Here is a 72,089-nt window from a genome sequence, read left to right as displayed (position 1 = left end):
AATGAACTGATACCAAGAGAAAAACAGGTGAAAGGCTGAATTCCAGCTTTGTTTGTGATAAGCAGTGATGTCAGTGGTGTTGGAGGGTCAGGTACCATCTCACACAGCTGACTGTGGAAAAAAATCTCAGCTGGTCTCTCCCCAGGGAGCCGCAGTGTGTGTCCTCCGTTTGGAAGGGAGAGGGAAGCAGCTGGGAAGATTTAGTACTGGGAGACAGGAAAGAGGAGGTGGGAGCTGTTACACTGGAGCACTCACGTGTTCCCTGGGTAACCTGGTAGTCAGACCTAGTAACTAATAAACTGGATTACGAAATAGAGCCCAAGATAGGAGAACAGAGATGACTTGAGAAAACAAAAACATTGCCATAAATTTTATCTCATTGGTGTGGTTCCCATTTATGTTATGGCCAGTATGTTATTTGCCCAGCAGTGGAGATGGACTAAATCTCTGCTCCTTCGGTACCATTCTGCTGGTGTAAAAATGTATGTGGTGTTAAGAATGTATGTTGCTTTCCTATTCAGATTACTTAGACATCACACTTGACTCTAAAGTGGGGTAATACCTGGCACGGTAGAAATGGTGAGAAGTCCTTTGCTAAATCAGGTTATAATCAGTCACAAAAGGTGAGGAATCATACAAAAAAGGGGTAACTGTGCTCCTGACATGTCAGAAAACTGCAGTATTTATGTGCTTGCTCTGTCTGTGGCTTTCTCTCATTTTTCTGTTCTCCTCACGACACATGTACGAGACCAGGCTTTTTATGTCATACTGCAGCAGTAGCACCATCCCACACACTCTCTGTCTCTAAGAAATGTAACCCTTCTCTCGCTTGTCTTCAAGTCGATTTCAGTGATTTCTGAACTGAGTATCTTCTGCCTGAAGGAGCGTGTCTGCTTACCTGTAAAGAGCTGACAGCCTAGGCTTGCATCAGGGTCTCAGATACAGTATCTAGTGCCATCTGAGACACCCCAGGGTGCCTGAGACATCCACCCAGGGCTGGCAGATATGACCCAGGACCAGCAGGACACCTGCGCTCTTCTGGAGCAGCAGCTGGCGACCAGGTGAGATACTCCAGGGCATCTCCACTGCAGCAAGATGCCTGTCTTAGAGAACTGATTTGAGCCTCCTGTTTCTGGGCATGCTGTATGATTAGTATATAAAATGACTAATTAGGCTCCTGGATTTGTTTTTGTTTTGTTCCGAGGCCAAGTTGCACAGATCTGTAATTACATCGTCTTCCTCTGGCTGCTAATGGAACTGCTTGCACACGTAATTGCTGACTGCTGTGGGTAAAATGTACAGAACTGAGCTCTCCCTCTCTGAGTGCTCTGGCTAGGCAGCTGCTCCTCTTGACAGGAACTTTTATAAATGACAGACCATTCCAAATTTGTCTTGTTCACAATATTACGGAAACAAAGCCACACAACTTTTTAAGCTGCTAACTAAAAATGAGCATGTGTATTTTTGCACAGAAGGCTTTGCGCTTCAGGGATTGTAAAATCTTCTGTCAATTCTGGCAGCATACAATTTGAAAGAGGCAAAAGACTAGATTATACAGCATCTCTTTCTGAGACCAGATTTATGTTTTGTGTGCCAGAACTACATTAAGCAAATCCTCTTCTTCCTTCTAAAGGAGCTAGCCGGCTTGTAGCTCTCAAGAATTTTCTTTTTTCAGGGATAAACATTACTTTGAAAACTTTTCCATGCACCTGGGTGGTGACCAAAGACAACAAATAATGGAACAGGAAACCATAATTCAATTCTTTACTATATAGAAAGCCTTTCAGATGACCTAACCAGCTTTTTAAAGAGATTGATTTGGTTTTTTGGCTGCTGGAAATGGAAAATCTGTCTTTTATTGTATTCTGTGTGCATTTAATGAGTTTGTAATCCTCTCCTTGGTTCTGTGCCTTCCTTCTAGTTCAGAGAACTTCTGCTTTTCCTTCTAGTTCAGAGAACAAGACAGAAAACCAGGCTAGAGCATTCCCAGTGAGATGGCTTTTGAACATACAAAAGTTGCAGACTGAACTGGTGGCATGGCTTTAGATGCTGAGGATTTAGAGCAAAATCAGTATAAGAGGGACATTTCTGTTATTCCTTAAGCACTCCTGGCTTGAGAAGGGAATTGGTAGCAGTTGTTGTATATAATAGCTTTATTATGAATGCTGCTTTCCCCCCTCCATATCTACAGTTAATTATCTATTTTGTTAATAATTTTTCAAGTCTCATTTAAGGTTTTGTTTTAACATACCAAGAAAACTGAAATGTGTGCCAACCCTCAAACCTGAAGACAAACTGGATTGTCCTGTAGGTTGGCTCCTTTCCTTTGACCTCACTTGAGAAATCACACAGGCAGCAAAGTGGATTCTGGCACTGTTTGTTGGGTCATGGGAGGAAGCCAATTCCTCCAGTACACCAAGTATAGGCAGTTCCTTGGAAGTGCATCCTGTGCAGTAATCTGGAGAAACACATCTCAAAGAAAAGGCATTAAAAGGAAATTATTGATTTACTGTGGCAGTGGGTTTTATTCTTTGTTGGTGTTTTGGTTTCGTTTGGTTTTGGTTTTGCCCAGATATTTCCATCTTTGTGACTTCTGCAGCTGGTGCCAATGGCCAGCTCTCTGTATCAATAGACAGGTAAATGCTCAAGGGACCTTTTGGCATCATGCCAGTTATGATTCTTCAAGCAATTTACCACAGTGTTTCCTCCTTTCTGATAGTTATAGATATTTTCAGTTGATGTGTGCCTCTCTGGAGAGAAAGAACTGAATGGAAATTTTCTGTCATTCTATCAGAAATGACTGAACAAAGCAGGAACAAAAATCTACTCTCTGCCTTCAGGAACCATTACAATTTCCACATAGTAGATGCATTATGGTCCAGTTCTCCAGAACCTTTACCTTTTTTAACACATCCAATAATCCCATCTAGAATATTTGCCTTTTAAACATACATTGGCAATATAGGAAAAATATTTGCTAAATATAATAATAATTAATATTTATAATATTTCTGTGAAAGAGGTAAAAAATGCAGAAATCTGAATCTGTTGGGTTGGGCAGATCTTTAGATCAGGTACTTTTGTACAAGACAAAAGTCTCCAGCACGAGACATCTGTCCTGAGATGACAATTTTGTGTCCTGTATAGTTGGATCCAAAGAGTCAAATGCAGCACTAGATTAAACTTTGAAAGGGATAATTATTCTTTTCTCTTAGAAATGGAACTAGCTGAGGTATTATGGTTATAATGCATATAAATTCTTTTGCAAATAGCTCTTTTTTGAGGTGATCTGAGCTTAAAAAATATGGAATTTGTAATCCTTTTTTAGAGCTGAAAACATGTTCATACTGGTTTAAAATCATGTTGATAATAATTTATTGCTTAGCTGTAAGAGGAAATTTTATGGAACATGAATGGGAACTTTCCATGTTTGTTTCTTTTTCTTGTGAATTTTTACATATATGATTTCTGTTCCTCCTTCTCTGTCAGTGCTTTACTACCTGCTGCTCTCTGAAAAGATGAGTCAATTGCATTAATTATGTGCATGAGGAAAGTATGGAATTGTGAATTCGTATGCTTATTTTCATAACTGGACATCCTGGCTCCTATTCCATTCTGTTGTCCTGGTCTGAGAGTCCATGGGGCAGATGATCAGATCGGTAAGGCAGGGAACTAGGAGCAGGCTGGGTGCTGTTGTTGGGCTGCTGAGAGCTTTCCTGATAAAGCAGATATTCAGGAATTGGCTGATCTGTATTACGTCAGCTGAGCAGAGGTCTAGTGTACTCAGTGATGTAGAGCAACAGAGCAGTCCTTATCAGATGGTCCTTATCAGATGATGCATGTGAGAATCAGCTGCTGAAGGCAAAAAGTGGTTCTTCTGTCATGTACCACTCTGAACATTCTGAAAAAAAGTAAAGTGACTTCAAAAGGCTTCCACTTTCTGTGCTCTACTGATAAGAGTTTTTTGCCAATATACAGGCTTACTTTTCATAAGGAAATGCCCATTACTCAAACCCCAAAGCTTTTCTGATACTGTACAATTTTCAGTGAAATTTTGCTTGAGAAAAACATCCATGCTCATCCTAGCCTACTTGATGAAATCTGTATTATGGAAATAGCTTCTTTGTTTTCTTCCAGGGATATATTGAAAGGTCTGCAAAGCTTTTGTGCTTTTGTTTTCTGTATTCAGTTATATGAATGCCTATAGCCTTAATTGTAAGCATAAATGTCAAATACCACAATTGTGTCAAATCTGAATGTGGAATGGAACAGGTAACTTTAGGAGAACCACTGTAACATTAGTACAAAATTAGACATTCTTATTTTAAATTTTAGAAGGATAGCAAAATCCAGTAGCTAAATAAAAGTAATCTGTTCCATAGGAAGCTGCTGTAAATGTTCTTACAGATCACATAATTACATTGTGTAATACAACAGTAGAGTAACTGCTGAGACTTTTTGTTATTGTTAGAGAAAAAGCAACACCATTAATCCATCTTACAGCAGTGTTTATATTTTTAATAGTTAGGAGCAGCTAGTCAAATGTAATGACAGGTCTAATAAATAGAAAATCTGTAAGCATAATGAATAGGATTATCGTGATATTTTTTATCTTATCTTCTTTTTGAAATTCAAGAAGTCTAAAAGGTCTGAAAATTCTCTTAACTGACTTTTATGGAGCTCCTATAATCCTATTTGTAAAAGAAAAGATTCCAAGTTCATTCACTGATGTTGGTCTGCAAAATACTGTTTAAATAAGATTTAGGAGACAAAATGTTTTGGAAAAGTGCCACACTTGTACAAATGTGGGATTTGGAAGTGCTGACAAGACTAAGAAAGGCAACTCAAACCCAACCTTATTTATCACAAGAAGACATTGCAGCAAATCTAAAGAAAAAGTAATTACAATTTCCAAAGCAGATCTGGGCCTAACATGTATTAAATTTACATTCTTATAAGGGATGATACTGAAAAACACAGTGAGGCTTAAGGTAGCATTTATTCCACCACCAGTGAAAGGAAAATTTGATTGCTTTATGAGACACTTAAAACTGATAGTTTAAGACATATTTTTTAAAACCTTCTGCTAGGAGATATCTGTTGGAGTTAAATGGTGCATGCATTAAAAGATTACAAAATCAAATAATTATTTGTTAAAGATTGTGTTTTCCTCTAAGGACATTTCACGTTGTTTCAAAATCATTCTGGCATGTACCAAATGTAGAACTTGGAGCTTGTAAAAGGCTCTCCAGCATTTTAAGAGAAACCAACTACCCTGATCAAACTGGTTCATGGTACGTAACAAGACTGGGGTGAGGAAAGGGAAGGTTCTTCCCCATGAAGTTTAGCGCTAAGTTACAAGTTCCAACAGTCTGGATGTGTAGATGTGGGTATAGTAGGAGACAGCTTGGTACTTGTGTTGTTTGAGGAATACTTGTATAATGAATCCCTCCTCTGTGTGTGGGAGAGCTGTTGTGTCTTGCAAGTCCCAGAGTCCTGCCTTACTGGCACCAGTCACTTGGCTCAGCTGCTTTAGGTATTTTCAGGAGTGAAATGTTTCTGAAGAGCTCTGCAAATTAGTTCAGTGCATTTGAAGCACGAACTGTGCGTCACCGGTGACAACAGTAAAATATCCTTCATGAACTGTTCATCCATGCATCTTTATCACATGCATGAGGTATTAAGGAATTCTCTCTCTGATGACTCTTACCTGTCTTCATAACTGAAGTTGTTAATGGCTTTGTAATGAAACTTTTATATAAAAAAAAGTGCAGGTACTCTTCACTTAGAAAACATTCATTTTGTTTTTTCATGCCATTATACCAAAATGTGATAGAAAACGTGTGTTCATGTGAACTGATTGAACTCCTCTGTGTTCTGTGAAATACATGCCACCTAAAATTCTGACCTGTGATGCCTAACAGAAAAACCTGTATCATTGCTAGAGCTGGACTCAGAAGACTGATCTGTAGCCAGCTGCTCTGCCTAGTCACTTGACTGCTATATACTTTCAAGGGTGTTTTTTTCATATTGTAGATAAATATGGGAAAAAAAATTGATCAAATAGTACTTAAAAACTCAAAGTGAAGATGTGTATTAATAAAATTCCTCACTATGGGAGCTATACAGCTATGTGTAGGATATTTTGTAGGTGAAAAACCAGGTGAATGAAAATGCCAACTTAATGATGTTACTCTTCAGTTCACCACTTTGGCATGACTGTGTGAGTGCAGGGAGATGAATGGCAGGAAAAAAGCCTCAGCCAGACAGCAAGAAATGAAAACAGAAAAGGCCAGGCTCAATTATAGCAGAAGGAGCATAAGTGACGAAGGCCTATAGGGGCAAAGTCAGTATTTCCCATGCCTGGCCCCAGGATTAAAGGGAATGCTAAAGAGGTCAAGGAGGTCTTCATGACTGGACCATGAAAATGTAGAGTGTGCATCCATGAGTCCTGGCAGGAACATGTGGAGAGAAGAGGGAACTGCCTGTGCCTCATCAGAGCTGGAGGCAGCTGGGAAGGAATGGAAAGATGAATGGCAAAGCAGTTGAAAAGATTCAGGTTTTGTTGCTCTAATCTTTGCACTCCTATTTATTGGAATATGCACTCATATGTTCTTGGAATAAATGGAACAATGATCATTGGTGTTTAAAAAAATGTCCATCTCTTAACAACTTTGATAGGCTTCAGAAGAAAAGGGGATTGTAGGTGCACAGTGCAGTTAGACTGGTGAGGTTGATATAATTAATGAAAAAGAATCACAGGCTGAATTTTTAGCCTTAAAACATTAGGACAGTCTGGTTTGTAATCAGAGGAGATGAATCACTGTGGCAAAAGTCAGAAATCTACCTCATAAAGGAATTATTTGCATGATTAAATTGTATGTTGTCATATTTGGGGGCTAACATCACGTGTAATCAAATATGTATCTCTATGTCAGGCTATTCTGCCTCTGAAATTAATTAATGTCATTTCTGTAAGTCTGTTTGGGTTGCAGGTGCCAAGATCTCTTTTTTCAATATACCAGAATCTAGCAGAGTCCTTGTGGATGAGCAAGAGCAGAAATGAATTAAATTTTATTTTGATTAATCCTCTTTAAGAGTTATTGTAATTTCTGAGATCATTTTGATAAGGTTTATTTCTTTTTACTGTAAGAATATTTTAGTCTGCCATTTTTTGTCCTTTTCATGGTGCTCTAATTTGAATTTTATTAAGGGTATTCCAGAAAAGAGTCTGAGATTAATTATTCTGGATTAAAATTTAAACTAAGTACAGTGATGTGACATCAAAATAATAGTCATAGTGAATGAAAATCTTAAGAGTAGACAACAGTTATTTTATGGCAAAGCATATTTTAAATACTCCCTGGATTAACTTCACATTAAATCTGATTCACCATAATACAAATACCTTTTCTTAATACCTGATCTAGGATCTACCAGAGGAAAAATGATTACAATGTTTTTTACTCACATTTCTTCTCCATGTGAAACATTAACGTGTATCCAACAGTAGAGTATTAGCAAGGTTTTAAGATTTAGACTGATGTATGCAGAGTTAGGATCACATTTGTCAGACAGCAAATTTCAGAGATTAAGAAAAGTGAGGATTAATAAAAACATTACACAAAATACTAAAAGTCCTTTGATCTCCAAACAGTGATGCCATGGATCATATGTTTTTCTTTGTGTGCTCCTATGCCTGCTTTTTTGTCACTGTTATTTGTTCCTGCATATATCACTTTAATAGAATGTTTCTGGGCCTTTAGCAAATCTCTTCATAAAAATACATCAGCATTTTTGCTAGTGTAGTCACTGTATGACATGCCAATGCCTATACTTTGTCACGCTCACGTTTCCTTCGTGTTCCTTGGTTTGTTTTTTTTAAGAGGGGCTCTTTTACCTGATTTTTTTACATACTTTCAGTTAATGACTCAGTCATTTCAACACAGGTCTCCTAGAAAGGATGCAAATACATATTTTAACAACTTTTACATCTGCCTTAGATCTTAAAAAGATAGATTTAGATCTCTTCATTGCTTGATCCCACAGCCCCATGGGGAGTGCACTTTTTCTACTTCAATTTATATGTTGTATTTTTATATGGGAATACTGCTAGTAAGTTTTTTGCTACAAAGTTTTTAATTAGCTGGAGCAAAGTTTTCAGCTATATATTTACCTTTCAATTGAGTGTTTTACTATCTCTTTGGTTTTCTGTACTGTTTTTAGGTGTACCCTCTCTATGGTAACAAAGTCATTTGGATTTTTTTCCCTTTCTTTGTGCACATCACTGCACAAGATGGAAACCCCTGATTACTGTTGACACTGAAATCTCTCACACATCTTTTGGAATCATGTCCTTGAATCTTTAAATCCATTTAAAAACTACAGAGTCCACAGAAATTAGTGTTTCTTACAACTGAATCCCTAGTTATTAATAATTGTGAAATATGCCATTAAGAAAACCTCAAACCCTACAGAAATAATGAGCTGAGATATACATAAAATGGCTTAGAAGGCTCACTTGCTGGTAGGGTCAAACACAGGGAATGTACTGACCACTGCACAGGAGATGGCCAGGCCCTGCCCTGCAGGACTGAGCCAAACCAGCACAGCAGCCACTGCCATTTGCTGACCTCGGAAAGTGTGGTGGCTGACCAAAACCATGATACCCATCTGATTCATCATCATTTTCATTGTCTTTCCTGAGTGAGATTGCAGAGAGGCTGTAAACACTCTCACTAGCCCTGAGCTCTTACTTTTGAGCTGTGCTTGGCTAAGGCACGGCTGTGATCCCACATTGGCCAGAACCAAGCTGTTCATTAGCATTGCACTTGGGTCTCCTTTCTCTGCCATCCAGCCAAGGACATCCTGCCTTGCATGTTCGTGGCATCATGTAGGTATCTGCAGGTGAAACCAATGTAATGGTAGGAGACTACTGGACAAGGCCCTTTCTCATTTGCAGTAATTTTAGGAAGTTTAACTGCTGTAGACTTTGCTGTACTATTTCTCTGTGGTCTTTGTTCGAGCACTCCGTTGTGATCAATGCTTGGACTGCTTGCTACTGTATTAAAAATGGCCTGTTCTCCTTAAAGCAGCCTTACTTCTCTGAGTAATGGTATTTTAGATTGAAGTGAATAACTTGATTTCAAAACTGAGAATTCCAATTAAAAATATGCTGCAGTAAAGGATCTGGAAAGTAAAGGGGAATGAAACAATGTATTTGAGAATGTGACAGGCAAATCACAGTATGTAGTTACACTTTCTAAGAAACTGTTTTATTACCTATTTTGCTTTTATACACACAGACTTCTTCCTTAGTAAGTGCGTAAACAAACATTATAATATTGAGTCAAGAACTGACTAGTTTTCTATTTTAAAATTAAAATATAACCAGGCTCTTAACTTGAAAGGACTGGATTGTAGGGTGGAAAGGAATGCTTTGTAGAGAAACTGAAGGATAGCGATTCATTCAGTAGAACTATGAAAAATGAAGCAAAATTTGGGAATGTTGTTAGTCTCAACTGTAAGCGAGTTGAACCTTTCAGGTTAGATTTCACACCCCTAAAGAGGAACGTTTAGGGATGTTGTGCTGTCATCGCTTTGAAAAAGTCCCATTTTAATTTCTGCATCCTCAAAAGAGACAGATATTAAGGATAGAAAGTGGGTTCATTAGAAGGTAGGTTTGAAATTTTCTTATCAACAAATTCTTGCTATACTCCCAGTGATTTTCCAGCTGAAAGCTCTCTCTGGTAAACAGAACATTTTCAAGCCATTTCACAAGTAATTAAACATAGCTGGATGTATTAGTTCTGTGGTTGATTTTGAGACCAGTTTAGGACTTCTTTTAGAAAGTAATGGGGCAGAGAATCATTTAGCAACTAAGGTGGTCTGTGTTGTTTCCATCATGAATATTCTATGATTCGTTTGAGAACTAGGTTCTAAATTTTCAATTTAATCTGCTTATAATATGTGTAAAGTGCATATAGACGGGCAAATTTAAGTTGTCTGTGTTTGCTAGATTTTCTCATTTTAAACAAAATGAGAAAAATAACACTTTTGCTGATAGATTCTGGACTACACCTTCTGAGGGATGCTGTATTTCAAACCTGGAACATCAACAAACTGGAAGCTATGAAAATATAGAGCCTGTTTAGTCAATAGGTCAATAATCAGGTTGGTTTAAAAGCATGTTTTCATATCAGGAAAGACAATGTGATTAGCATGTGAGGTTAGTACATCTTGTTGAAGCAGAGGAGTTAAAGTGCTTTGTGGGGTGTGTGTGAACACAATCTCATCCAAGTCCTGAGCACAGTGTGGAAAACAAAGGCAGTTCTGGTAAGGATAGCTGCCTGTCCCTTCTTGGAGTCCTCTAGATTAGAGCTATGTAGGAGAAACTCTTCTATTTTGAGTGATTTAAGGCAAAAAAAAAAACCCTGCAAGAACTAAGGAATGGCCTCTAATCCAATCTGCCTTCCAGGCCTACAAACCTGAACCCTTTATGCCAAAGTGCCAGGGACTCTGCAGGCTGAGGAGAATGGCAGCTCTACACCAGCCCTGGCTACAAATGATATTTTATTTTGTTTGCTACACTTCCGGTCACAACTGTGTCCAAAACAAAAACCCAGTGTGCATATGGACCATACATACTGTCCACTTGATAATGGATTTAGTGTGATACTGTTCAGGAATTACTGTTTTGGAAATATTTTTTTCTGATGAGGTCCAGGGTCTTTTATCTGATTAAGGCAACTAATCCTGAAGTATTCAAAGATGGAGCTATTCAAGAACAGTGAATTTCAGTTTCTTATCTCACCCATGTACAAATCCTAAATCAGGGTCTCATGTGTAAATAAGAATGGCCATGTTACATTTCATCCTATTAATGACCATTCTTACAAAATGTAGGGAAAAGGTTCACCCGCTTGATTCTTTCCTCTTTAAAACATTTATATAGCTCTCAAGTGTTTAAGCTAATCTGATGTTCTACTTCTCATTACCAAGACCTGCTTTGAAGTAATTTATTTGGCAATTCTTCAGCAGAACATTTATTTTTAACAATTCCAAATGCCAGAAGTTAGTTTCACACATAACATAGAGTGCTGAATTCTAGCATGTCCTATTTTTTCCCTACATTTTAATTGCAGTATTGCAGTTTTAAATAAAAACCCTATTCATATTTTTACGTTGCCATATACATTACATGTACTTTATTCTTTCTTCAGAACCACTGAGATGGTAATGATTTTACAGCAAAATTGTACTGTAATTACTACAGCTGTTGTGCTAAAGCATTTATGTCTTGCCCTGTCTTTTGAATGAAAAACTCTTTTAGTGAAAATAGATTTGCTGAAGCTGTTAATTATTCAGTAGAAAAGACATCTCAATTAAGGTGGTGGTATTTTTTCTACAATAGTTTAGGCAGACTAAGATAACTCTTAAATAATTTTATGCAATATTCTGTAATAGTTCATAATGCAAATATTTGGGATTTGTACATTTTACAATTTTATTCCAGAAATACAGATCTGTACTTGGTTCCTCAGAACCCATGATACATATTAAATATAAAATTCAAGATAAATTGGCTCTGTCATCCCATCTGGAAGGTGTGATTATATATTAACAGTAAAACTTTCATACTGTAGTACTTCAAGTATTTAAGTTTAATTATCAGTAGAAAAGGAGGACTTCCAAATCCACTGAAAAGTGAGAGCTTGGATCAGAGTAGGATTATCTTGGTGATTATGTTGATCATTAGTCCAGCTGAACCAACTACCCTGATTCATCTGATAGCACAGCTGTGCGTGCACGGGACTCTCATCTGATTGTGTGGACAGACTTCAGCAGAACTGATGTAAAGTACCTTGAAGGTAAACTAGATTGTTTTGACAGTGTCAGGTTGAAGAGATATTGTAACCCATACCCTTGTGCTATCAGATATGGGAGCAGGTGGGGCAATTTTTCCCAGAAAAAGGAGATGGAATGGATCACACAGTGATGGCTGGGGCACCACATCTGACCGTGTCCTTAGGCCGAGTATGGGGGACTGCCATTTCAAAAACCTCTTCTTCTCTGCTGCATTTTTATAGAGGCCTTTAGGTAACCTCTGTTCACTTAATGTATTACCAGCTGTCAGCTGTGTGTGTGTTAAGAGAAATGCAACTTGGCAAGAAACAACTGGACAGGGCACTTGGTGCTATGGTTTAGTTGGCAGTGTGGTGTTTGGCCAAAGGTTGGACTTGATGACCTTGGAGGTCTTTTCCAGCCTTAATGATTCTCTGATTCTATTGCATACTAAGCGACAAAATGGAGCAACAAAATACTTCATGCTCTGTCCAGAGAAGTCAGCAGGTCAGAAACAAATGTAATTTATAAATAGGTGCAGGGTCCCCAGATTACTTACTGGGATAAAGATTCTACAGTTGCAGGTTTTTGATGTCTCAAAAAATCTGTAACTATTACACAACAAATTTAGGAGTTACCAGAAGTGTTGGCTCTTAGGGTTAAGCCACTTTTATAAAAGTTGACCTGTGGTTTTCAGCAAGGACATTCTGTCCTGTCTCTAATTTCTTTTTCAGGAAAATGAAAATGTTGATTATATACAGATATATAGTATTTACTGATACAGATTATACAGTATTTACTGTAGTTTGATTCCATATAGAAATTATAGAACAAACTGTCATTTTTTTCATGTTTCTGTATTATTTGCTCATATGGGATTTTATCAAGTAGAGGAAAGGATACTTGTGCTGTCACAGTTGAACATTCTTTAATCATGGCTGAAGATGCTTTAATCATTGGGCAATAACATTAATTTAGTGATGAACACTTAACAATCTTGTCTCCTTAATGGCTGCAGAAATTGCACCAAAAAGGCTTTCAAAAGCAATGACAGCAATATATTTTCTGAGTATTACCGTACAAAATATTTTCAGTACAAAGTTACCAGTTGTGTTTAATGCAGTTTTAAATCAAAGAACTTCAGTTGGCTCTTTATATAGTAGCTTGTGATCAATATTTTTAGAAGGGCTTTTTTACTTCTTTGCATGCCCTTTTCAAAGGACGAGTATCAACATTTATCAATGCACATTTTCTGGCCCCATGGTCTGAAAGAGATAATCTGCCTTTTAGCAGCTTTGATCACTGTGCTCAAAGCTGCTGTCTGCAGGAAAAATAAAGGTTTTTAAAGCACTATTGGAAATCAGGGCTCTGTGCCTTTTCTGTGTGCCTATTACATTTGCTCCAACAAGTTAAACATACCAAAGGTCAGCCATTATCTTCAAGTGCGATTTTTGATAGATGATGAGTTTACATTTGATTTCCCAGCCTGTTGATAGTTAATTCAGCAAGTACATGATGAAGACATTGAGACATCCTGTAGTATTTGGACACTTCAAGATGAAATAGCTTTGGCTAGGACTCTATATAATGTATAGAGGATTCAGGAAAACCTTGGGGATTAAATTTCAATATTCAGACAAAAAATAAATATTCAGCAAAAGCCATTAGAAGAATAATTTGCAATTTCCAAATCACTCCTGTATATTTTGATTGTCTTTGATTTCATTGATTGATTGTGAAATGGGAATGTCAAATAATGGAAATAGACATTGAGACATTAGAAAGAGTTAATGAGTTAAAGTGTTTAGGGTAAGGAGACTAGTTGATTACCTGTTGGATCTAACAAAAGACAGAGAAAATGCCCAATTGTTTATGCATACTAAGTAGTTTGAAGTTTGAAGGTTTTTGATTAAGCTTCAACCCAGAAAGGAATTGAATAGCAGAACCAAATAAGTATTAATGATAGTCCTTTAGCAGAAGTGAGAGAAAAATTTGAAAGACACTTAAAGCTCGGCTAAGTTCATTCTGTAGGTTGGGTGTGCACAAAGGACCATCAGGGAAATTCAAATGTGTGAGAATTCATGATCATGACATATAATGAATCTAATGGAGAAAGTGACTTTTGGGAAAGGATAAGTAGCTTGGGGAGGCATGAGAGACATCAGGGAAGAGCAGCAGGACCAGGGTCCCGGACAAACCTCCTCTGGGCTGTCTCTCCAGTGTAGCGAGAGGAGAGGACGGAGGATGGTGCAAAGTCACAGCGCTGCAAATAGCAGGCCTTTAGCATCTTTGGGGGCAAGGCACTGTGGCTTCTCAGGCACTTGACATTTGTTTTATTAGGTTTGTTGAGAATTAGGCAAAAGTTAAAAAATGCCTTTGAGACCTTGAATTGGTTTATAGTTTCAGGTGGAAAACCTGTGGAGTTTCCATGGTGTTCTGTGATTTCAGCTGGGTGCTAAAGCAAATGTAGGAATTTTGACTAAATTTTTTAAACACACTTGTTTAACCTGTTACTAAATGAGACACAAAGCATAGTATTTATGTACTATTAGAGTGGTAAATATTAAATTTATAGGAAAAGGTAAAATGAATTGAAGCCTAATAGAGACTGCCTGTCTGAAGGAAAACCATTTCATCTTGCATAAAAATAATATTTGAACAACCAAGGCAAATATATCACCATGAAAAAGCAGAGTATTATCATTAAGAAAATGTAAAATTTAGTGTTGCTACATAGCTGCACAACTTCTATTTCAATTCTTCAATATGGGATTGAAGTTTTGGTATATCAAAATGTAATCTGAATTACCAGCACGATCAATATTTATTTTCTAATGACTGAATCATAATTACAGATCAGCGTGTACCACTTAAATGCTTAAAATAATCATGAAATACATGTGATTCATGAAACCCTTAGCAACCACAAGACTTCCTGTGCATAAGCTCAGACACAGCAGTGGCTGAGAAGTAAGTTCATAAGACACATTTGCAGCAGTGAAAATACTTTCTTGTATTTCTCCACATAAGGGTTTATTGAGAGCCCCTCTAATCAGAAGACAGATTAGGTAACTGCATTTGGAGCTGCATTTTTATGATTTCAAGGAAGTGAAACACATGTTGAGGTCTGTGTCAAGAGCTGCCAGTTCTAAGCCTTGCTCCCTATTGATATGCTGGCCTTTCCTTGCTGGGCAAAACATTTCCATATCAGCTTGTTTTTCCCTGACAAAAATTAAAATCCCTTGAAGTAAAGCTTAACCATCTTGAAGTTGTGATAATTGGCCACTTTGTAACTTCAGGTAGAAGCAGGGAAACAGAAGTGGCAACCCAAATGGATCACTCCTTGATCTTTGCCACCATATTGTGTATACTTCTTCAGCATCTCTGTCTCTCATCTATTTGAATTTTTTTTATGGAATCGTGTATTTATACAAAGATTTATTTCATACATGCATGTTCTTAATAGAAACATGTAAAATTCCAATTATACCAATTCACATAAAAATAATTGGAATTTGGGCAATTCATATAGGGATTTGGAATTGCTGGATATTGACCCTTTTAAAGATCATGTTTGAGTGAGGATGTAACTTCTGCCTTGGAAAGCTGAGGAACTCCTGAGTGAGAGATGCTTTCTACAGGTGAAAATTGTTCAACTGATTCTTACAAGAATCACTATAGGCAGCAAAACTGGTTTGTGGTTTTAATTACAGATAGCTTTAAAGGAAAATACCTCCCAAATTTTGAAAAACTAGTGGTGTTAAACTATCCATATTGCCAGGATATTGTTACCCTCCTCTTTTTTAATTTGAATTTAACATTACATATCAACTCATTTTTACTTTGTGATGTTCATTTAGAGGGTCAAATCACTTTATAATAAAGTTGACAATAATCCACTTAATTTTATTGTTCAATATTAAATAGTCCAAACAGAACACGAAACACTTGTTTACAGAAAATATTATCTTTTTTCTGTCCTTAGATTTTTTCACACATTGTCACAATTGTCACAGCTAGGCTTTTCTCAATTAGTTCATGGGAAGATAATGATTTACTACTTGGAATAATCTAAAAACCACAGATAATTGTTTTTACAGCACTGTAAATATGAATATCAGTAATAATTTCTCTTTAGTTGACAATAGCATGTGTTTGTTATTTTCCAAGAATTACCTATGTGTTCATTGCCTATCTACAACAGTGACTTTCACTAATTTCAAAATGTAGGAGGAAGCAAGGTTAGTTTATAGTTTACTTTTTACAGTTTATTTCACTTCCCCTTTAATAGGATCTGTGGCAAAAGCCAGCTTTTTTTTTTTTTTTTTTTTTTTGGTTCAAAGTTTCCAAAACAGTTTTAAGTGAAGTCCAGATGTGCAACTTAGAAAGTTGTTTCTCTGCAATGCTCAGTGGTGGGGAGACTTACAAGGCAAATAAAGGCAGTTTAGGGAAAGAAGGAAGAGGGTCTTTTTCTCAGGTTCAGAAGGTAACTTCAGGCTGGTTCTTAAAGACTCTGAAGCTGGACCTCAACACTGATTTATTCTCAGTGATTACTAGTGATTTATTTTACCTTGGAAATAAAAGTGGCATTTTAGTCTGAAATTGAAATTGTCCAACTTGTCTGCCTCTCTACTTTAAAATATCCCTTTTTAAGTAATGCCATCCTTGCACCTTTCTTTGTCAGCGCTTCAGCCTGTGTTTAGGACAGTTATTCAGTATCTCCAAAAATACTTCTCTCATTGGACTTTCTCCTTGGATCCATAGAAAAGAAGACCTTCTCATGAAGACATAGCAAAACATCATACTTGATCACCGATTCCTTACCTTTTAAAATTTTTCTTCTTTTTCCTTTTTGTAGTAACTGAAAATGTCAGAGGAAGCTTTTTGAAATAACACCATAATATCACAAAAGCTATCCTCAGTTAATTTGGTATAACCCTAGAAAGTTACAGTAGATTTAACAAAACTTTAGTTCAAACATGGGAGAATTTCAATGGGGAAATTGGAAACAAGTGAGTTTGATATTGTAAATCATGTAAATCAAGAAAGGCTTCTTTGTCTCCCAGTAAAATCCTTGCTTCCTCTGATTTTCCTGTGTTGCTGGGTGGGCCTCAAGGATTTTTGCCCACAGCTGGACAGTGGCATCAGCTGCACAGAGAGGTAAGGAGTGGGGAAACACAGGCCCCAGTAACATCACAGCCATATTATGGAAGAGAGATGGGAGCAGAGTGCATTTGGATTGTCCACAAGAGCATTTAGTCCCACAGCACTGTTAATGATGTTTACCCAAGATGACAGAAGATAGTTCTCCACCCACTCCCTTTATTAATTGCAGATGTCTCTTACTCCCTTAAAAACTGGGGCTGCTGGTTTTATAATGCAGTTTTCAGGTGTCCTCAGATACATAATCTTTTTTTCATGTTTTTTATCACATTAGTTCTGCATACAGTTTTCTTTGCATTTTAAACCAGCTCAAATAGTCCTTTTTTCTCTTTCACAAAATAGCTCCTCCAGTTTTTTCTCTTTGCTGTAAATTATTTCTTAGTAGCACAGTTCACAGGCTGGGTGTGAATACAATTACTTCCAGTTTTAAGTAACACTTCAGGTTTTCAAATAGTGTTTCTCATGTTCATTTTCGACTTATGACAATTAAAAGAAAACAAACAAATAAAACTCCTCCCACTACAGCTGAAGAAATAATTATTTTTAATTACCTTTCCAAGTCCTTTTCACAAGTTTCTTTGTCTTGTGGAATGGTGGACTATGTGTGTGTCGACACTGGTTGCTTAGCCTTACAAACTGGTGTTTGTTCTTTGCTAAATTATTAGTTCCATTGTGGAAATGTCGCCTCCTAAGCTCTGTGGCTATTCACTTGAATGCAGAAGGCATTGAGTGTGCTCAGACTGTGCATATACTGCTACAACCCACTTAATTATGCTGTGTTGGAAGTCAGGTTTTCTCATTTCTGGGGTAAGCTTCATTAGTGTCACATGACAAGTGCCTGATCAGTGGCAAAAGGGAAGGATTTTATTGCTGTGTCCAGCTTCCTAGTGGGAAGTTGTACCATAGACAGAGGCAGTTTTTTCTTGGAACTGCACAGCAAAGTTTGGGCACGCAGGTTGCCACAAAGGTCAGTTAGATATTATGAAAACATGATGCACCATGTGGCTGATTGACCATTTAAACTGTTTTTTTCCAAGAGTTTTTGAAATCTCCATGCATTCAAAGCTTGAGCAGAAATACCTGTGAGTAATTTTATCTAACTTTGAAGTTACACCTATCTTTGAGGTCAGCCCTCTCTTGAGCAAGAGCTTGTACCCGGTGGAGGTCCCTTCAACCAAATTATCCCTTGATTCTATGCTAGATCTGCACTGGGAGAGCTAAGGACTCCTGAGGACATTTTCACAAAGAGTCATCCATGAGATAAGGTCTCTTGTGTCCTTCTGTGAATCTGTAATATCTTCAGAATCACTTCAGATTTGCCTGAGCAGTGTTTCCAGTCCATTCCTGCCTTCTGCATTCCTCCTAGAACATGAGCTGTCCTCCCAGGGCAAGTTGCCTCTGTTGACTGTCACCTATGCAGTGAGATATTGCAAGATCATTGTGGCTTAAAGGCTCCCCCAGGGACTCATTTCCACCTACAAGCATAAAAATTATTCCAAATACCTATCATCTGATCTATTGCCTCAGATAATGAGGAACCACTGGAAATGGTAGGATTTGAAGCTGTTTTAAGCTGATATTGTTCTACCAGAGCCTGGCCTCTTGCTGTGCAGCTTTACAAATTTATTTTTGTGTATTTGAAAACAAGTTTTCAAATTTATTTATGCTCCCACTTTGGAAAGCGTGATTTGGAGATGTGCTCAGTCAAATATGGAGGGAGCAGTGGAAGTGACAGAAACACCCCAGAGCTATTTGCAAGCAGTGGCAGTGATGCTGCCAGACCCACCTGGGCATTTTGGCGCTGGTGCCTCGGAGGGGCTGTGTGTGTTTGTGTGCAGCACCGAGGAGCACACGGCCCGGGAGATGCGTGTGTTGGGTTCTGGGAGATGTCTGTGAATCACCTTCTCCAGCTACAGGTACCTCTGAGGTGGAAGAAGTCATGTACTGGACATGTCTCCCGAGCAAATGGTTATTTCTGTGCAGGAGATGAGCTCCCAGAGTATTCCTTCTGCCCACTTCATTTCTCTGAGAAAATTTTTTAACGCTACGTTTTCCATTGCACTGATATTCAATGCGCCGTGTAAAATACCAAGTGAATATGGTTGCTAAGAGCCTTATTTATTGCATGTGCTAGGCTAATTTGAATTGAATTAAGGCTTTAGGGAAGTGAGGAGGTTGGTCTTAAAACCCTGTTTGCTAAAATTATCTTTACACACTTGAACATAATTGTACTTAGGCCAAAGAAATATGTAGAAAAACACAAAAATGGTTTTATGATAGAACAGTACTTACTAAGTTAAAGAATTTTTTTCAAATATTACCACAATTTTGTTGTTTATATATTTTTATTAGTTCCAATGAAATATTGCATGCACACAATGAAAAGAATATATAGTATATATAGTATATACATGTATAAAATATATTATTATCACAGAATCAGAGTAAGGGGTGTTGGAAGGGACACACAAGGGTTATTGGGTCCAGCTTATGACCCCGCACAGGACATCCCCAAAAGTCACACCATGTGCCTGGCTGTGTTGTCCAAACACTTCTTGAACTCTGCCAGGCTTGGTGCAGGGACTGTTTCCCCAGGCAGCCCATTCCAGTGCCCAAACACTCTCTGCTTTAAGACTCTTTATCTGACATCCAACCTAAACCTCCCCTGACACAACTTCAGACAGGAGCCTTGGGTCCTGTCCCTGTCAGCACAGAAGAGATCAGTGCCTGCCCCTCTTTCCCTCATGAGGATGTTGTAACTGCAGTGAGGTGACCCCTCAGTCTTCTCTTCATGTAACATTTGCATAATTTATGTATGCTCGTGCATGTCATAAATATGATCTTTTTCTGAAAGTGGTTGTCTTAATGCTGAATCAATTTCATTGCACTTTTTATCTAAATGCTCATTTTACAATTTTTCCTGCACATAAAGAAGATTATTTACTGGAAGTTATGTAGCTATAATGATATATCCTTAGTTACAAAATCCTTATCTTACATGATACAAAACCATAGATTATTTCTACTCAGAGATAGGGCACAGAAAGAAGGAAAATACCTATACTTTAAGCATCCATTTAGTCACACCTCTACACTTTTACTGATAAGGTTTTAATTTTACTCCAGTGCCTTATCTCCTCTGTATGGTTAAATTGAGCAGTGTCAGAAGTGTTCTTGTCAGCAGAGTTTAGGAAAAATCTAGTATTCAAGGAGTGTATCTGTGGAAGTGTTTTGCTGCAGAGACATGAGTTGGTGCATTACAAAATCCCCTTTGGGTGTATCCATGTTTGTACTGTAAAACAAAGTCCTCAAAACTAAAAGTTTAAAGCACACTTGGGAATATTTGAATTTTTCTACTGCCAGGGGCACTGCCTTTCCTCTGGTATAATGATGAATTGGTTATAAGCACAGGCAAAACTGATTTCCATATTATCTCACACTAATAAGAATACAAATTCTGCAGGAAAAACATACTGGAGGCCTAAATAAAAACTAAAGACATTTAAGTAAAGCAAAATTAGTATACTGTGGTTATAAAAATATAATCAACCACCTAAGCATGGAAAAATTATAGTGAGACAACACACTAATTTAATTTTAATTTATTTTTTTAAATTAGAGACTGAGGCATAATTGTAATGCCACAAATGAATAGGAAATTGCTTTGATGATGGTTAAAATGTCCTCTCTGACTTTCTGGAATGTATAAGCCATTTTTTAGTACACCTTATGAATTTGGCAAGCTACAAAAACATAAAACCAGTCAGTATTAAGTGCATTCTAAAGCCAGATTTTCTTAAACCGAGACAACCGATGGAGCGATGGTCCTTGGCTCTACATTGTTTTGTTGGTTCCAATGTTTCAATTAGAAAATGAAGCCACTGAATTTGATAGAATTATCACACTGATGTTTTCATTTTTATTTTTTTTTCACAGATTAAGATGCTTGGTAAAGCAGCTGGAAAAGGGTGACATTAATGTGGTGGACTTAAAAAAGAATATTGAATATGCAGCATCTGTGCTGGAGGCAGTTTATATTGATGAAACCAGGTAAGTCTGAGGGGAAAACAAAATGAAAGAATGTTGCAAATTGTATTTTAGAAATTTGGTCTTTGCATGCAATTGTCACTGACATCAGCTGAAGTTCTGTGCACATCAGAAGAAGCGTATGTAGCTCTCGGGTCTTTTATGACAAAGTTACAGCAAGTAGGATTCCAAAGGTCAGATGTAACTGTTGTCTGGAAAGAAATGCTCACAGAAATGAGTCAGAATAGCTGATCAGTAAATACAGAAATGAATGAAAAGCTGTGATTTATTTTATAGCACTTGATGCTTAGTTTCTGTTTATCATTGGCAGTATTACTGGCAATCATGTGGGTTAGTTCCAAGTAAAAAGGAAGTTCTAAGTATTTGGTTTCTTGAAAGAGTTTTAAGATATGGACTGTATGGAAATTAGCTGGCTAACTTACTGGTTTTCTTTCTGCCTGCTGGCCTTTCTAAGTTTGTTCTAAGGAGAATGGTCTTGCAAAGATGTCTGCCCAAACTTCCTCAGTACCACTGGAGTGTGCAGAGTACGTCAGTTCTACATTTAAGAATTATTTCATGGACCTAACACTCTCTGTGTGGCGTGTGCCTTCCCTTTGCAAATCTGCATAGCTGATGCAGAGCTTGAAGTCCTGCTTCAGAGATAAAGCACTGGATATTCCTCCAAACACCTCCCAAACACTGGGATTAAATGGGTGTAATATTCATAGCTCTGTCTCAGCAGTAGTGCCAGGACTGGGAAAATAAATTGAGATTTCCTTAGTTTCTAAACTGAGGCAGCTTCTGTGGAAATTAATAGTAGTGTCACAATGAGGAATCCAGTCTTTCTGGCTCTGTGTGGGAATATCAAGACAAATAGCAGGCATTTCATGCTCAGAGAAAACAGCTACCACTGAAAATACACAGGCTCTGGCAGCAACAGGTGCATTGCATTTGCTGTAAGCAAATCTTTAAATTAGCTAATTGCCCTCATAGAACTTGACGGCAAGATTATTAAAATATCCAAAAGAAAACAAACAGGTGTTCTTCTATAGTGATTGGCAAGATTTTCATAGTCCTCTGGTTATTTTCTTAATTCTAGGACCACTATGTCCTCGTAATGGTGACTATTTTCAAAAATTCTACTTCAGGGTATCAGTGAAGTTTTTCTCTTCTGGAGCTCACTGCACAAGGATCTTTAATCTTATTTATTTATTGCATCGAGTATTTTACAGAATATTCTGTACTAAGTCAGGATACACTTGAGACAGGTATCTTGTTTTGCTCTTATTAGTTGAATACTTGTGTTCACCAAAGAAACTTGCAAGCTTGTGGACCTACCAAATTTTGGTAGCATTCCTTATATAGATATGCATTAAGCATACATTTTATGTATATCTTTCTGTACCTATATCTGTACTTATGAAGTATATATGTAGACATATAAATCAAGTTCTGCTATAAATAATAGTTAAAAGTGACACTATAATGGAACCTACTTTTCTACTTTTATTCTTTTAATTTTAGTGGTTTCTACTTCACTATTGTACCTCTATATTGTTCCTTTTGCTTTATAGTATTTGATTTTGGTTTTGATTTCTCTTCCTTGGACTAATGCAGTCTCCATGAAATTCAGAATCAGTATGATGAGTTTTTTTAACTTGGTGGTTTTTGTGTTAATTTTATCCTAGAAATGTAGGCTGACCCTCCACGTCTTAGTTGGACATGGGTTATGTATGGGTCTATTTTAAATTTTGACGCTTCCCCATTAAAAACAATTGTAAATGGTAATCTGTAAAATTTATAATTTACTGACAATTGCAAACTGTAAATTTATTGTGAGGCTGGGGAACACTATAGTTGCCACTGGTACTTTCATAGTAGACTCTTTTCCATGGCAAGCTGCAAAGATAATTATGTTTTAAATGGCATGGCCATTATTCTGTAACCTAAGTCACTCAAAAATGTAGGCACTCAAAGAGGGCCTCTTGAGTTCCTGGGAAGCCAATCCTTAAGGAACAAAGCAGTGTATCACTGAGTCAAATGGAGTTAGCTGAGTTACCTTCTGTGGTTGTATTTGTCCTTGTTCCCACCAAAGAATACAGGTTCTTTGTCTTGCACAGAGCTACTTCTGTGGGAGTCTGGAACTGAGTTAATTGCACTCATTAGTAGATTAGAAATAATAGTTTAGATCATAAGCAAAAAGGCCTGTTCCTGCTGAGTATGAACATGCAATTTTATACATCACAAAGTTCAAATAACTTCAGTAAGTTTCTTACATATGAATTGCTGTTCAGTCAGTGACTGCAATTCGTGTGAAAATACCCATGCTCTCTGTTTTAAGACCAGTATTGATCCCTGGATTTTGTGCTGATGAATTTACTGACCCATTGCTAAAGTATCCAAGCAGAGGAAGACCTCAGCTTCAACCAGCAATCTAAAATTGCATCCTATTTGTGTTGTTCTCTTCCCCACTTCTTTGGGCAACAGACCTCAATATCAGCTGAGGGAAAGGTCATTTAAATATCTTTGTAGACAGGAATAGCAACCTCTACAGATTAAGAATTGCAATAAACAGAGAGTTTGTTACTTGAGTCCTCTTAACTCATCTTTCTGTTCTGATATATATGCTATGAAACAGGATGATAAATGCTCCTGACAGTGGTCCCTCACCTGTTGCTGAAGGACTTTGCAATTCTTCACAGGCACAGAGAAGAAAACAGCAAAAAGAAAAGTCAAAACTAAGGTCAATAAAGAGATCCAAGTATGACATATCTCACAGAACTTGGTCAGTAATGTAGCCACGGATCAAGGGAGAGCCTTGTCTGCTCCACAGCTCCAGGAAACACCACAACTTAAAAAATAAATCTCTGGCATTATTCTGGCAAAACCACTTTTCTCTTTATAAACCTGAGGGTTTTTTCAGTGAGCAGTTCCAATTTCTTCCAGTAGAAGATACCCATTTCCCCCCCATATACCATTACTTCATTTGAATTTCCTGAAAAGTCTCTATCATGTTATAAAGCTGTGTGTGAACATGGAAGAACATTCAAACATGTATGTTGATGACATATTGAATCTTCATTTAAAGTGCAAGAATCAGGTTCAAATAGCTGTAGAATTCACACCATTTAGCAGAGGATGACACTTTTTTTTCAGGTCCCCTGACTTTCCCTTTGTCTGCTCCTGTGTTTCTTTACACTATAGCCATTTATCTGAGCATTTTTTTGATAACTATTTGCCAATACTCATTTTCATTCTTGAGCTTTCTAAAACTCTGTGGATTTGGGTTAGGGCAAAAGCAGAGAAACAACACAACAGATTTTATTTAGGAAGTTCTGAGAGTAGTCTTCTTAGAAACAGGGATAGACACTAGGGATAACCTTACAAAATCAGGAAGAATTGGTTTGGGGCAATGACTGTCAATATCTGTATAAAAGGTTCTGAGCTGGTGGAAAGTTGGAAAGCCCAGACATCAGGCATCAAGTAAGTGCTGCTTTCCTATGAGCTTCATTATCTGTGGCCCCAAGTCACTCAATTAGCTTGTTTAACAAGCTCCTTTTGACTGCTTCATCTTTCAGTGCTGCACCAAATTCTTCCTTGAGAGAGATCAAACACTCTGGTAGCTGAAGCTGAGGTCCATCATCAGCTGAAAATAACCAGGAGACTCTCACAGTTCCAGCCCCTCAGCAGATTTGCTCTGTGGAAGAAGTTCAAACTTAATAGATATTATAAATAATTCTGACAAATCTTGCAGAATTTTCTCCATTAGTACCTGCCACTTGGCTCAAGGCAATGGAAGAAGGATATTTAGAGTCAAACAGGAAATAAATACAGCCTGATAATTCAGTCATGACAGATGTTCCGTTCCTTGTAAATGCAGCTCTTCATTCATGCTAACTGAAGAGAAAATAAGTCAAATAAAATCTAGATAAGAATTACATGATGAAAGGGAAAAAATGTATTCCAAAGCTAAGTAATAAAAATAGTAATAGTAATAATAATAAAAAATCCTTATTATGGAGACTACTTTTATGCTGTTCTGTATAAAACCGGAATAGTTTATTCCAATTATGTTTTATTTTTATATGCCTTAGTATGTTAGAAAATGCACTTGATTTCAGGACAATATTTATCTGTGCAGTTCCATACAGGGTTTTTGTTTGTTTCAGACTGTATAATGCCCTTTTCATAAGGCTTTAACTAATTGAGAACTTTTCACTTAGAAGAGACTGCATTTCTGTAATGCATGAAGTAGCTCTGTATTATATACTGGCAGGACATTTTAGCATCTTTGATTCAACAAGGCATAGTAACAAATACAGGTTCATGAAGAAAAAGGTTATGTCATTAAGGGTGACACTGTAGCAATATATATTTGCATGAGAGCTCTGGAAAGAATATTTCAATGACACTGCAATGGCAGACAGAGTTCTTGCTAAAAAGCTCTTATTTAGAAAGGAAAAGTACACATTGTGATATGTATAATGTTAGCTAAACAGGAGGTCATTTAACCTGGGCTTTGTGACTGCTGTTGTAATAAACACCTTGGACTAAACTGAATTTCCAGCGTACTACTCCAGCAACACTGTGGTTTTGGGAGTTAAATAGGGACAAACACATCCTCCAATTTTGGGCAAAAAGGAAATAGTTTAAATTGCAAGATAAAGAGCTTTGTTATTTCGTGTCACCAGAAGTCTCTGGTGCCCTTCAAGCGCACCACAGAAATATCTGTGACAGGAACATGCCACGTGTGTCCTTGCCACGTGAGGTCCAAGGAAGCAGAAAGGAAGAAGTGCTCAGCTGGATCCTGGTGCTCCCAGAGCTGTGTGTTGTGGAAGTGGGAATGGAGCTTAGCAACAACCCAACAACTAAATGAAGCTACCATTTCCTGGAGATTCTGAGGTGAAGAATGGTCAGTTTAGCCTGTTCTGGGGCAGCTTTCAGTACGCAGTTTGCAAGCTGGAGAAGGCTCTTCCCTGGTATTTTCAACTTTTTCAGGGCTGCAACAGAACTCAAGTCTGTGGCAGCTGCTCCATCTTAGGTTAGGAATTAATAGCTCAAAAAAGAATAAACTGGTCTGATACTTACTTGGTAACCCTGTGCTTTCTTTCTCACTCTTCCAGCCATCAATATATGTTTAGGACCTTCCTGTTTCAAGTGAGAGCCAAAGTCAGTGAAGGACTCATCTTTTCTGTTTCTTATACTATCGAATTCTCACGAGCTGTATTTTAGTACCAGCATTGTAAGGCTCTGAGCTAGCAGGAAACTCCCAGCAGGAAACTGTTCCTTGGCATTGCAGGACCACTGGCACTCTGTTTTCACCTGTAGCACACAGATGGAGCTGACTGTGAGTCACAGAGTTTCACTGGCTCTAAGGCTCTGGTTATGGAAGGAATTGTGCCAATTCAGACACCAATAGCTATTCAGGGACACCAGCAGAGATGGTCACACCAGCAAAGTGTCTTTGATGGTGCAAGGTTGAGAAACTTAAATTTTCTTACATCAAAGAAATGTACATATTTTTAAAAACTTTTAAAATCATTTATCCTATATCTCTCAATCTGAAAACACTGTTTAATTTGCTCATTTATACGTGAAGGTGAATGTTTCATTCACAGGACAGTAAGTCAATGATATAATTTATTTTGAAAGATCTAGAACATATTTCTCCTGCAAATTACCTTTTTGAGAAAGATCTATGAATATTAAAGAATAATAATCTGCCTAAAGCCAAGGATAGGACAGGTGGAATGGGCTGCTCTATTTGGTTATTATTTACCAGATGAAAAATATGGTCTGTGATTCCTCTCTCAGCTGCCCTAGCTGGGGAAGCATGAAGTTAAATTTTAATCTTGAATATTCTGTCCCATTTGCTGAGCGTGTATTTCTGTCCTCCATAGCCAACCCATGGTTAAATGTACTTGCCTGAACAACAAAATGTACCATTTGAAGTGAATCATTCAGTTTATCCACTATGGGAATCTACAATTGATACTTTTGCAAAAGCTGCTATTGAGAAAAAGCTTATTGTGTTGAGATGAATTCAGTAGATTCCACCCTTATAAAAGCTTAAAATAAGCCTTTGAAATCTTTTGTACTAAGCTAACGTGGTTTGCTTTTGGGGTTTTTTGTGGGATTTTTTCTGAGAGGAAAGCTTACAAGAGCATTCAAGTTGTATCAAAAAAAAAAGCATTTAAAATCACTGAAAATCTATTAAATTCTGACTAAGCTTCTCAGTTCAGTTAGGGCCATTTAATCAATGGCCAGCATCCCTTTTCCAAAGTTTTTGCTGTTAATTTATTTCTAAGTCTTGCCCTGAATTAGTTCTTGCTCTAACAAACTCCCAGAATACTATATCAAAGGGAAAGGCAAAGGAAAGACAAAAGAAGAGAAAAGACACTGGCTCACATTTGTACTCTGAAAAATGATGGTTTTTAATCATGATTATCCTCAGCCAAACCTTAAGATTGTTGTTGGCCTTTGGTATATATCTCTGCATTTCTGAATAGGTAGTACAGATCAAAAAGTGAACATTTCAGTCACAGTGGTCCTTCCTACATTGCTTCTCTTCTGTTGTAATTTCTGCATTTATTCCAAATTATTTTCTGTTTTTTTTTTAATTAATTGGTAATTCTTCATATGTGGACAATTCTTCTAATAATGTGCTAATTTTATGGCTACAACATGTTGGTAAAATCATAATTTCCTTTGGAAAGACCTTTATGTACTAAAAATACCCCTCATTCATTTTTGCAGTTTGTTTATTCTTATTGGGAGTCAAGAGAACCTTTTAGTAGATGTAGGGGGAAGTTGTAGTGGACTGTAGAGGATGGAAATATTGATTGAATATATTGATTCATACTTATTCAGGAAGATAATAGAACTAAATAATTGGTAAAAATGCGAACTGATTATTTAGACTGTAAATTCTCCTGCATTCTAGACCTGGGAGAGGACTTTAATTCACTCTTAAGGGCTTAATTAATTCAGTAATTAGAGCAAAGAGCTAGTACCACCTTCTCAACCTCTTCTCTGGAAATCTTCCACCACCTCTGTTAGGCAGCATGACTGATCAACAAAGATGGAATTTTTTTCCCCATAGCCATTATCTAATTTTAATTTTTTTCATTTTCTTTTCTTTCTTCTCCTCCATAATACATCTGATATATTCCTAAGGGAAAAGAAATACACTTCTGACTAGTGCATTACTATATTTAAAATTCTGATTAAATGAAAAGAGGGCTAGAAATTATCACTACTTCAATTTTGAAAAATTATTCTTGGCAAAAAACACGGTACTGCGACAAGAAGATCAGGTTATTAGTTACTATGACTGCAGTATTAATTGATTGCTAAGCTGAAATGCCAAGGGCCATGTCTTACTTATTCCCACAACTGTCAATGAAAGTTCTACTCATGGAATGAATAGAATTAAATAACCCAAGCCTCCCCCTCTCCTTCCCACGCATATCTCTTCCTCGTATTGCATCTACTTAACAGGCTGATGATATATGAGCAAAATAAGCATATGTAACCCTCAAATTCTGACTATGTGTTGGGGAAAAAAAGTTTTTTCTGTGCCACATTTTAGTAGAGCTCTTTTTGTTGTTTTGTTTTTTAGCATTTTAGGGTGTTCCTTTGCTTTATGGAAGAAAAATTAAAATGTGTGCCTTGGCATCTATTAGTATAATTATGTAATTCAATTGGGATATTTGAGTTCTCGCCTCCTGATTCAATGAAATTTGTCTCAGCAGAGTTTTACTTAAGACTAATTATGGAACAACTCTCTAGCTTTAAAGTGCCCATAACCTCTGATCTTCAGGTTGGTTGATTTGGAGGATGAGGCTCTGGGCCTTGTAGTCACTCCATGCCAAATACTTCTTAAGCCAAAGGCTGTAGCCTAGTTTTTGACAGCTGTAGTCATGTCCAGTAATTTTTCCGTGACATTTTTTGGACCTATGTGGCAGTTTATATATTTTGAAATGTCACAAAATTATAATACAGTTTACAAATTACATTTAAATTGCAAAATCTTGCAAAAATCCCTGTAATATTTCATAGGAAGTTAAGTGACTTGAATGTGTGCCTTTGTTTTGAACCTGTCATTTGATTTTATTTGATCTTCATCTTTTTTTTTTTTAAGGCATAGAATGCTAGAATGGGTTTGAGTGAGATGAATGATTAGCCTTTGTTTTCCTCTCCTTAAATGTTGTTTCAATTAGGCACCTGAAAGAAACTAATCCTTTTTGAGAAGCTGTTAATCTTATGTGATGTGGGATCTGTAAGATTTTGTGCTTGCAAATTAATTGCTGTTGCTTTTCTAGATATTTAAGTTAGAAGCAGAGACACTGAAACTCTCTCTTCCCTGGCAAGTTATTCAGCCATCTCTCATCAGCGAGCAATGGTCTCATGAAAATTACAGATAAATGAACACTTATTTCAAATACTACTTTCTCTGTTCCATCTTCATGAAGTAACTCCTGCTCACTGTCATTTACAGACTGAATAGTTCTCCTACTTTACAGATGAATGGTTAAAAAGATTAGAGAGACTGCAGTGTGTTTTCCTAGTCTTAATTTGTACTCCAGTGGCTCATATCTGCAGAGCTCAGATCCCAAATTTAGATCTGCATCTCATCATAGCAAACTGATGTAGAACTCTGCTTCCTGCTGCGCAGGTGATGTGGAATATCCTGGCTGCAAGCTCTGAGGTAGCCTAATGCCCATGGCCCTCTAATTGCAGGAATATTTGCATCTCATTTGAATAAAAGTTGCAATCGTTACAAAAATATGTTTTAGGGATTGTAAGGTTTTTTCCCTTGTTATACCAAAAACATATCTAATGTCAAATATTCCTCAGGAATATAAATATACTGATTTCTCTGGGAATATTTAATGATGGTGTTAGACTAGTATGGATTTAAATGGACTATAACATAGGTTTTAGTGTAGGCAATAAAGCAAATTTGTAGCCTTTGACCATTCTCAGCCTTGGTTCAGTTTTGCAAGATAATTTGCCCAAATCCTTTCCTCCACACAAGTCCTCCTCTTCCAAATTAAGCTTCTGATTTTTGGCTCTTGTCCCACTGTTGGAAAATTTCATAATCCTTGTTCATTCTGCTCTTCTTGTACTCCATTTTAAGGAGCCTTCCTAGTCTGATAATTCTATGCCTCTGAAAAAATAAGAATTTTTCTACTGTTCTTTCAGTAAACCAGGGAAGGATGAGGGATGCATTTATATTTTTAAAACCCCAGTTGAAGAATCTCAGAAAATATACTGTCAACCAGATGGGCTGCTGAAACTAAGCACAAATATGCTATGCTCACAGTTCGCCGATAATTAATATGATTCTTCTGACATGTTTCCTATTACTATAATCCCCCAGATAGGATTAAATTTCTGTGGAGATTCTTTTGAATCACACCACACGCAGGCTGTCCTTATTCATCCGTGTTTCAGAAAGGCAGCACAAGAGAATTAGACCTATGTAATCAAATAATGCCTGCAATTCAATTGGTACCACTTTCAAGAAAATATTTTGAAAGGGTGGCATGCTGTGCATATATTCAGGTCACCCTGACTCTGGGGTTTCTTGCATAACTGAATGAAAGGAAAATGGATATCATACAAAATAAGGGATTTGTTTCCCGGAAACCCCAGCACTCTGAGTGATAAGGGCAAATAACTGCAAGAAAAAGATTTATAGAAGTGTGGAACGGAAGTGTTGAGTCTGTTTAAAGAGAGTATTTAGTTAAAAGTTTCTTCTGAATAAACTGATGACCTCTAATTCACTTTTGTTGAAGTTTCTTTTAAATACTTCTTCTATTTTGCAAGAGCTATATATAACTTTTCTAGCTTTTTGAACTGCTAACAAGTGTGAAAGCTGACTTGCAACCCAATCTTGTATAATATCTTTACTGCTATGACTTTCTTACCCTGCCTTCAATAGGAATACAGATCTCTACATAGAAGTAATTAATTCTCTTCAATAAAGGAATTAATTCTCTTTAATGCTTTTATTGTGCTGCAATAGCAAGATGAGCATGTGTACAGGGCATTCACTGACCTGCACACCACATCATTGCTATGTAGCATCATTTACTTTGGTATGTCAGTATCAAAACACTTGCACCATTTTGGGGGACAGATCAATAGACTAATGGTGCTCTCACTTACAGCAGCAACCCTGCTGACAGTTCTGTCCGTTACTGTTTTACAGGTGGTCTTGGGATTTTACAGCTCATTGATTACTCTTCATTCCACCATTGCTCTGACAACCTAGTAGAAAAGTCTTTTCTTGTCTTCAGTTGAATGAATTGCATTTTATTGTCTTTTACCTTCTGGAACATGAGCAGTGGGAGAGAGAGATGATATCTGCTGTGCACAGCTTCCCCTTGGTGTCAGTCCATCTGCCAGGGAAGACATTTTGGGATGTGCTGAGTTGGTCCTACAGTCAACCTCACCTCCTCTTAAATCAAGTTTTTTATCTGCTCACCTGTTAGTACTCCTCTTGTTAGGTCCGAGGTCTTGTTGGTTACCTTGTATTAATGTTTTTGTAGGAAACTTTTGGACACTGAAGATGAACTCTCTGACATCCAGTCAGATTCGGTCCCGCTGGAAGTGCGGGACTGGTTAGCTTCTACATTCACGAGAGAAATGGGAATAGTGAAGAGGAGACCCGAGGAAAAGCCCAAATTCCGAAGCATTGTGCATGCTGTACAGGCTGGGATTTTTGTAGAAAGGTGAGAGCTTTGTTTTCTTGTTACAGCAAGCACTGCATTTCACCACAGTGTCTGCCATCCTTTAAATGGTGGGATGAACATGGGGCAAATCCTTGAGCCAGAATTTATGCTTCATTTTCTGCCACCACTCCATTTTTCTATACAGAATTCCAGATGAAACCTCTAATTTGTAAAATTTCTTAAGCCTTGGAAAATTCTGGGGATGAACTCAATGTCTTTCTAACTTCTACACTAAATCGTACCAAAGACTGTTCTAATACTGAAGAGTAATATACTTGCAAAGGGGTTTGTCTCATAACTTCATAAAAGATTACATAAACCTTTGGGGTCAGACCCTTAAATAGATTCATGTTACTTCACAAGCTCTGAAAGCAAAAATAAAAAAAGATAAATTGTACCAGTATGTTTTTAAAAAAGTGTTATTTCTTAATATCTTATTTGTTCTTTTAGGATGTACCGGAAAACTTCAAGCATGGTTGGTTTGGCTTATCCAGCAGAAGTGATAGTCACATTTAAGGTGAAAGAAGTTTAATCATTGTGCAAGTTTAATCATGTATTTGCACTTATGTTTCATGACTTTTAGGGTCAAATTAACATTTTTCTACTGAACGTACCCTAGCCATAGTTAGTACTACAGAACTGAGCACAAAGTACAGAGAAATGAATAGTTAAAAATTCAGAAATAACATATGATTCTGATTAATTCTGACTTCATTCAGATCCTATTAGAGTGATAGAAAGAAATTTGTATAGAAGTTCTTATAGAAGAGTGAAACAGTTTTATCAGCTCCCAATGGTATCATAATCAGTGTCTCAGACAGCAGCATTTGTTTCCTTTTTAGGCAAGAAAAAGGAGATAGTATTGGGACAGAGCTAACAAAGGAAGCTGAAGCTTATGGAACAAGTACAGTATTTGCTTTATATTTAAAGTATTACTCTAGTTCAGCCAAAAGATGATCTTTTATAGTAAGCTGAGCTCCTATGTCTATGAGTGCAATTACAAACTGAGATTTCTTGAGAATTAAGTACCTCCACTTTTACCCTGAAAGCCAAACAGTTATATTATTCTCAAATTGCTTTATGTTTAATGACATCAGTGTTAATGACATTGCATAATAGGCTATTTGAAGGGTGGTATTCAGAGTAGCTCCATGAGGTTGTATAGACAATTTGTACTGACAAAGTTAAACTTGGATGTTTGATTCAAAGCATGCAAATGGCCTTGGTCATGTTGCAAGGCTTGTATTCATAACTGACACAATTGTTTTCATCATCAATATTATAGTAGCCATTTATGTGTTATCTTCATTAGGAATTTGAAAGAGTTGGGTAATAATACCACCAAACTCTCCCTCTTCCCTCTAGATACTAGCCAAATGGATGGAAATGTAATTTTTTTTTTGTTTTTTGTTGTTTTCCTTTTCCCTCATCTCCAGGATGTTGATAAGTGGTCTTTTGACGTATTTGCTCTTAATGAAGCAAGTGGAGAGCACAGTCTGAAATTCATGATGTACGAGCTGTTAACCCGATATGACCTTTTGAGCCGTTTCAAGGTCAGGAACTAAACACAAATAAAAATATGGATGCAAAAATACATGTATCAAGTTTAAAATACAAAAAAGCATTGAAATGTTTTTTAATGTACAATGCAGTGTAGAATTTCAAAGAATATGGCAAATTAAATATTGTGAGATGCCAATGGTTCTACCAAATGAAACTTCACCCAGAACATGCAAATTTTTTTGCAACCCAAAAAATGGAAAGCTATGTAGACCCTTGTCATGTCATTTGTGTTACATAAATAGATTATGTATACAGACTATTTACTCAGCAGGTCTGAACCAGTGTCCCACCTTTATAGACCAAAAATTACTAAAAAGGAAGAAAACTGTAGTTAGTCCTAAATACTTTTCACATGGTCTGGATCATGCTGTGTTGATCACCGGGGGGTTCAGCTGAACCTTCCTCTCCTGAACAACCTGGGGGGGATATATAAAGAGAAAAATTGCTTTCCCGAGGTGTTTGTAGGGTTTTTTTAATACAATTTGGAGTCCTTATGGCCATCTTTGAAAGGCTGAGATAAAAAAATGAATCAAAATGATAAATTTATTGTGATAGTACCGAATGAAAGTTTTCTTATAGTTTCAAAATCACTACAAAAACTCTGTCTTCCTCTTAAAGAGAATGTCTCATTTTGAAGTTTCTTGAATATTTTAATTTTAGGCTGGCAACCCATCTTTTCCCAACAGGCTTCATTTGCTTTAAGTCAGAACCACACCAGGACCACCATTATAACACAGACATGAAGTACAAAATGCTACTGGCAGAGTGGGTTTAAGCCCATTCTCAGTCCCATTGTTGATGTTTCAGGGTTTTTAAATAAAGAAAAAATTATTAAGGGATGTGTCATTTCATTAAATGGGTGAGGTGGTTTATCCCCAGGCAGCAAATAAGCACCACACTGCCACTCACTTGCTCACTCCTCTCCCCAGAAGCATGGGGGAAAGAGAATTGGAGGCGTAAAAGTGAGAAAACTTGTGGGTTGAGATATGTACAGTTTAATAATGATGGTGATAATAATAATATAGAAAATTAATATTTAAGAGAGAAATCAAACCCAAGAAGAAAGGCTGCAAGTGAAAGCAGTTGCTCAGCAGCAGCTGAGTGCTCCCCAGGCAGTCCCCAGGCAGCAGTGCCCAGCCAGGCTCCCCCAGCTGGAGGTTGCAGACCATGAGGCTGTGTGGAGCATTGTCCCCTGGGTCAGCAGGGCCAGCTGTCCCAGCTGTGTCCCTTCCTACCTTCTTGTGCACCCCAGACTTCCCAGTGGTGGGGTGGGATAGGGAGCAGAAAAGGCCTTGACTCTGCAGTCACTGCTCAGCAGAAACTAAAACATCCTGGAGTTATCAGCTCTGTTCACAGCACAAATCCAAAACATTGACCCATATCAGCTACTATGAAGGAAATTAACTCTATCCCTGCCAAAACCAGCACAGTGCAAAAATAAGTGGGACCAGATAGTACCTGTACTTCACACATTGTCTGGAGGAAGGAACTTTGTACTATGACATTAGAGCAAACCTTGTCTCAGGCAAGGTAAAAGCAGTGAAGAAAAGGAGATAATCCCATTGTTAGACTCCTCTGTGTCATACCTGTGTTATACATGCAACCTCTGCATCCCTGGTGCAGACAGACATGCCTTGAAAACCTTTTGGTTAATAGCTCTGCAGGGTCCTGTGCATGGTGTATGAAGAGATGAGCTATATTTTAGCAACATCTACAGAATTTGTGTGGAGACTCACTGGTTCATGTGTGATATCAGACCTTTACATTTTAAACTTTTCTTTTATTGTTTGCCCAGTAGATCCCAAGGTATATTATTTGTGATTCATTTATGGCATGCTTGACTTTGCAGGTGTTACAGGAAAAAACCAATTATTTTAATGTTTTCTTGTCTGTAGATCCCTGTTCCAAATCTTATTTCTTTTGCTGAAGCTCTTGAAGTTGGTTACAGCAAATACAAAAATCCCTATCACAATTTGATCCATGCAGCTGATGTTACTCAAACTGTGCATTACATAATGATTCACACTGGCATCATGGTAAGATGTATTGTGAAATTCAATTTCTTTTCTCAGACTCTGCTGCTTTGAATAAATGTGTACGTGTTTCTTTTCTAATGGAAAAAGCTCAGCTGAAAATTTTGCAGAGAGAGATTCAAGAACTGCTGTTCAGGCTGTGAACTTTATTTTGTTTTAACAGTTCTTCCAGGCTAAACTTCTCTTAATGCAGAGGGGAAAAGGAAGAAAAAAAATAATCCTTAAATCCTTTTTGCTTTTCATTGCCTGGATTTAGGTATTTTATATCATATTTAATGAGATAGATTTGCAGGAGTGGGCAGGTGAGAATTTTTTACTTTCACATCAGAGCATGGGAGGTGTGATCAAGCAAGGAAGCTTTAGTATATGCAGAGGTCCTGGCTGTTGAAAAATGTACTGAATCAGTGCAGGCTTAGAAATATATCATCCCCTGAATCAGTGCAGGCTTAGAATTATATCATCATGGAATGGCTTGGGTTGGAAGGGACCTTAAAGACAACTCAGTTCCAACCACCCTGCCATAGGCAAGGACACCTTCCTCCAGACCAGGCTGCTCAAGGCCCCATCCAGCCTGGCCTTAAACTCTGAAACTGCTTTTTGTTTCAGTTTTCAACCTTCTTTAGCACTGCTCTTGCATATTCTATGTGCCTATAGTAGGCATGCTATTGCATTTGCCTTGAAACAATCACAATATTTTAAATTATTTATTTGGAACTGAAATGAATCTGTGCAAGCATTTTTATTTCTTGACACTTAAATTAAATACCAGCAGTGGAATTCTCCTCACTATCAGCTTGCTAGGCAAAAGTAAATACTGACTGAAAGAAAATGGGGATTGCTGGCAATGGCTTTTTGATAATTTGTGTTCACTGTGAATGCAGTTGTTTAAAAAAAACCCAGCAAATCAAAAACCAAACAGCAAATGAAACAGCTGGGAAGAAATAGTGTCTGATTTCTGTTTGCAGAGCTGTGAAACAATTCCAGAAGACTTTGGATAGAAAAAATGTTGAACTGACTCTGGATGGTTTTGCTGCTATATATGACAATATGTACGACAATAAATGACAATCAATCATTTATGTTAAGCCTTTTCTACTTAAAATGCCCTTGGCTTCAGGGTGGGCAAGGAAAGGTCCCCAGGCATTGCACATTTTAATTCTACTTTTTGAAGGAAGTATTTTGCTTGTAAGTGTTTAAAGCTATATTTTAGCTCTACTACTACTTCTTAACTGAAGCCTGGAGTCTTCACCAGCCAAGATTCCTTTTTAGATTGAGAAGTTTTCTTGGGAAAGCACTTCCATATCAGACTGAAGCAGAGGCTAGACAGCTCTTGCCAAGAGGAGTTCAAACCAAAGTTGTTATACGCAATATTCACCTATCAAAATAATATCATAGTAAAAGAAAATTCTTGAAGATATTAGATTAATTGCAAGAGTTAAGTGATGTGAGCCATGTCTTTGTTGCAGGTATATACCTGCATGTTTTATTATATAAACATCCCTCTGGCCCACTGTATCTGCTCCTCTGCCCTTCAAAAAACCAATAACATTCAGATTTTTCTTGTGGTGCCAGGACAAATTTCCAACTTCCAGAACTGTCCTAGTAATTTTGGGACGTTTAGCCATTGCTTAAACCACTTTGAAAGACACTTTGTGTGTCTCTGAACACTGAAGAAAGAAATCTGTTTCATATTTGAATATCTGCTATTTCACTGCATGCACATGAGTGTGAGAAAGGCCCTTCCATCCTTATTAGCATCTTAACCTTCTAACTGCCCTAGATGTGATTTGGAAAATGATTTTCAAAATAGTTTTGACTTTACTTCTTAGTGTTGCAACACTGCTGCAAAATATTTCTATAAAATTAGTCCAGGTTTAATTCACATTGTAACTGCTAAATTAAGATATTGAACTGTGATATTTCTCTGTCTATGGCAGGGGGAATTGGAATTGGATTATCTTTAAGGTCCCTTCTAACCCCAACCATTCTATGATTCTATGGTGCTGTGATACTGGAAAGTTCTTGGAAAGAAATTAAACTAGGACACCACTTAGTCAAGAGTGCCTTCAAACAGATGTACTTGCCAGGCAGAAGGAACATTTATGGAAATCAGTGTTTGAAAGAGGGCCTAGTGATTCTGCAGCTTGCAAAGTATTTCTGTCCCAAATGTCACTTGCAATTTGAGAAAGCATCAGTATCATGAAAATGTTCTATTTAACTTGCTGGATTTTTTTTCCTGTTTCCTAGTTAACCCTCCAGTACTCAATAACAATTTGGAGTTTGCTTCTCAAGCCAACAGTTTTCAGACATATTCATTGTAATCCTTTTTTTAAACTCTGCTCTATTTCTAATACCTGGATTAGAGTAAATATGATGCAATTCTAGATCAAATTCCTGGGGTTTTTCATTTGTTTGGTTTGGTTTTTTTTTCCAGATTGGGTTGCAATGTAAGGTTTTTCTGCTTTCATTTTCTCTTAAGGACCTGATACTAACTCCAAATCTTGCAGAGTTGCTATCTTCCTTGTTTATTTCTGAAACACATACTGAAGCAAATGTTTCCAAAAGCTGGGATTTAGGAAAGCTTTTGCATGATTCCTGTTGTTGAGGTCATATGTTTTGTACCTTTTACAGGAAGCTGGAAAACAGCCGTATTTCCACATTTGCCAAAAAAAATCTGGCTAATCAGAGCTTGTGCTTCTCCACAAGTCCCTAGAGAGATTCTGGTGAAGAACAAGACATTTTCATAGCTGCTGTTAAAGAAATAAAATAATCATTATATTTTTCAAAATTTGCTGTCTATCTAAAGAAAGAAGATTCAGCCACCTCAGATCAATGTGTTAGAATGTTAAGTATCACAGATGGCAGACAGTCTATTAACCTTCCCAAGAGACTAAATCCCAGATGATGCAACTGAAATGTATAAGTCAAGCTTGCATTCATGAAGTTTTCATCTTTATAAAGGTTTAAGAATCCAAGTCCCAGGGAATACATCTTGTAAAGAACTTTTGAGTCATCGATCATCTTCCCACCATCCCTTTTCTCCTCCCACGTACCTGTATTGCTCAAAGTAAAGGAAAAAATGTCTTTACTGCCAATAAGTGCATTGTGAGACTCCATTTCTTGCTCAATTTTTAATCCATCACTGTAAAAAAAAAAGTTTCAAACAGAACTCATAAGTTGAGATATATCTATTTACATATAAGCAATATATAATACTTCCATAGAAGGCATAATTTATATTATCTATGACACACACAAGACAGTATCTTTCAGGAGGGAAGCGTGTTTCAGCTCTTCTCAGTCTTGCAGACCCCCAGATACTTGTTTTTCCCTCTCCTTTCAAAAAACACTTATTAATTGTCTCTGTAAGAGTATTTTTCTACTTCCTTAGAAATCCTTTAGCTAAAGCAGTTCTCTGATTTGATTACTAATCTCAATTTTGACTTATAGTCAAAAGTGTGTGTAGAATACTTGCTCCTCTTTCTTACTGTCTGAAGTCTCTGTGTAGCCCATAGATATTGTCTGTGAGGAATGTTCTTCTGCTTATGAATGCATTGTCTAGCAACTGTTTTATTTGCTACAAAAGCTGACCTTTGAAAAGGCATCTTAAAGAAAAGTTTATGTTTAGCTTTCATTACACTTTCTGTGTTTCTGTTCTATTTGGTATGTTGAAAACATTGTGAGAGCTAGGACTGGTCATGGCCTGGTTTCTTGTGACACACAATATGATGAAGGTCATTGTTTCTGTTTTTAGAACTGCTTACAGTACATTCTCATTCCTCTGTCTGTGACCTTTCCAAACCTATACTGCTTCACCAACAGCCAGTACTTGTTCCTCAGCAGCACTATTGTGTCACTGAATGACCTATTTAATTATTCTTTCATTGCTAATGAATCTTGACTCTTTCCTTTCTTCTTTGAAAGAACAACTACTATTGGCAACTTTTACTGCATCTGGCAACTTATGCATTTCATATCCATTCAAACACACACATGCACATTCATATGTGCTTATTGGGGTGCCTGAAGTTGAGATCATTCTTTGATCCTTTGGTACAGAAGCTTATTTGTACACCAACACCATCTGAAATATGTGTGGAAATGCTTGACTAGCATTTGACTTAATCAGTCCTATGACTGTGGGGTTAATTATCATATGATTTTTCTGCCCCCATCTTTAGATAGAATGTTTTCTCCTCAAGGACTTTTTGTCATTCAAGAAATAGAACTTGAAAGAAGATAACAGAGGTTATTTTACAAACTGTGCAATACAAAACAGCCTCATTTAGCAAGAGTTATAAAAGGGCTCAAAACTCCAGAGTCTGCATTATTTTGTGTACATGACCTACATTACCTTTTGTTCTGTGTAACTGTATACTAGCCTTCTGCACTTTTTTTTTTGTTTGTTTGTGGTTTTTTTTTTGTTTTGTTTTTTGGGTTTTTTTGATCAGTACATAGTACAATAAAATTTAGAACAGAAAAATTTCCCATGGGCCTAATTTTAGTGCTATGTACACTGGTAAAATATATATATATAATGCTAATTTTGTACCTTCAACTTATAATTAACTCTATATATACTTTACTAAAAGACAAATTATAACCTAAACTTCATATAAGGCTATTTTAGATTAATGCACTGTAATTTGGCAAGTGCCACAAGTGAGCTAACAGAGTAGATACTCAAGGAGTCGCAAAGTGAACTGTGTAATTCTTTTGATAACTTCTTATATTTTTAGCTGCCAATATTTGCTTTGCTAGTGACCATTAGGATGTTAACTTGGTCTCAGAGAAATCATAAATACAAGGACTTATTTTATCATATAATACTGAAGTGTTATGGGTATATAGTTATCTGGAGTAAGAGGAAAGTTTATTTAGGTTGAAGACAATGCATTGAAGGTAAAACATTTCAGTACTGTAGGGCTTAATCTGAGTCAGGTTATTATCAAAAGTGTGACTCTGATTTGTTTTTCATTTACCAGCACTGGCTCACAGAACTGGAAATTTTAGCAATGATCTTTGCAGCTGCCGTCCATGACTATGAACATACTGGGACCACAAACAATTTTCATATTCAGACAAGGTAAGTGATGCAGTCTCCTAAGAATTATATCTGGAGTTTGCAGTTCATTCAGTTCATTGCTGACCTGTTTCATAACTCTTTCTAATAAAGCCAGGAAGCAGCCAGGTCAGTCTTGGTTTTACAAATTGCTTCATCAACTTCTGTCCAGTTAATGGGATCAGTCATGGTCAAAAACTGTGGAAAAGTAATAAGATAGCTCCATAATGTCTGAAATAATTCCATTTTAGAGCTGATATGTCAAGAGGAAGTTTGAAAATGTTCAGAACATGCAGAATATGGACTTGAAAACTGTTCACCCCCTATTGTTCACTAAAATTCTGATACTACTGACTCAAAAACTTCTTCTACTGTATCCCCATGAAAATGCCTTGTCACTTAGAGCAATGTGCTTACATTTTGGTTCACTTTGTGTACTAAACTTAGAGGACCCGGTGCAGAGGGAGAAACTTTCAAGTAGAGCTTTAGAAGTACCTACCATGAGCCATCTCACAGCATGTTTTGAAAGCAACAGCAGTAGATATGAAAAAGAAATCTAGAAAGGAATCCAGTTTGAAAGCTAGGCTAGCTGTGTTCTCCTGCAGGTGCAGCATGTCATTCTAGCTGCTGTTCCTGTACAACAGCATAGAGTTCTCTCCCTTAAAATATTTTCATCTTATCACAGGAAAATCCCTGACCAATCCATCAGTGAGTGAAAATGGTATATCTGATACTTCACCTAGTACAAGCCATCTTATTCTTCTCTTACACTGAGATATACATTGTTTTTAGTATCCTCAGTTGAGGAGTTTGCTTTGGCTGCTCTTAAAAAAAATCACCATAGCACTGGCACAGTCTGATAAAACAGCTCAGTGCTAGAAATATTATTACTTTGGACACAAACATCCTCACACTCACTTATATGGATCAACTGTCCAATGATTACATTTAAATTAAATCTTTGACATAGCTTTTCTCCAAGATGTGGCTTTCAATGATGAAAAATGCTAGATTTGCTGCTAAAATAAGGACACAGTTCTTTTCTCCTTCAGCATAGTCTGGCTAAAAATAAACTTCTTCAGTTTGTAGTTCCAAGTTTATATTAATTTTCTATTTTTGTCCTTAATATTTTGGTACTGCAAGAGTGGAAAACTAATTAGGCTGATAGCCTTTGAATTTTACTCAGGCATGCTTGAAAACAGGTATTTGTTATGTGCTATAGCTTGTTCTTCTCTCCTTGTGTAACTTGGCCCTGTTGTGGCATCCCAGACTGTGATTCCAAGTGTCTTTTGCCTGGGGAAAATGGATGGAATGGCTGCCAAAATCGTAGCAAATCTTAGCACTGCTTAAACATAGTCATAAGTGGCTATGTTGATCAAAGTGTGCTTCATAAACATATGTGATTGGCATAACACAGATTTTCCCATGACTTTAGTTTGATTATGAATGTAAACATATTGATTATTTAGGCTGGCTATGATTTGTTTCCTCTAAATAACCTTTCCAATCTTATTTTAAATTTTTAGATTCCTTGGTACCATATATGGCAATATATACTGTTGCTCAACAGAACAAGAGGTTTATTTAGCTTATGAATGTCAGAGTAAGCTGCACTGCTAAAGCAACACACCTTTATTCTAGTACAGACTTGTCACTGGACCAAATTGAAATATTCAGGAGTAGTTTTATCAGAACTGAATTGCAGCAGAGAGGTGACTCCTGAGATTGATTGCCTAGCAGGTTAGATCAGGTCTCAGGAAAAAAAATTCCCCAATAATTAATGATGTTTGAAGCTGAGTATGATAAATCCACACCACATCAAGATTTTGTCTCAGTGTAATTTTGGAATTGTACATTAGTCTTTGATGAAGAAGGAAAGGAGTTTAAGTTTGTTCAGTTTGCTAACATTATGGTACGAGTCTGTCTTTAGGAAGCACTTGAATGCTTCCAGATTGCAGCTTAGCATCTTTACCATCCCACTGGGACGAGGCTCAAGGTTTCTCTGTTTTTCTGAGAAAAGATGGTGGCTGTTTAAAACATATGAAAGTGAAATTTTAATGCCTTAGTTTTTACAGCATCTTCTGATAATGAGTAGCATGGGCCAAAGCACATCTCCCAGAGCAGGGGGAGTAACTTCCTAATGCCCATGCTATATGTGGAGCCCCACTGTAGGTGAACATGTTGCATTTTAATTGGTTGGATCATGTAGGTGTACTCTTGTAGGCTAATTAGAGCATTTCTGATGCTCTGTGATCCTATCTGCAGTCAAGGAGCTCAAAGAACTCATGAGTTTTTGCCACAGTTAGGTCATATCAATGAAACATCACACATTTTAAAATATGACTTTCCCAAAAACAGTGTATGCAATGGTATAATGATAATTTTTAATGCATTTAAGATGGAAAATTTATCAGTATTTGATAAAGTAGGAACAAATAAACATTGTTTGATTCATCTATCTATGTACATATAGACAGTATTTCTCATAGAGAACACATAGTCCTACCTTTCTCAGTGCCATCACTGGAACACTTTTACAAAATCTGCCTCTTTTTCCCCACACCAGGTCAGATGTTGCTATATTGTACAACGATCGTTCTGTTCTTGAAAATCATCATGTAAGTGCTGCTTATAGACTCATGCAGGAAGAAGAGATGAACATCCTGGCTAATCTAAACAAAGATGACTGGAGGTAAGACTTGCTGTGACGTTCAAAAATACTCCCAGTATTTGAAAATAATAAAAACCACCAGGCCTTCCCTGAGGAGTCTATTTTAAGAGTTCAAATTACAGGAAGTTGACAGTGGAAAGAGTGATGGATGTTTAGAGCCTAGGGAAGGCTGCTGTGGTGTTAAGAAGTACTGTTTGGGAGATTCTGTGTAATTTTCCAGCTGAGGGTGTGCATTTAAAAGGCACAGTGCTGGAGTGTGGGGACAGAGTCCCAGGTGAAAAAGCTCTTTAGGAAAACCACAGTGCTGCCTGAGCTGGGTTGCCTTTGTCCAGCATAACCAGTGGGTTGAAATCACAGTGCAGAGTCACACTCTGCTGCCAGCCTGAGCACTGCTGCTCCTGGGATCTCAGCATGGTCACGTCTTGGTTAAGCATTAAAAAATGAATTGTGTGGACAGTCCAAAAACAACAAAGGCCCAGAAGTGCTACAGAGCACTTTTCTCTTTCTTCTTAATTTTGGTGTAATTCCTGAAGAAAATGTGGCCAGCTGAAAGAATAAGTATTATAATTAATGTATCACAAATAATAAGACCTGTAGGGCTAAAATTCAAGTGTTAGAGTAAGACTGTCTCTGTTATCAAAAAGGAAATGTTATCTTTGTATATCATTGATGGATACATATTGTATTTAAAATATGAGTCTTCTGTGTTTCTGTAAACACAGATATTATTCAATGGCCCTAAAAAACACCTTGCAGACAGGTGGACTGTGAAGTTCAGAGAAATATGTTCTGCTAGGGTAAAGTCTCCCACTGTAAATGATGCTACCAGCTAAACTCTGCTTTATTTGTATTTTCACAAATTATACATTTATGAAGGAATATGTGAACATCAGATCATATTTTGCTGAGGTGTGTATTTACAAATGGACTGTTTTACATGGTAGATTTACATGTTTTTACTTATTTTCACGATGAGAAAACCCCTAAATGAAGCATTTATTGAATAGGAGTCTGCCTAATTGATACCCTTCTGGGTTTCAATTAATTATTATTGATTAATTATGATTATTTATTAATTATTATTAATTATCTGTACCTGTTTTAAAAATATTTTTTAAATCGAACATTTTTTCATTTAATACAAAGTGAGAGAGGAAGCATATGATTTTTAGTTCTCTTAAAAGAATTCTTCTCAGAGGATACTCATTTAGATTTAGTTATCAGAAGGTTTGTGTTGTACATTTAGTTCTGGACAAATTTCTCCAGAAGTAATTTGTAAACTTCATTGATAACTGTCTACATACCTCGATTTTCAATGCCAACTAGAGCCAGCCTTACTCCTCTTGAAACCCTTTTGGGGCTGATAGGTCTCTGTGACCCTATTCTTGCTTGTTCTAGCTATTGAGTATAGAGAAGATTATTGTGCCAGTATGCAGCCATCAGAAATTCATATCAGGTCTTTTAAAACCATAAATTTAGAGGGCAAATTATTTTCAAATCTTCAGAGATGTTGCCTTGAGTAAGTTCTTTTGAAGTGGGGCTGTTTCATATTGCATCCTAAGGGAGGATGCTTCCAAGTAGAAAGGGGCTGAAATTCTTCAGCTGAATTTCAATCTGGGAGTGTTCCAAGGATGGCTTGAAAACACTTATGTTCATCCCTAGTCCTGGCTTCTTCATCACTGGAGACCACCAAAAATCAGTGTGCTCTGGGAATCCCTGCAGCAGCATACAGTGGCTCTAGCTGATAGAAATCTGGCTGCCAGCTGGTGCAGTTTATCCCAGTCATGACCTTCTGTTATGCCACTGAGGAAAGGAGTACCAGGGTGAAACACAAATATTTGTGAGTGGAAAGGGGGACCTGCGATTTCCAGGTTGTGATCTTCATATATACGGCTCTGCTGGGCTGCAAACAAGAGAAGGGGGGAATGTGACAAGATCTCTTCACATTTCTACAGCACACTCTTCTCTGCATAGATTGTTTGGGCAGGTTTTCCCACAGCTCTTTGTCCAGTTCAGTTGAGGACCATTTTGTCTAACTTTTGTTGCATTTTATTTCTCTGTGGTTTTTCAACCTGTGATAAACTGCCACATTCTTTTGGAACTTGGTCAATCACTGGCTCTGCTTACACTTCCTTTTCAATCTCTTCCCTCTGTAACCCGATTATGTTTTCCTAGAAGATCTTTAGTTTTGCAAATTTTGTTTGTATAGAGTACACAGATTCTACTATATGCAGAAGCTGGTGAGGTTTGGCAACCAGAGAAAAGTAGAATTTATGATCTCTTTTTGGGTATATTCAGTAAAATGTAGAAGAAATGTATGAATTGACTAATAAGCTCATGAATCTAAACTAGGACATTCAGTTCCATGTTTTGTCACTTAGCTCAGCAATTACACTCTGTTCTTTGAAGCAAGCAGTAAATTCCAAAGTGCCTGTCTGTGCCAACCTGCACAACCTGTTGCAGTGTGATACTTCAATTTAGAGGGTCAGTCATGGAAAGGAAGGTTTGCTGGTATTCATTTCTTATATCCAGAAATTCCTGTTACCTTGTCATTTCATTGGGGCAATGATGGATCTGGTAGCCACTTAACAGACACAATTTTCTTATTATTTCTGGACTGAGTTTCTTGGATCTATACTGAAATTCATGCTGTTAAACTAAACAGTTTTGAAGGGGTTGCACTGAATCAACTTGGCAGTAAATTGAAATGATAATCTGTTCAACTTTTCAATGTACTTCCTGGCACTGATTAATTTCTTTACTTCTGTCACATCTATTTTCTTTAGTTGCAATTTCATTTTTCAAAAATTTAACACTGCTGACTATTTTAACTGAGGTTCTGCTAATTATTCTAGCAAAATGAAGCAAAATGACTGAAATTGCTTTATAGTATTCAATTTTCTCTTCTACATATTAACTTTAAGAAGATAAATGTGCTAATAAACTGCCAGCTTCAATTAAGTTTAAAACTTAGACTTCTAGTCTGAGCTGGGGAACACTGCCAACATTCTGAGGATGATGTCCTTTGTGGATAATCCATGTGACATTCATAGCAATTTTTCAGTCTTTTCTTGACTCTGAAAATTTGTTCCAGTCTTTGATATTGTTTTGTTTCTTTCACTGAGTGCCCTTAAATAACTAAAGAGGGATCCTTATTTGTCCCCCTTTCTCCTTTGATTTAGCAGGTTCCCAGTGTCTCAGCACCTCACGTGTGATGTCATGGTAGGTGGTGGGGCAGTATTAATGTCTCAAACCACCCCAGTCATAAGGCATACAGTGATATAATGCCTGATTATCCAAAAAAGAGAGACAAAACAGTATGTGTTATGTATAATGCAGAATGAACAACATTCTTTCACAAAGACATTTTGCTGTCTGAGGATTCCTATAACTTGAAGATGAGGCTTATGTCTTCAGTTCTCACCTTGCTTTTGCTCATCTTAGTCTGTTCCTGTATTTTTTGATTAGTTTCCAGATGACTAGATGGCTTTGTCATGGACAAATCCAGGAAAGGCTAGTTTCTATTTCTTAGCTAACTACTTTTTCAAGAAATTCATATGTCACTCCTTGTCTCTTTATTACAGCATTGTTCATGTAATTTTTTCACAGTCTTGCATCTATGTTTTTTTACAGTATCCTGTAGGATACTGTCTGCCGGACTTGTGGTTGGGGGAGGGTTGAGAAAGGATGCCAGCATAGAACGTGACAATTTACTTAAGCAAAGTGGAGATGGTAGGCTCAAACCCAGTAATCTTCTGATATTGGCCTGAAAGATTGCCATGTGCTGCGGGTGAATATTGTTACCACCTCCCTTCAACATCTATGTGTCTTTTTTGGTGGTAGCAGGTACCTGTATTAACCTGAGGCTTGTAGTTGGGGACTGCCTAATGAGGACTGGGATAGATTTCTGTTCAGGAGTCACCTGTGAGACCAGCTGAGGTCTCATGATGTGGAAGTTGAGACAGTCTTTTTTCCCTGGGAAGCAATGTGGTAATGGGATCAGTTCAAGATCAACCTTCTGTGCATGATAGCAGATGAAGCATTTGTAGCTTCTGTAGAGTTTTACCTACCATTTCCCCATCAGGTTTCCATTTTCTACCCTCTGATTGTGATGGATATGGGCACAGGCAGTTAACAACTGCAGGAATCTCTCTTTTGCTGTTAAGGCGATTTTTAGTGTCCTGAAATCTTCAGGAGTGTGTGACAGGACAGTGCTATACTGTTTGATCTTTATTCAGATGTTGTAGGTAAGAATTAGAGGTTTTTTCCTCCTGCCATCACAATATGAATAAACTGAAAGTGTGGTTTTGCTTCTCTGTGTGTGTCTTGCATAGTAGGGGTGAGGTATCTTGTGAGTAAGGGTGAACTTATTTCTGATTACTCTGAAAAGTTCAGACAATGAATGTTCCTAAGAAAATCTCCCATGGAAAGGAGAAGTGATAATTATCTCAGTCTTAAAAACAAGAGGGTTTAACAATGCAGAGCCCTCATTTCTCTTGTAGTGTTAGCTGGGTTTTTTGTTTTGTTTTGTTGGGGTTTTTCATTTTGCTTTTTTTTCTTTAATGGTTTTGACTGTTTTTGAAGGGTACACTTTCAAAGCAATGTGGAGGAGGAACAGTTGGGATGCAAAATAATTAGTATCTTATTATGAGGTCAGATAAGGTAAGGCATTTTCTGAACACAAGTTGCTATGACTGCATATTATTGAGTAGAAGGAGAGCATTGAGTCTTTATCCAGTTACATTAAAGCATGTCAGGAATATAAACATAAAAATCAGCAACAAATGCCTGCTTAAATATGTGATTAATTTGGATCTAAAGAAGTCTTGATAGTCTTTATAACAAAGTATTCTAAAAGCCCTAAAGAAAGCTGCAAATTACCTCTTTAAAGCATAGTCCTTCGAAAAAACCTGCATTTTTTTATTTACTTAAGTCAAACATATGAATGCCATATGAAAGATCAGTGAGAATAACTAAAGTAGGATTTTACTGTTTTATTTGATACTTGGACGTCTTAGGAATGAGGATGTGCTCATGAAGATATATGGTACATAATGAAAGGTTTAATGTGGTAAATTCCCCATATGCATATAAGCACCACTTGTCCTCCTAGGCCATTTACAAAGCATATAGAGAAAGTCCCACTGGACTCCTACATGGCCTATATATGATCCTTCTACATCAAGGAGACAGAATTTTCTAAGTCAATAATTATTTTTGACAAAATTAATTAAATTTTCTATTTACAATCAGAATAAAGTTTCTTAAATGATTCATGTTTTATTAATTTCCTATAGATTTAATAGAAAGCTGGACAAGCCAACATCTCTAATCATAATACCAAGGCAGAGATAAATTATTAATCCCAAACTTGTACTGATTCATTAAATAGGTATTACAATACTTTTGGAATGAAAAGCAGTTCATCATAATGATCTTATATTGGTGTAATGTTGATAGTATTTCAGATGTAATACCTCTTGCTCTTCTGAGTCTTTCCACAGCCTTTTTCCTAGGCTTAGTGTTATGCACACTCTCCACTAATATGAGGGCAGTAAAAATGTATCCTGTTGTGTGCTGGTAAGCCCAGAGAACAACTTGTTTTTTGAATACTCTACTGCTGGAAAAAATAAGGAATTACTTATAATTGGTGAGAGAACTGCATGTAATATTAGTTTATGCACTAGGAAATAGGATTTACAAAATAGTGTGACTCTGAAATAATGACTGCAGAGTACATTTTCTGAGGTACATTGCTTTCACAGAATCCCTTTAAGATACAATATTCAAGTTGTTAATAATTTATTTAAAAGCTTTTTAAAACATAATAAAACCAATGATGTTGTTTTGAAAGTTATAAATTAACAAATACCGCTTAAACAAATGTACCATACATAGAATAAATGAATTTTAATCAGTCATTTTGCTTTTAATTGTTCTTAGGGAGTTGCGTAGCTTGGTCATTGAGATGGTCTTGTCTACAGACATGTCGGGTCATTTCCAGCAAATTAAAACAATGCGACACACTCTGCAGCAGGCACAGGGGTAGGTTGTTTTCCATTCTCTTCATTATCTGTAGTCTTTCAATGAGCTCATGTTCAAGCAAAGAATTTAAATAGTTGCCTTTGTTTTGAGATAATTGGAGCATGTCCTTGAATTGACAGGGTAGACAAAGCCAAAGCCATGTCTTTGATTCTACATGCAGCAGACATAAGCCATCCAGCAAAATCCTGGGAGCTGCACTACCGGTGGACCATGGCCCTGATGGAAGAATTTTTTCGACAGGTGCCATTTTTAAAATCCTTTAATAAATCTAGTTCAAAAAGCAATGGTTACACGATTGAATATTTTCTTAAGTCTGCCAGCAAGGTTGCTGTTGGTTGTGATTGACAGGCATAGTCAGTAGTATATATTCTTTATTCTTCATACATACCACTGACATTGATTCAACTTTTATGTGTGTGAATAAGACAAAATGGTTATAGTTCTCTATCTATTTCAGCTGATATCAGTATTCTGAGTGTTGTAGAGGGTTTTTTTCTTTCAATTATAATATAACTTGTCAAGCTGTTTTCATTCTGTAGACAGAGCTTTATATATGCTTTGAATTATAAAGAGGCACCAGAAGGGTAGGATGAGAGAAAATAGGAAGAATTCATGTTCAGCAGAGAAGGCAAAAAGTTGTCTCCATTCCACATTTCAGAAAACCTTTCTATTACTTTTCCTTGCTACTATTTGCCTTGCATATGCCACATAGATCTGAAGGTATTGCTTTCATAACAGCCTGATCCAAAGCCAGAGATTAGACAGTACCATCCTGTTAATGCTGTGACCCTAAACCAAAAATGAAGACACACCATTGTGAAAGCCTTTTTATTTCTGTAAGGTACTAAATTCCAAGAGAAAACCCAGTAGATATTGGTGTCACTGCTGTCATTTTTTGACTCACCTCAGCAGGTGAAAGAAAAAGCCCTTTCTCCAGAGGGAAAATACTCTCCCTGTAATCAATATTAGTGAACATGCACATTGTCAGCATAACAGTTACTGAAGTAAAATTGATAATCAAAGTTCAGTTTAGGTATGACAATTTCTAGAGTTATGCACAGATTTTAAACCAGGGAACACTCTATGTTCTTGCTCAGCTCGATTGTCTTAATTTTCCTATATGTTGACATTTTCAAATCAGAAGGGTCACACTGGAAAAAGGGACCAGTGAATAAAAAACAATGTCAAACCATGACATTGTTAGACCCACCTGCCTTATAAGGTTCCTACTCAGGTCCTAGAGATTCTTCATATGAAGTCTCTCTAGGGAGCATCGGGCATTCTTGACTCTAGACTGCACTGGGGAGGCAGACTGGAGAGCTGATGCCTTAATATAAATAATGAATGGATTGAGTTTTATGGAAATAATGAGCAGTCATGAGTTTGCCTCTGTCAAGGGAAATTTTGAGGATTTTGAACTTGAGAGCAAAAAGGAGGAGCAGATTGCCCAAGAAAAAGGTCATAAAATGACCAACTGTAATAACTTTTAAGACACAGATGGACTAGGCAGGGCCCTTGGGACAGTGCAATGTGTGCAGCCAAGTGGAGGTAGCATTAGCAGTTAACAGTACCACACTGGTCACTGAATGCATAGGACCAGCTAATGTTTTAGTTATTGCTTTATCCATTCATTAGAAGAAGGGACTGGATCTCAAAGAAGCTGCTCAAGAACTCAAGAAAGCATTTAACGATAGCAAGTAAAAAAGGAACATGTGCATGCAACTCAGCAGTGTAAAATGCCAAAGTCTTCCAGGATGCAGGGGAGTGTATCAGCAACAGAATTCTTTCCACGTACTGCTAAGGAAAATGTGTGTGGAGTAGTTCCAGCACTTTTAAAGTGTGATGAAGTGTTAGCATGTATATAAATGCAGAGAGCAGTGCAGACACAGTAGGTCTCCCACTTCCTGCATGCACTGGCTTGTTGTGCATCCTCTGGTCTGTTGATCTGAGCCTGTGTGATAGAAATCTCTGGGACTTCCAAATCCATGACAACCAAGATGAAGTAGCCCAAATGTAGATGAAACCTCTTAATTCCTCCTCTTCTTTTCTTTAAAGATTTAACTACTTCTGTGCCTTATGGGAAAAGATGTAGATTCTGAAAGAAGTTGATGCAAATCCAATGCTTTCACAGGCAGCTTTCAGAGTAGTAGAGCACTGCAAAAAGTGAACATTCACCTTGACAAAAACTTTGTTAACTACAGTTGATGTTTAAAATATGTGCCAGTGTTAACATCAGGAAAAAAAGCCCAGTAACACTTTAAGTTTAATAGCAACAGCTACAGAAAGTATATTGCAATACCAAGGAAAATCTGAGTTACTTGTTAAAAATAGAAATACAGCCACCCATCTCAAATCCTTAAAAGTAAAGAAATACATATTTCCAGTAGCTGAAAGAAGTACCACAGTGCCTATAGCACTCTACTCTCAGTCTGAATAGATCCAGAGACATTAAAAGAGAGTTAAAAAGGAAAAGGGGCTTGGACAAAGAATTATTTTACTGTTTGATTTGTATCTTGTTTTTAGATCTCATCAAATTCTAACTGGTTTAAATGTCAGTTCTGTGTCCATTATTACAATTCACAGTAGTCTTAGATTTAAATGACACTTAAGTAATAATTAATATTATGTTGATTGCAAAGTAATTCATAACTGGGGTAAAGAACTAGTTGAAAATGAAAAAAAAAAAATCCAGTGGTGTAGTTAGAACTACCCCAGTTTATTTGATATTACAATCTGGCCCCTGTATTTACACGAAGATGCCACTCCCACTGCTCCTAGTAGCAAGTGCTCATATGTTCTTCCATGCTCTGGGTTCAAATTATTAACACTTCAGTATAAAATTTAATGGCCTTAGTGATAAAGCTCTCCACTTTCACATGAAATGCAATCTGTGAGTTGCATCTGTTTCTGTGGCTGGATTGGTTTTACTGCTTTTATGGTTCTAAGCCTTTGCCAAATACACTTCGGTGATACATGATGAAAAGACTAAAGAAGGTTAATACTGCCCCCTTCATCCATCAGTTCATGTTTTCCCAGTTTTCCTTGGGAGAATGGTATGTTCATGCAGTGCTCTCCACTGAACAATCATCTAACAGCACTCTCCATGACAAATATATAGGTTTATTTGACTTGCAAGGCTAGGTTTTCCTATATCTATAGTGTCAGTGCTTCTGGCAGCTAGGTTTGTGCAGAAACATCAATTATAACCTCCTTTGAAAGATGTCTCTTCAGGGTTTTTTTGTTCGTTTGTTTTTTTTTTTTTTTTTGTGCCCCAGGACTTTTCTTTTGAGGTTTTGCAAATCAGTTGGTCTACCATGCTAAAAATGGAGATACACCCTCCTCTCTGTTAAGACTGTTGCAACAAAAAAGACTCTTCTAATCTGCTAAGTGCTGAAAAATTTCAGAGCTAGGTTGAACAAATCATCCTTGCAATGAAACTGAATTTGTATTTTTTGTGGCTTCAGCAGCAGAGAGACATGCCTGCTAGTGAGAACAAGTTCAAGAACAAGAACAAGTTCAGTAGAGTTGACATGAGTAAATCCATTGAAGGATTTTTACATGCTGGATGAACCAGTGTAATAAAAGGAAACACTCAGCATTTGGCATACAATTACAAACATGTCTAAGTATCTCTAGTCCCATTACATTTGGATCAGCAGAACTAAATTGTAAATACAAGGACTTCATATATTTTAAACCTCATTGGCAGATGCCTTGCTGAGGAGAACTTGCAGTAAACTTCTTTACATAAAAGTTGCCAAAAGTAAGTCAGAATTTAGACAATCAAAATTTGAAGATTCGTCTCTGACTTGTTTTTGCTTAGGAATATAAATTAATGAAGTGATCTTGAATAAATAATAAGAATATTCAGATTCCTTTGTCTTTCTGTCCCTCCATCAAATATATGCTTATAATATTAAACATTGTTGTTTACAGGGAGACAAGGAGGCTGCTTTAGGTCTTCAATTTTCCCCACTTTGTGACCGCAAGTCCACTTTGGTAGCTCAGTCTCAAATAGGTAATGTCAAACTGTTTTTTTCCTTTTTTTTTTTGTCTGTGTAGGAGCATGTAAATTCACAAGGACATTTCATTTACCCATTTTGAATTTCAAATGTTCAAAATTCCATCGTATGGAAGGTATTTCTTTGCACCTATCTGTTCACCAAACTCCCGTGCTTTTGCAGCAGAATGGTGCTGGTCTCAAAAGAACATGATGTAATTTCACCATATGTCAGGGAGGGGTGGGAGAGGGATTAACCAAGATACTGGACATAAGCCCAGCATCTACTGTACACACTTTAGAGTCTGGCAAATCATGACCTCAAACTGCTTATCTCTTGCTTAAGAACTCCGAGGTCTCTCTCTATTATAATTTGAAAGTACCAGTTTGTAGATGCATCTCAACTTTAAGCTAATTAATAAATCAGCCCTCTGGACTGCAAGTAAGCCTGTCAGTGTCTCAGGGTCAAATTTCAGAGGGTCAAGCCTCCCTGGGTCAGTCACATTTTGTATCCTTTATTCCATTTCACTGGGAGTTTGAAGCCAATATGCTTTAGTATCATATCTACTGCAGGAGAGAAGCTGGATTCTACACTGACTCCCTGTTGCTCATCTTCACACTGTGTTGCATGGTTAGGGCAGGAAGACATCTGGAAATCCATTGCTAGCTCATGTTTTAACATATTTTTTTCTGTTAAGTGCTCAGTAGAGAATAATGCTTCATTCTCTCACTGTGTCATTCCATACCATGATGAGCACTTTAGAATGTAAAAGACATTGTTCAGAGCTGACATCTCAGAACTGTGGGATGAATGCTGTCTCCTAAGGATATTACTTGTTCTCTTCACTGATTTGACAGAACCCTCCTACACACTGTGAAATAACACTTTACCTCCACAGAATAATAAACAGCAATTTGAAATATTAACTCCTTGGCAAGAAGCTCCAAATGGTAAAAGAGACAGCGTGACTTGTAGCACTCTGGCTCAACAGTAGCTTCCCTTCAATTAAATAATTAATACTCATTTCAAATGGTAGGTGTGTTCAGCAGTGCACAAAATTTACAAGAAAAAAGAATTAAAAGCTGTAATTAATCATATCTACTTATATCTATACAGTTTCAGGTGGTTTTTATTTCAATTGTGCTTTTTTCTTCAAGATTATACTAGCGGTATCTAGCATATTGAATTGGGACTGCAGTTAGAAAATCAGCCCAATAGCAACTATTCCATTTTAGATTTGAGACTTGTGGAGATATAAAATCTGATTTTCTCTTTTTCTTCTTTAGGTTTCATTGATTTCATAGTAGAACCAACATTTTCTCTTCTTACTGATTCAATGGAGAAAATTGTTATGCCTCTTATAGAGGAAGCGACAAAATCTGAAAGTCCTGCATTTGGGACCCCCAGGTATGAACAGACTGCTTTGTTATTGAGCTAACATAAGCTCACACAGTAATCATAATAACGTGATTCTCAGAGATCTCGGTTATTTGAAGCTGGGGAGGTAACAAACAGCTGTGCAGTATTGCCACCCTGTGGGGCTGCCTTGTATTTGCAATGTGCTATTTTGCCCCATTGACTGAACAGTTGCATGTATAAAAAGGCAAAATCCCAGTAATGATCAGAATAAACACATAAAAGCCATGAAATTTATTTCTACATTTTAAATATAATCTTTACAATGGGGTATTGAAATTCCTGTACCTATAAGGCAAAGTAGCTACAACAGTGTAATTTGAGTGTAATTTGAGTGGCTTCTTGCTGAAAGCGTTGTTGAATAATCAGATACTGCTTTTACAAATACTGCCTCTGTTATCATATTTATATTTCATTTTAAAACTGTAATTTGAGCTTTCACTGAGGTTACTAAGTGATAATTCTGCAAGGCAATTTTTTATTTGATGGGCATTAGTTAGATTTCAGTCACAAAAGGGTGAACCTAGCGCTTTCCTATATTTTGCTTACTAGAAGCAAGTAGGAGTTACTAGAAGTAGGTATTTATGATGGTGTTCTTAGTGCTTTGGGGAACAGTGCTAAACTAAGGTATTACTGATCACAAATTTGTTTACATACTCCTTCACAAATGAGTGATTAGCAGCAGCAAATGATTAGCAGCTTCAGGCTTCCTTTTTTTCCTGATGCTCATGACTGAGTGGCAAATGAAAAAAGGCTTATGATCCAGCAAAACTTCCTTATGTGAGATGAAGGATAAATGGATTTTTTTTGTATGGAATCAAGGGCCACACTTCTGAGGAGAGTGGAGAGCCTGGTACAGAAAAGTCTGAGCCAGAGAATTGCACATACGCTACTGTCTGGACACCATGAGATGGTGCCTGGAAAACATTAGAATTGTGGCCTGTTCTTTTCATTCTATCCCATTCAACATGTCTGGAGCACATGGAAATTACAGTTAACTCTTCTTGTGAAGTTTTTGTTGGTATGTTCACTGCAACTATTTTCTGATTAATGGAAACCCATTTGTATGTCTATTAACATCTGTCTGTGGTACCAATGAGATAAACCATAGAGCAAAGTTGAGTAAACAAAACCTATTAAGACACAAGTACCTGCACAAGGTTGGAAATAGTTCTTATTTTTTAATTCTAAGTAAAAAAGAGCATTCATTCTTTTTTTCCCACCTTTTCCACATATACATATATGGATAATTTCATTTCTACTTACCTGTAGATGTAGCTGCAGTCTCTATTTAGTGAATTTTAAAGCCACTCACATCTTTCTTTGTCTATACTTGAAGCTTTGTAACTTGAAGAGAATTTTCAGCTCAAGCAAATCTGACCTGTCATAAATGTTATGTCTTCCTTTTTTTTTTTAAATGGGTGAAAAATAACAATCAGATGTCTTTCCTGTGAGAACCAAAGATACCATTCATCATGCAAAAACACAGCTAAGAAGCTTCTCCAAAATGTCTGTGTAAACATTCTTTTAAGAATTGGATTACAAGCAATGTATTTTCAGTTGTCACTTTTTTTTTCGAGAATTCCCTGGAAAATGTTCAGCAAGACTTGTATCTTAGGCACACTCTGATAAAAACTATTTTTTCAAGTTACTACCTAAGCAACTTGATTGACATGAACTGTTTTGTATTATTAAAATTGCCTGACTGTGTTTATAAATTGGGTTATTTTTCCCTTGTCCAGCCAAAATAGTTTGGGAGCAGTAAGCAATGCTGAAGCACAAAGACGACCTGGGTTTAAAAGTACAGGTGATGGAGGGACTCACACAGAAAATTCTCTAGCAACTGTAGACCTAAGGGGCTTCAAGGACAACTTGATGAAGATCATTCAAGCAAACAAAGAGAGATGGAAAGAATTAGCTGCAGAAGGTATGACACGTTAAGGTAGAATGTTTTTATAGGTTATTCCCTATGACCTCACCTACATTCATTTTTTAATTTCTATCAACCTGTAAAAAGGCATAGTTGTGTTGTACTCATATATTTTATGTCTTAATGTTTGTTTTAGATGCTCCTGTTTTGCTCTCCCAGGGGGTCTCAAGAGGTGTAGGCGGTTAGGGGATGGGAATAAATCATATAGCCTGTGCAATAAGGCTCTGTGCTCCACAGCTTATCTTTAGAGGTCTGGTTTAGAAATGTGCATTCTTGCACTTCTAATTGTAACTGATCCTGACATCTGCTTTAAATGCCAAAATCAACAATTCAAAGTGGTGTGTGCTGCGACATTTCTTCAGAAATGTGAAAGTTGTACTTTGCTCTTAGAAATGCTATTTGTTCCCCACTGTATATAACAAAATTCTGTATTGCAGGCTTCTTGGGATTATGCTGTAGGCAATTATTTAAATGACCCAGTGGATCTAAAGATTTGGGCAATCACTGCATGCATTAGGCCCAAGCAAGCCAAAAGTGACTCTTCATTTGCCAGTAGATAGTTAATAAAGCCAAACCTGCACTGAGTATCTCAGTTCATAAACCATACTTGAAAATTGCCTGAAATTACAGTTACTTGAGTGAAATGTTTTTCAATCACCTGAGTGATAATTGTTGAGAAGAGTTTATAGCTTCAGTCTAGGTTAAGTGAATGCCATTTGGGAATATTTTGTCCACGGTCTGTGTTATTTCCTAGTAAGGGCCTGGAATTTTCCAGCATAGCATTTCACTGCTGAGACTGGTCTTGCTGTACGTGACCTGACGCTGACAGCTGGGAACGATATCCTGGAACCCAGTGCCAGCTTTGTTTTTCATCCCATCATCCAAATCAATGTCTTTTTTCCCAAAGAGGTGTCAGACAAGACAGAAAAAGAGGGCTGAACAGTGATAAAATCTAATTTAGTGCTAAATTGCAAATGAAAATTCTCATTAGGAGGATATTAAGAGTAAGCTTCCACACATCTTTTGTGTCAAAGGTTTAAAAGAGTCAGGTGGAAGGGCCATTTGAGCAGAGGATTCCATTAATATTGTCTCTTTTTCCTAAGAAGTTTTATATAAGCAAATGCTTCCTTTGGTGTTGCCCAACTAATAATGGCTGGTCAAAGGAAAAATATTCTAATTTGCAGTAGTAAGTAGTAAGACCATCAGAGTGCCCAAGGCCACTTAGCTACAGTGCAGAAATCAAGCAGCCCTCAGCTGGTGACATGAAAGGTCCTTCAATGGGGAGTAATGGAGAACTTGTCTGGAAGTTTGCCATTTCCAGTTACACAGAACTAGCCAGTTTGATTCTGGTGCATCAACTTTTTGGTATGCAATTCTGTAGGGGTACAGTGCTGTCAAAAGGCACTGTTTCCACCTCATTCGCAGGGCTTTGTTGTGCTCTACAAATTACTGATATATTTAGCCCAGTTGTACTGGTCGGCTGACAGGCATTGAAAACACAAAGCTACTTGCAGCAAGAGATTCAAAAATTACTTTGGGTAAGGTTGCAGTCAATATCCATGCGAGACCCAGCAAAATCCAGGAAACTCTGGGCATGCTTTGTACTCTGACAACCAGAGATGTTAATGTTCAAGGCTTGATGGATTTTATTGAGGTTGTGGTTGTCCTAACCTCCTTTTCTTCCATCAGCTTGAGTAATGAAGCGTGTCTAAGTACTTCCTGAACAGAATTATGGAATTGCAGTAAAATATACATTAGGGAAGCTCATGGATAAGGTTTTTTGAGCTACCCTGTGAGGAAAAGATTTATAGAAATCTGCTGCCACAAAGAGGCTACTTGCAGCAACATCTGCAGCTGACGGGAGCATGGCATAGAGACCTTCAGGGTGCCAGTTAAGCCTGTAGAGGAAACCTTGTGAATAATGCAAATACTTTTGAGTACACATTTCTATTTTGTTAATAAACAGATAGTAAGGTGTTTTCATTAATAAACAGCTGTGGGGTGGATTATATAGGTTTTGTGGAAGTTGTATTTTCCATTCATTTGGAATGGAATGTCTGCATCCACAGTCCATACGTCCTGAGGACTGCTGGAAGAGTTTTTTGTTAAGTAACAATAGCTTTCTGTAGAGGACTTTCTGAGGTAGCACGTAATTCTTGCTACTAAGTGGAAAAGGGAGTCTTCTTCAGCTGGTCCAGTATATCTGCTCTGAAGCTGTACCCTGCAAAGGCTGAAAATCCTTAATCAGGGCTGTGCAAAATGAACGTCTAGTAAAGAATAAAAAATATTGCAATAAATCCCCCTTCCTGTAAATTATTTTCAGATTAACCAAATTTGACTAAGCTTGTAAATCAATAACCTGAGCCCTTGAACTTCAGATGATTAATCTTATCTTGTCTAGATCTCATGCTACCTTCACTGACTCCATGCTTGATGAAAAATCTTTAGGCTGCTTTGGGCATGTGTATGAAGTTGTGTTTTATTCTTATGTTAGTAGGAGCATGTACTGAGAGATGTCAGAGGAAAATCACTGCCAGGTGAAAGCAGTGCTATCATTGTTCCTAGCTAGATAATTTATGACAAGTCACAGATTGCTGAATGCCCTGAGGAGGTCACATGTATGAGGACCATGGTGTGGTAGTAAACAGGCTGGCTCTCAGCACAGATCTTCAAACACACTTCCTGAGCTATGACAAACAGAGCTTGCCCTGTTAAAGGAACCGTCTGCATTCTTGCCAATGGGCTCTGCAAACAGCAGATATTGTTCCCAGTTTAGTTCACAGGCTCAGGAGAATGTCGTACTACAGATGCCCAAGGAGCACAGAAAGGAAACTAGCAACATTCCATATAATTTCCTGAGGATGACCTGAACTCATGCCAGCTTTCAGGATAAGGTTACACACCTAGCACCGGTGGGAGGCAGTTCAGCCAGAGCAAGGGCTCCCTTGGCAAGAGCCAGAGAAGATGGCCTGATTCCTGTGCCAGGCAGTCCAGAGGAAAGGACTAATTCTCAGTGACAGTGTTGTTGGTAGGGAAGCTGTCCTGAAGATGCTGGCCCTACCTCCCCCTGAAAAGACTGTTGCTGTTGAGGCTGGATTCGGAGCAAGCAGCTTGTGCAAGGAATAGTGTGCTTTTTGGAAAGGCCTCTCTTAGTAAGGGAAGCTCTTATCTACCCTGGCAGCTGTTTGAAAGCCTCCTTTACGGAAGGCTCAGTAAATAGGATGGCTCCACTTTGCTAAAAAGGCCATGGCTTGTGTAATTGATGCAGGGGAGCTCAGTGCTCTATAGCCTAAGGGTCTTCAACCTTTCACCACCGGAGAATTAGAGGAATGTTTCTCAGGCCTTTCAGGGAGGGCTGTTAACAGGGAATTTCCATAATGATCAAACATCTGGGATTCTAATTTGAAAGCCTTGATGTTTAATTAATATTCCAAGCCCCAATCACCAGATAATCTGTCTCTGTTCAACTCAACACAGTGATGAAGATACTGTTCCATCCTGAGCTTTTTTCAACGCATATTGTTGATGGCTGCTGCTGTTTACAATTATTGTATTGTAGCAAATGGACAACAAATGTGCTCACGTGTATCTGAGAGGTTCTTTCATTAGAGAATATGTGTTCTAAGTGGATTTTAACTTCTGAAAGTTATTGACCTACTGAGAAAGCTTTAAGAAGCACAAAACTTATCAGGACAGATTTAACTACCATGTAAGATCCTTCACAGTCCTTCTTAGAACATGACTGTAAAACAATTATTGAATATTTTAAAAATACAGTGTTTATTCCTTCACTCATACTTACTTTGTTCTATAAAAATATTCCAAAAATTTACTAATAACGTTGGTCTGTGCTTGTCAAGCTCAGGTACTCTTAACAGAATGTAAGGGTACGGACTAATTAATCATGCTTGCTGATTTACATGCTTTAAATATTTTCAGTAGTTATCATTGTAAATAAAGTTACAGGGATAAAAAAGTATCATTGATTTCTGTTTATAATGAAAAGAGGCACAGGCAGCTCGGGACGCTCACCTGAGGTCATATGACAGCACAAGGGCATGCAGAACAGCACACCAAAAGTCCTGCTGCCAATCACATGGGCCCATCTTCAGGATAATACAAGAGCAGTTGTATTACAAACTTAACTGTTTTCATCTTATGCTTATGTAACTCTTCTAAAGAATTCAGTGTTACAGGACCTGAGTTTGCATTATCTGTGTGGAAAGATATCAGTGACAAATGTTGTCCTCAACACTTTTGGCAGTGCACCAGGCTGCATGGCTTGAAAGTGTATGCCTGGGATGACTGACCTCATCAAGGTGGGATGAAAAGTATGTGAGGCTGAATGAGTCTGTCACACTGGTCTCTGCTTAATTTTGTCGCTAAAAATGTGACAAAAAAACCAACTATTGCATCTTCGGAGTAGAGATCAGCTTTTTTTCCCCCATGGGCAGCAATTTTTAATAACAAATGTTTCTTCTGAAAGACCTGTGCATGGTACCTGCAGGCTCCCCTCGGGCACTTTCAGTTCTGCATACTTCCAGTCACAATAACCACAGGGCTCAGTTCCATTTTGTCTGAAAGATTTTCTCCGCAGACTCACTAACAAGAAGAGAGTAGCAGCTGCTGAAATGAGAAAATCTGAGAGTGATGATCTGATAGCATGTTAATGTGACTTAGCAGCCGCTAGGAAGGGCGGGCCGTGGGAGGATGTGTGTGACAGTCGCAGAAACTGACTGACAGTTTGGCACATGAAATCTACCCTAATGGACGGTTTTGTTCTGTTGGAAACTCATCAATTCAGGAGGCTAAAGGAGTCCCATCCAGTATCAGTGACAGTGATTTTAATTGCAGTGCTAAAAGGCTTAGGTCATAAACAGTTTCTGAACTAGTTCAGAAAGGTGTTAAGTGGGAAAAGAAGAATTCTTCAGCATGGTCTGAGTAAGTGCAAGGAGTGGGTTGAGCTAAGAGTAGGAAGAAATGGTTGGTATTGGCAATACCTGGTAAATCACAGACAAAGGAATGGTAACTGACCTAATAATGGAACCTCTTTTATTTCTCTCTGGAGTGCACATCAGAGAGCTGGCCCATCTCTGCACATGCCAGTCTGCCTCACTCAAAGCACCTTTTCCCTCTAGCAGTATCACATCAGCATGTCCCTTCCACTTCCTGTCCCAAAAATTCCAGCATGCAATCCCCTGTGCTTACAGCTGAACAGCAAAAGAGAAGTAGAAGGTGGAGGTAGCCACTCTAGGAAACCATAAACTCACAAATTATTGTTAACCAAGTCCTTTAGTGAAAAGTTTCAATTAGCTAATTTAGTCTTTGCTGCTTTTTCTCTATGACATAACGCCATAACATTAAGTGCCACTGGATTACATGGTTTGCAGAGGGTTTATATACTCCTATAACTGTGATGAAATTTGTGTGATGAGTAGAAAGGGGAAGGAATCAGTACCTAAATAACTCTGTGCATTTCTGCAATATTTTCTTGGGTTTGAAAATGGCAGCTTGGTTGGGGATAACCGATAACCATGGTTGTTTGGGAACTTTTGGACGCATCTTTAAACTTACTTGGTAGTTCCAGAGCCACCAGGATCAGTCTTGTCCTTCTCTGCAGAATTTTGATGCTCTGTCTTGGTCCTTTAATTTTCTCTTTGAAATGGCTGATGTGAGAACGTGTCTCCTAGAAAGGTACATTTCCTTCCCATGTGCCTCCATTCACTCAAGCAAACAATAAAAAAAAAGAATATAAAGAAATCAATTAAATTTTCTGACACATGTTAAGTGAAAAACAAAACAAAAAACCCTAGTGACTGAATGAAAAAAATAGTATAATCTGATTAAAAGAAGAGAGGGAAGAAGTTGCCTCCACTAGTTAACACATTTTCTGCAAATATAAAATTATTGAGTACCAGAATTTTTCAGCTATTCTGAAATTTGGCTATTGCCTTACAAGTTCTGCCAGTTTTCCAAACAAAATATTGTATTGCAGTTATTTTGCCAACAGCCTGAACACAATGGAAGAAGGACACCCTTTATATCATGTTTGTGTCAAATGCCATTATTGCTTCCCATAAAGGACTGTTCTGCATTTCTGTGCTCTTTCTTGCCTTAAAGCACAGTCCTTTATGAGAAGGATTAATAGAATCCATTTATTTTATAGAGGAATTCACAGAAATTTCGCTGAATAACACTTGGATTCTTGTAAAGAAAACAAACCCAACAGCTGAAAAAATACATAAACAGGCCTGGCTCCTGGCACTTTTGCCAAGTGGCTGACACACCATAAGAACCCAGCATTTTTCATCTTTCTAGCAGTGGATTAAAGCTGAGTGGAGCAAAGCAAGTCAGAACATAGAGTCAGACATCCAGCAGGTGACAGACTTAGTTTTAACAGGGGGGGGCTCTTAATGACATTTGTGACATCATCATAGAGAATTTTGTACTTGAGGCTTCTCAGTCTCAGTCACTCCCACCAGCCACTCCTGTAGTCTTACACCAGTTTAAATGCAAAAGGCTTCACTTTTATCTGGTATATTACCAAGTGTATCTTGGTGCACAGATACTTCATTTCAAAGCTCCATCCATCAGTTAGTCCTGAGTTAGAGTTTGGCTCTGGTTTAGGTATCCTTAAACTGACAAATTTGAGATCATCTCAAGGACATTCATAGAAATTGGGGACCATAATGACATAAATAAGGAACAAACCATCAGAGTTTTTTATAATTAAACCTTTAACCTTCATTTGCCAGTTTAAGTTTGCTAGGGAGTGAATAAGAACAATTGTAAGTTTGGATAGTCAGCTTTATGAACAAAAAATAATAGTGAATTTTGCATGTATGAATATTCTGAACTTTCTTATATGAGAAAAAAAATGGTCAGCCATCCAGTTACACCAAGACACACCTGAATTCTGGCTAGAACAATCCTAAAACAACACTCAGTGAGAAAAATACTCTCTTCTTACCAGGTTTTTGGTTAAAAAATCTCACCAGCATGAGCTACATTAATACATTACAGTTTTATGTGTGTTCATAGTTCAGCTTTGCTTTTTTTAACTTATTGATGCATCTGAACAGCATGTGAAATATTTTATCTTTGAATTTTCTTGGGTTTTTTTGTGAAGCTAAGGAAAAATGCTGTAGCTGTGCCATTTGGAGGCGAACATGGCACATAAATCACTTTCTTAGGAAAAAAGCATTATGTAGGTAGGTTATATCATGAGTGACAGGTGCTTTAAATAATGTCTCTAGATTGAACATAACTTGCATCAAGTTCCATATACATATTTTTCAACAGCTTTAACCCAACCTCTTCTTTGTAAGAGCTACATTGAAGTCTGTAGAAAAAGACTACCTGTATAAGTTTCAGAAGATTTGGAATCTAAACCAAGCAGGACACTAAAGTTTTGGAAAAAAAATGGTTTAACAATGTAGAAATTGCTCAAATTTTAAAGTTCTTTATTTCTAAAAAAAGTGTACTAGAAAGCATAAATGGCAAAAAAGGAAATTAATCATTCCATGCTTCTGCACATCAGGTTTGAAGACGTTCCCTTCCATCCCATTTCACAGACCAAATTGTACTTCAGGGGGAACTTTTCTCTGGATTTAGAAAAGTGACGTGGTGCAAAATGCTGACAGCAATAAAAATGTGCTTACAGTCTGGGTTATCTTTCAGTTGTCATGTGCAATCCCTTGTGGCCTGCTTTTGGACTGGGCACTCAAAATCATAGTTTCTGGGAGTTGCCAGTTGAACTCCACCAGTATCTCAATGCTTGGTTTCCTTCCTTAGTAATTTCTAACATCCAAATTAGAAATTTTGTGCAATATCATGCAGCTGTTTTATGCCCACGTTGTTCAAAATGCAGTGTTACTTTTTAAATTGACAGTATTTGGTATCTTGTATACTAGTGTACAGATTCTAAAAATCTAAATTTATGAAATGCAACTACAAAAGCAAGAAAATAGGCCCTCCATGAAGATGGTACATTTATTTTTTATTGGACTCTTCACCTGCCATCACAAGTTTTCCATTCTCTGTTTCTTTTTCATCTAGTTATTCCTGGTGCCATCTCTCTGTGCTGTTCTGTTCTTTCTCCTTTTACTCTGGGCCATTTCATTTGTACTGTTCTCTGGGTCTCTGCAATAAAGTAAGGATAGAGCCTTGCACAAACATTGTTTTTCCTGTTGCTGCTGTCCCCTGAAGCACAGTTTCCCCCATATCTATCCCTTCCCATTCTAGATGGGCCTTTAGCCAAAGTGGCAGCGGTACTGGACGGCACATGCATAACCCCCAATAGCTTGTTCCAGCTTCTTCCCAGCTGGATGGTTTGGACTTTTCCAGGTTGAAAGGCCAATTTCCTTCAGGGCTTCCCCTCAGTTTTGATGCCTGCCCCATCCCCAAGAGGGCATTCCCCTCCATGCCCTCTCTCTCTTGCAGAACTGCTCTTCCTAGTCCTGTGTTGGTAAACACCACTGCAGAGGGACATGCCTGCAGGAAGGGGCCCTCCTGCTCCCATCCTTCAGGTTACTGTTGTCTGATGATGCTCCTTGCTCTGTATTATGGCCAAAACAGATACACATATTGGCATCAAACCAGAAAGAGGACCGCTACATTCAGCTGCAGTCGTGCAATCAGGAGCAGAATCTGACCCATATTAAACACTGGGCATGGCCTCCTGCAGAAACTGATGTTCACAGTGTTCCTGTGTGCAGCTCTATATGTCACTACTCTGAAATCAAAATATTGTGGCATATCCTTCTTATCTAATTCACCTATTTTGTTCCCTCTTTGTAGAAGAACTTGTGAAAAATGTTGGTGAACAGGAAAAAGACCAAAGCAGAAATTCCACAGATGCACAGTTACAGGAAGAGGCAACAAGGACACAAAATGAGAGTAGTCAGGGGAGTGATGGTACAGCCTGTCCTCCCAGATCCATCGTCCTACAAGTAGTCTCTCTGGACACTCCTCTGAGTGATGAATCCAGCTCAGAAAAATGCACTAACTCTGATCCGAACCAGAAAGATCTCAGCGATGCCCAGCAAGAGACCCAGAATACAGACCCACTGAATGGTAATGCTTCAGCACAGAGCACAAGCCACTCTAATGGAGCTGTCCAGGGTGAAGCTGCAGCAGTGTCTGGTATCTCCCTGTCAAACATCGACAGCAATGTAAAATATTGAAATAAGGCGTTGGACAAGCCACCAGCACAGGACAGTTTCTTCAGCCCTGTGTCAAAGTGGTAGTATCCTAAAACATCAAATAGAAGCATATAAACAAATGCCAATTTCTTGATATCAGCTATTTGGGATCTAGAAAATTCTTTAGAGAATATATTTTAGTTGAACTTGAAGAATGGTTTTAGAATAATTTAAAGATATATATTTACAATTAAATAGACATTTGTAACTGGAGAATAAGGTAAACTTTCAGAACAGATCTAACATTTTCTTTTTGAATAAGTAATTACACCATTAATATTTGTTCCCCTTAGTTTGGGTACCTAATATGATTGCTATTTTGTAAACCACATCCTTTGTACCAACATAGTGTGAATCGAAGAATTAAGCTTACGTAGATGGAATTTACGAACTGTAGTAGTCATGGGACTGTGTCATTCACTTAATCAGGAAGATCAGTCTCCTGACTGTAGCTGCTAGACAAGTGAAGCAGCCAGAACATCACTGAAATGTCAGAATACATTTTTAGAGTGTAAGTATTTTGTCACAAGATGACCATGTCTAGTATCTGGAGAGTGCAACAAGGGCAGCATGCCTGAGCAATGAGGAATAGATGTTATCAAAGGAAGAGGAAGACACTGTACATCTTCATTTATTTTCTGAGTTTGCTTATAGTTAGAATAAGATTTGAGGTGTTAGGGTAATAAGAAGACTCAAGGATATAATGACACTTCTTTTCCTCACTTTTACTTAAAATGTGAAACTCATTAATGCTTTAATGACAGTAAGCCTTGCAATATTGTGCCAGAAGGATGGCATTGTCTGAGCAGCAGCATTGAAGTGCTTATAATGCCTAGCTTAGACATGAGTATATGACTTGGCATATTTCTCAAAAAAACCTTTTTATGGAACTCCCACCTACTCTAGATTTCCACATTCCATGGCTCCATGCTTTTATTGTTGACAGGTTTTTTTCCATCAGAAATAACAGATGGTTAATTTAGGGCCCTAAATCAAAATATTTACACTAAAATTACTTTCACAGCATTTGAAGTTGTCTAATAACTGACATTTTATCTTTTGACATGTATTTTTTACAACAGGTTTGTATTAAAGCTCAACTTAAAATTTAAGTGCCTTAGAGAAGTTCTCCAACTCCTGGATGAGGAATGCTGTAGGAAAAGCTGCATCTTTTACCTTTCAGACTTGGCATAAGGCAATTGTGGTGTAGTGATACTTGTGAGTCTTCAGATGGCTGACCAACAAAAATGATGTTTGAGAGATCAGATACAACCCAGCAGGCACTTAGTTCGTGCTGTTGCGTGAACTTTACATTCCACCTTTCAATCTTTACATTCCACCTTTCAATCTTTACATTCCACCTTTCCAATGAGAACAGAGATTTCTTATCTTATAAAATGCTAATCTCATTTGTTTTCTAAGGCAGGAAATTTTTTAGAGAATGCGTTGTACTTCGAAACTTCCAACTGAATAAATTATTAAATGAATAAGAAGCCATTAGGTTTTTAATACTGTTTTTGCACCTCTGTTGATGTCCAGTGGATCCAGACAGGACTCTTCTAACCAAGGTCAGACATTTTCAATGGAATGCTGCTTCAAGCAAGCAGAAGGTGGCAAACATATGATCTTTCTCTGTTTCACAAATTAGACTCTTTTGAGTATTCTAAGAGACACCATACATCTGTCAGGACACTCCATGTTTCTTCCAAGAAGAAGACTTCTCTACTTCTGTAGTTTCTGTACTGAGGGTGGGGGGGTAGAAGGCTCAGGGGATGTCTGGAGTGCTTGCTGACTCCTGGGGTGAAGAAGTGAGCACCTGCAGGTGCTAGGGCTGGGAGGGTGAGATAGAAAGGAAAAAGAAATCAACATGGTTATTCAGATTGAAATTTCATATGTTAGCCGTCATTGTCCTGTCTTTTATAAAAAGCAGAAAATCTAGTGAAGTTTCCTGTGATTCAATTGCAGCAGTTGGGGAACACTGGAAGATGATGCGTGTGCATTCTTGGGAACTGTCCAGGAATGTTTGGATATGCTATGATGTGGGGCTTCCCCATTTAAAAAAAATTAAAAGGGGCTGTCTTCTGCCTTTTTGTGTCACATCTCCTTCCAGGTGTAGCTCTTGTAGACCATCACATTTTAGCGACAAGAATAGCTCTGCCCTGGGTCCAGGCTGGTGCAAAGGGAAGACTGGAGGGTTGCTGTTACAACCACTGCAGTTGAGACTGAATGTTGTTTTTCTCCAAAATACCTTTTTTCTTTCCATCATCTCACTTTAATTGAATAGTACAAGATTAAATGAAACTATTATAAGGTGATTTTTTTAAGTGATGATTTTCCTTTTCTCCTGAGGGATTTATTAATTAGAACATTAATTTTGAAAACTGCTTATGTTTAATTAAACGACTCCACATTTCAATGATTTATAAATGCTAATTGGCAAACTTAACTCCTCACTCATAATGATAGCCACATTAATCCTTGATATCAAAATGCAAGTGAGATAATAAATCTGTGATAAAAAGGATTGCCAGTAGCTTCACTCTATGACAGGAGAGGACTGCCCAGTCCCACCGAGTGTGCAGCACGTTTCACATCACCAGCATTCAGCCAGCGAGAGCCTCTGGAGAACAGCCAGGTTAAACAGCAGTGGGCAGATCCACATCATCCACGTGCCAGTTTGATTTCTGGTGCTGCAGGTGGCATCATGGGATCACCTGTGCCAGGCAAACGCTTGGTGACCGCTCAGTGCTGCGGCGGCCCCGCGGAGCCGAGCGAGTGTGGGACCCTCTGTGTGCCAGCAGAGCTGGAGCAGATTGCTGTGCTGCCTGCTTCCTCGGCTCTCCTGGGCACACCAGGATCCTGGGACTAAGGGAAGGCATCCCTGTTCAGGCATGGGATGAGGATGGAGGGAAGGTTAGATTAAAAAAGCAAATAGTGTGTTTATAAAAAAGATAGGGTTTACAAGATAACAGCCATTAGCAACCTCATTTTTTTAATCACTTAAAAAAACTCGATGCACAAATGGAAGGCTATATACGCCTTAGAAGTTACTGATTCATTTTTTGAAATTTATACCCCAGTATGAGAAAAATATTAAACTATTAGGGACCTTCCAGAGGAGGCCACAGGATGGGAAGGGTCTGGAGTGGAAGCCATATGAGGAGCAGCTGAGGTCACTTGGTCTGTTCAGCCTGGAGAAGAAGAGACTGAGGGGAGACCTCACTGCAGCTACAGCTTCCTCATGAGGAGAAGAGAAGGGGCAGGCACTGATCTCTTCTGTGGTGGCAGTGGCAGGACCTGAGGGAGTGGCCTGAAGTTATTCTGGGGAGGTTTAGGTTGGATATTAGAAAAAGGTTCTTCCCCCAGAGGGTGGTTGGGCACCAGAACAGGCTCCCCAGGGCAGTGGTCACAGCACCAGGGCTGACAGAGTTCAAGAAGCATTTGGATAAGGCTTTCAGGCACAGGGTGGGATTCTTGGAAGTGGTGCTGAGCGAGACCAGGAGTCGGGCGCGATGATCCTTGGGGGTACTTTGCAACTCAACATATTCTGTAATTCCATGAATTGTTTTGTTTTTCTAAGGCTTCCACAAACTCAAGTGTCAAATTTAAAATCTGAATATTTAGATAAATAGCTTTTGCTTTCATACTTCTTCCCCCCCCTTTTTTTTATTTTTACAGATAATAATGCTAATAAAGTTTTGCCAAATCCCTCCAAAAAGAGCCACAGGCTGAAAGATCTGTAGACATCCTTGTTCTAATTAATGTTATTCCAATTTTGAGACTTTAAAATCTTTTGAAGTATTGGTTGTCTCTATTCCACCTACATTAAATTGATTGAAAATAAGGGGTGGTGTAGGATGCAGTTTGTGGGAATATGGCCCATCTGCTTGTGTCTGCATTAGAGAGCGGGCAGCACACATTCTGCCACCATTCAAGGTAGTGAAACAAAGGTGAAATCAGTAGCAATTCTTATTTGTTTACAGTGAAGCCATGGTAGATGCATAGGTATTAATTTTCTTCTTTCTTCATGCTTGTTCTCTTGAGTTTTCTTTCCTCTCGTCCTATTCTCTTTTCTAAACAGTCAGCCTCTTCTTCAACTCACAATCATTTTTCAATTTTCCTTTCAGATCATGCATCATCTGCTTTCTCTTTCAGCTACTTCTACCTTAGTTTTCTGGCTTTCAAAAATATTCCCCTCACTGCTTTTATAACTTTTAAGCTTCTTCCAGACCATCTTTTCCACTTTTGAGACTTCTATGCTTTTTCTTTCTGATATTTTCAAATCAGCGTTCTTTCTGGTGGGATCTCTCTATCAAGTGGATAAAACTGAGAAGTTACTACATGTAGTTAGTAAATGACACTGTGAGTTTGCCACATTGCACCCTGCCTACCATCTCAGTGTATAAATTCCTCAGCTGTACTCATTCAAAGCAACTGAAGGAATAGTTTAAGTAACAGTTTAATTCTATGATTGTCTATTTGAGATTCATGTTGTATCACTTAGTTTGAAAGCTGCTTGTGTTACTCTGTGTCATTTCTCCTATCTGACTGAATTTAGTTCTTAGAACCTGACACTGGCATCTTTCATTATCTGGGAGGAATTTAGACTCTGATTTGAAAGCCTACGGTAAAGAGGATTTAAACAGCGCTTTGCAGAGGGTGAATTTTGACTTTCAATAAGCTGGAACAACAAAATGAACCAAACCCACTTTATTCACATTCATGTAAAAGTCTTCATAGTTTTGTTTCATGCTGTGATCTATTGCTTTCATTCTATCTTTTGCCTCGTGGATTAACCATAATGATTATTTAATTCAAGCTGATGCTTATTCTGGTGAGAAAGCAATTAAAGGAAACAGTGACTGTAACCTCATTTTATCCTTAAAATATCTTGAGGAACTAGATTCTGTCTGTCTGTGGCTGTGCAGATTCTCTTGACTTGGTTAACTTCCCCATTCAGGTTGCCAATCACATTTGTCTATCTTCCAGGTGAGCCTAAACACTGTAAGAAGTCAGAAGACATCGTAAAAGCTACGGAGCAGACAGAAGCACTGGTACAGAACTAGATTTGCTATTTCTTATAAGCTTCTGACATTTCAGGCAGGACAGGTAATTTGGTAGTTTCTTTCTTTTAATGGGGAATGTTTTATACCATAAAGGCCTGCTCAGTACTATTCTTAACCTCTTTGTTCCCTCCCAGTTGTGCTCATATTACAAAATGTTGAAATGAGGACACAGAATACCCTGCTTTCAATGTCACCTTAAAAAAATTCAGTATAAAGAAGGGTAAACCAGTACTTTTAAATCTGAATCCTTAGTGTCAGACTAAATGATCATGTGATAAAATCATCCTCAATTCAAGTATATGGAATATTGGAAGTAGTAGTATAAGAAATCACTTGTTTATGAATTTTCATTTGACCTCTGTTGCAGGAGAAAAGAACTCTAGCTGTTCCTACCTCATGATCTCAGAGGCTGTTATCTGTCAACTTGTTCTTGGATCATCCTATTTCTGTGGAGAGTGATTGAACAAAATGTTCAAAAATGTAAAATGTATAACCCTGAGCTGGTAACTCAAGGCACTTAAAAATTCACAAGATTTCAGTTGGTTTTGTGTTGCTATTTCCTCTTCTATTCTGCTTTCTTAAACTAGCCAAAATAATCTTTTCAGCCAAAGTTGGACCTTGCTTTGCTGCATCACTGGTACCAGACATTTCCAGTTAATCATGAGACGTATGAAAACATGATGTTTGTCATCTGCCTGGGATTGCTGTTACGTGTCACTGCTGCTGGTGTCCAATGAAAATGGAAAATCAAAAAGAAATGTGTTTCTAGATAATTGTTCATGCAATCATGCTGCATGCACCATAAAAGTCCTACTTGTTAGCTTCCTTAAAATATGGAAATAAATGTTTATAGACTGTACAGGGGAGTTGCAAAGTTACGCTGACCAGCCTGCACGAATGAAGAGTCTTCCCCACTGCAGCGGCTGCCATATGGACAGAACTGGTGTTGAGCAAATTTGAAAGTATTTGAAATATCCCTTAAAAATTAATTGAATAGCATCCGGCATTAAAGATTAAAACATTCTGAATCCTGTAATATTTTGAAAGACAACAGCACTGGTGTCAGCCCTTCCATGAAGCTGGTACTTATTGTTTGGTTGGGTGGAAGAGACAGCAACAGAAATATATGAAAATTGCTTCACTTCGGCAAAATGTTGCGTTGCCTCTCAGACAGAATTGGAAGGCGACACAGAAGCCTTGTGTCATGGTTTATCTCAAATGCAAAGGTGACAACATGCATCCAGCAACATTTTTCCTAGAGTTTGTTTCTTTTTGAGGGGCAGCAAAAACAGCAGCACACAGGCAGTTACCTCTGCAAGAAGCC

The 72,089-nt window shown here is 37.7% G+C and overlaps 1 protein-coding gene across 1 annotated transcript; it reads left to right on the top strand.

The window, feature by feature from the left end:
* The first annotated feature begins 31,674 nt into the window (after positions 1 to 31,674).
* Positions 31,675 to 71,269, top strand: PDE1A (phosphodiesterase 1A). Its single transcript, XM_084209339.1, has 14 exons — positions 31,675 to 31,775; positions 32,226 to 32,292; positions 33,212 to 33,328; positions 35,234 to 35,374; positions 40,357 to 40,457; positions 43,000 to 43,125; positions 49,048 to 49,149; positions 49,269 to 49,389; positions 53,086 to 53,167; positions 54,437 to 54,557; positions 56,309 to 56,493; positions 65,296 to 65,571; positions 70,689 to 70,808; positions 71,133 to 71,269. Exons 1-13 carry the CDS (start codon positions 31,690 to 31,692, stop codon positions 70,763 to 70,765), a joined length of 1,602 nt encoding a protein of 533 aa, XP_084065465.1. The 5' UTR covers positions 31,675 to 31,689; the 3' UTR covers positions 70,766 to 70,808; positions 71,133 to 71,269.
* The last annotated feature ends 820 nt before the right edge of the window (positions 71,270 to 72,089 follow it).

Source organism: Fringilla coelebs (genome assembly GCF_963513975.1).
Source record: "Fringilla coelebs genome assembly, chromosome: 7".
Lineage (NCBI taxonomy): Eukaryota > Metazoa > Chordata > Aves > Passeriformes > Fringillidae > Fringilla > Fringilla coelebs.
Note: the sequence above shows the minus strand (reverse complement) of the source record. Positions and strands in the feature narration are given on the sequence as shown.

Excerpts from the sequence above, each read along its gene's own strand:
- PDE1A (XM_084209339.1), top strand. The coding sequence starts at position 31,690 with ATGGGAATAGTGAAGAGGAGACCCGAGGAAAAGCCCAAATTCCGAAGC. Across the intron at positions 33,329-35,233 it reads ACCTTTTGAGCCGTTTCAAG|ATCCCTGTTCCAAATCTTAT; the intron begins GTCAGGAACTAA and ends TCTTGTCTGTAG. Across the intron at positions 65,572-70,688 it reads GAATACAGACCCACTGAATG|GTGAGCCTAAACACTGTAAG; the intron begins GTAATGCTTCAG and ends TCTATCTTCCAG.